This window comes from Rhinoderma darwinii, chromosome 4, assembly GCF_050947455.1.
Source record: "Rhinoderma darwinii isolate aRhiDar2 chromosome 4, aRhiDar2.hap1, whole genome shotgun sequence".
Classification (NCBI taxonomy): domain Eukaryota; kingdom Metazoa; phylum Chordata; class Amphibia; order Anura; family Rhinodermatidae; genus Rhinoderma; species Rhinoderma darwinii.
In genome coordinates, this window is record NC_134690.1 from 120,185,351 (window position 1) to 120,257,439 (window position 72,089).

Sequence of the window (72,089 nt, forward strand, 5' to 3'; positions counted from 1 at the left end):
ATCATACATACCTACATACATACATACATGCATACACACACACACATGAAAACATACATACATACAAACAAACAAACATGCAAAGATACATACATACATATATACAAGCATGCACAAATATACATGCAAACATAAATACATGCAAACATAATTACATACATGCACATATATATATAAACATACATGCAAACATACATGCAAAAATAAAAACATGCAAACATACATACATGCACATATATACATACATACATACATGACAACATACATACATACATACATACATACATGACAACATACATACATACATGCAAACATACATACATGCAAACATACATACAAACATACATACATGCAAACATACATACTTACATACATACATACATGCAAACATACACACATGCAAACATACATACATGCAAATATATACATGCAAATATACATACAAACATGCACATATATACATACATGCCAACATACATGCACATATATACATACATACATGACGACAACATACATACATACATACATAAATGACAACATACATACATACATACAACTTCACTTCAGTGTATGTACATACATACATACATACATGCAAACATACATACACACATACATTCATGCAAACATACATACATGCAAACATACATACATACATGCAAATATATACATGCAAATTTACATACACACATGCACATATATACATACATGCCAACATACATGCCAACATGCATGCACATATATACATACATACATGACAACATACATACATACATGACAACATACATACATGCAAACATACATACATACATACATGCAAACATACATTCATGCAAACATACATTCATGCAAACATACATTCATGCAAACATATATACATGCAAACATACATACATACATACATACATACATACAAACATACATGCAAACATACATACAAACATGCAAATATATTTAACTATTTTACTTTGCGATCTTCTGATCGCTGATATAATGCTTTGGTACACTCAGAATATCAAAGCATTAGGCCTCATGCACACGACCGTAAAAAAAACTCTGTAATTGCAGACCGCAATACGGTCCACAATTACAGACCCGCCCGGTTCTATTGGCCGGGGACACTTCGGACGGAAGGGTGTCCGTGCAGTCGAAGCGTGTCGGGAATTATGGAGCATGTCCTACTTTTAAATTTTTACAGGCCGTGCTCCCATACTTTGTATGGAAGCACGGCACGAAAATGTGGCCCGTGGCAGTCGGCGACCGACCGTGCTCGCAATCGCGGGCCATGATTACGAGCACAGCCGTGTGCATGAGGCCTTATAGTGTAGAACTGACAGGCAATCTATTAGGAAGGCCTTTGTTAGGCCCTAGCTGGCATGGAAACCCATCTGCTGCCCGCGAACACTATTGGAGTACTCTCCAATCTCGGTAGTTGCAGCAGGAGCCTGACTGTGTATTACAGCCGTGCTCCTGTCGCTGATCTTGTGGGTACAGTGGCAGTACCCGCGAGATCAGAGTGATGTATATATACGTCATGATGCGGAAACACTCTCCTGGTTGTGACAGATATATCCGCCACTTTTCGTTAAGGGGTTATAGGGATCCTATCACTAGGTTTGGGGCCACTAAACCACCCGCAATGTGCATGTGCCTGATGCTGCTGGACTCATCTCCCGAACTCATCTTAGGTCATTTATAAGATCTTTTGCTACCTAATACGAAAAAGGCCAGTTTTGATTGCTCCACCTAGTCGTTATAAATAAACACTTATGGTTTTAATTGTTTTTCATAAATAGTTGCAAGAAAAAGGGAGTCCACAAATGGAGAAAATTCAGGACAGCTATTCTCCCTAGGAATGGGTGTCCTGTTATGATCACTCCAAGAGCACAGCGGGCAATCCTAAAAGTGGTGACAAAGGGTAATAGCAAAAGACCTACTGAAGGCTCTACAAATGCAAAACCTCTGCTCATGTGTCCACTACTAGAAAAACACTAAACAATAATGTAGTTCATGGTAGGAAACCACAAAAGAAGACACTAGTGTCCAAGAAAAAAACCTGTCTAAAGTTTGCCCGAGACCACCTGGAAGTTTCGCAATGATTCTGGTAAAATGTTCTATAAATAGATTAGAAAAAAGTGTAACTTTTTAGCAGAAATGCTATGTTTGGAGGAAAAAGAACACTGCACACCAACACCAAAACCTCATCCAACTTGCAATCATTGAGGGAACAATGAATATCCATGACTTTAAGCTAGAGATGTTGGGTAATACAACAAGACAATGACTTATAGCCAGTGGCCGATTATCATTAGGGCGGTTCGGGCGGTCGCCCGGGGCCCAAGGCTCCCAGGGGGACCATGGCTGCTCGAACTGCACAAGACCGCACGGGCCCCCTCATGCTTGGTGGCGTCGCTAGCACCGGAGGGGGCCACGGTACTAGCGGCAACCACATTCATATATTATAGGCTGCAGGCCACATTATCAGGCGCTGGGAAGACTCCCTGCACAGGCCAGCGTGATGAGGTACTGCATCACGCCGGTCTGCGCATGCGTCTAGTCGGGAAGGCTTCACATGCGTCCAGCTTGAGCGGCTGACACGAGAACGCAGCAAGGTAAGTAAAATATATATTTATTTCTTTTTAGCGCTGTGCATATATTCAAGGAGGGGGGGGGGTGTTCCGTGTCACTATATACAAGAGGGGGAGTTCTCCGTGACACTATATACAAGGGGGGAGTGCTGGGTGGCCCTATATACAAGGGGGAGGGTAGTGCTGTGTGGGCCTATATACAAGGGGGGAGGGGAGCGCAGTGTGACACTATATACAAAGGGGGGGAGTGCTCTGTGACACTATATACAAGGGGGGTTCTCTGTTACACTATATACAAGGGGAACGGGAGCGCTGTGTGGCACTATATACAAAGGAGCGAGCGCTGTGTGCACTATATACAAGAGGGGAGCGCTATGTGGCCCTATATACAAGGGGGAGTGCTAAGCAGCCCTATATACAAGGGGGAAGCAATATGTGGCCCTATATACAAGGGGGAGCGCTGTGTGGCCCTATATACTAAGGGGGAGCGCTGTGTGACACTATATACAAGGGGCGGCTGTGTGGCGCTATCCACAGCAGTATGTGTGTGGCGCTCTTTACAGGGGGGGCTCTGTGGCGCTATTTACAAGATGGGGAGGGTTGTATGGCGCTATCTATAGGGGGCTGTGTGTAATGCTCTCTACGGGTGTAATGTGTGTGGCGCTATCTATGGGGGGGTGTAATATCTACAGGGGCTGTGTGTGGCGCTATCTATGGGGGTGTGTAATATCTACAGGGGCTGTATGTGGCACTATGTACAGGGGGCTGTGTATATGTGGTGTTTTACAGCATTTGGTATTATTATATTCAGGCGCGCAGTCTTTGGTGCTATTATATTTAGGGGCACAGTATGTGACACCATGATAACTTTATTTTCGTTTATAGGTGTGGAAATGTTGGAAAAGTGAGGAGCCGCATACATCTGAGTGCCAAATTCTGCAGAAATGGGTCATGGCCGGGAGAAGTCGTCATGAGCTCTGGAACGGATGGAGAAGAAAAGAGGAAAAAAGATACTAGAATCTGAGACGTCGTCACATGTGAGTCACTAGATTTATAGAGAATCTGTCACCTCTCGTGACATGTTTATTATAGGAAATCCTTGTATTTCACAAAAAGTCTTTCTGCAGTCCAGGACTGATAGACAATTCCCCTTGTCAGGAGGACGTGTCCCTGCACAGTGTGAGACTGTGACAAGGGGAATCGTAACACCCATTTGTTAATGCTTGCCCCAAAAAGGTAGTGTTAAAAATAGTTACGGCGCGGCAGGGCGGTGGTGCGGAAGGTGGGCCCAAGTTTGGGTAACAGCCCAGGGCCCATGGTCTACTTAATCCGCCACTGCTCATAGCAAAAAGGTTCATTAACTAAAGAATGGTTAAAAAGAACATTAGCAAGTCCAGTCACTTTTACAGAATGGATAGGTCATCAGTATATGATCGTGGGGGTCCGACACCCGGACCCTGTACCAATCACCAGTTCCAGCCTGAGGCTACGCAGGGGTCGGTGCCAGAAGCTCAAGGCTCCGACCACAGTATCGCTGCCTATCCTGTAAATAGGTCATCAGTATAAAAAAAGCCCCCAACCGGGAAAACCACTTTAACCTTATAAAAATGTTGTGGCATGACCTAAAGAGGGTTGTGCACGCAGGGCTTCCCAGAAATATTGATGAACCGAAACACATTTGCAGGGAGGAATGGTCTAAAATTTCTCCTCAATGTTGTGCAAATTTTATTTGCAACTTCCGGAAATATTTGGTGGAGGGGATTGCTGCTGAAGGGGGATCTACAGGTTATTAAATTCAAAGGTTCATTTACTTTTTCCTCCCTTCATTGTGGATGTTTACTCAATGCGCTCAATAAAATACAAGAACATACAACTGTTGGTGCGTTTTAAATGTTTAATTAGATTGTCTTATTCGATAATTGTGACTTAGGTAACAATTAGACCACATTTTATTAATGAACAATGCAGAAATCCAGGTAACTCCAAAGGGTTCACTTACTTTTTTTTTCAACTCTAATTGATTTTCATTGTAATGTAACGTTACAGCACGGGCAGTTTCTTTTATGATCATTTCTGTACATTGTAGCGGAACCGACAATACTCAGCTAATTCCATGAAGTGTTAGAACAGATTTTCATGTTCTTTTTTTAAACATTCCCTTAGCAGTTTTAGATGTGCATGACAAAGTGATGTAAATCTGTAGGAGGAAATCATGATATACAGAAATATAAATTGAAGAATCACCTTCCAGTACACAAATAGAGCATGTTATCATATATTTCCACTTAAATACTTCACTGGAAAAAAAAACAAGAAGTTATAGGACACCCTCATGGAAAAGTGCACCGGTAATTCCCAACATTATTACCACAGGGTAACCTTTAAAAAAAATTCCAATGCTGGACGACCACTATTGTCATTCTCACCTCAAAGAAACTTGGTAAGGGGGGTAAAGCTTTCCATAATCTACTTTTTGACCAAGGTTTTGTTAATTGCTTTGCCCTTGGAGCAGTATGAGATAATTTTGCCATCAATACTGTAAAAGTGACTGGACTTACTATTGTTCTTTTCTGCGGTCCTCCTGACAAGGTCAAATAAACTCCAGGGTTGCAGGGAACCCTGGTCAGGAAATGGTAAAGTGAAGAGATTTATGAAAACTAGTGCAAAAAGTAATTTACCAGATAGCAGCTCTCTTCCACAACTATCTCCTAAACGGGCAGAAAATCAGTGCCAAGGTGGCCAGAAATTCCAGAAACAGTTGAGCTCTCTGTGCTCCACTGCTTCTGTAAGTCCCAAAGAAGCTTTATTTAGGCCCCAGCTGCCATGTCAACCCATCAGCACCTTTCAATCACGTCACAAGTGCGCTGACGGGTTTACAGAAGGAGCCTTCCCTTTTTGGAAAACCACTAACCCTATTTTTTGGACTATAAGACGCAGTTTTTGTCCTAAAAACTATGCTGTAATCTTGTGCTGCGTTTTATAGTCCGAATGCAAGCAGCTGCCAGTGTATGAAGAAGCAGGAGACTGAGCTCCGTGATTCAAAGGTCCTTGCAGTGCAGTAGTATAGTAGCAGCATTTCCTGCGCTGTGTGTATAAAATCGTCATACTGAACATTCACATCTTACACACAAAATTCTGTCAAATCTGACTGTTCAGTGACCAAATAAGACAGACATTTGTACACGCAGCACAGTAAATCTATGCAGATACTGATCTGCAAGGACCTTCTAGTCACGCCCCCTCCTATGAACGAGCAGAATCAAATCTAAAGGAGTGACCTGAGCAGCTTCATCCCCATTAACCCCTGCCTCTCCACTCCTCTGATGTCTGGTGAGTTCAGGAGAGGACACAATAGCTGCCAACACATTGTATCACTATGGCTGGCATTGTATTGGGGCACTCTGGCTGGCATTGTGGTGGGTTACTGGACCTGTACCATATCGCCTGTACCATATCGCCTGAATATTATCCATAGGAAATGTACAATTAAAAAAAAACTTTTTCTCCTCTTTTAAACAGCTGCAACAGACCATGCCTCCTTTAGCTAAGCCACCTCCATTTTAGGGAAAGTGGCAAAGGTGGCATAAAATGCAAAAGTCACACATTTTTTGGGCAAATTGCGACTTTTCTACGCTAAAAATCTGGCATAGAGTGCTTAATAAATTCTCCCTATGTGTTTTGAAACGCAGTATTGCGTGAATATTTGTTCAAACCCTTACTGTATTGTTCATATACTGGTTAACAGCTGCATTAAAACAGTATTGAAAAAAATCTAGGAATCTAGAAAATCTAGAAAATTTGGATCTAATATATTTGCACAATACATTTAATTTTATGTCTAAGCAAAGCTATTGTGTATCCTAAAGTTCAGCATTCTGTTCAGTATTATTGTGTGCAGAATATAATCTGCAAGTAATAAGTAACGTTAATAGGTTCCATTACCTATACTAATAGACTGTAAATTGTGTGCACTATAAAAACAATATGAGAAAAGTGTTCCACATCAAAAACAAGTCAGCCTTTCTTAAGGGAACCCAGGCTTGCTCTGGCATACTGAGCAGCGTTTGTATCAGCTCATTCATCCCTCCAGAATGCTGATCACCCAATTCTAATGCTTGACCAGGCCTCCTACATTATACTGTTTGACTAATAACCTGAAATGTAGGCTTGGCATTTATTCCTTTTTGTTCTTACAAGAGTGAAGCTGTGTGTTCCTCACTTCCAAGAAGTCAAAAAGTCTAAAAGGAGAGTCTGATGAACGCTTTGCTAGTAAGCAGTGATAAAATCTTTCTTTTGGGATAGTTCCATCACTATCTGGAACTGAACAGATGGTGCAGAATCACTGACCTCTTTAGTGGACCTAATGTATGAGTCTCATGATGTATATTTAAGACCCAGCAAGACCGGCAGAAGCATGGCACATTTCTGTAGTGGCTTTGCACCTTACTTGGCTGCAAAGAATATGAGACAAGCTGCTAGCGATTACTGCAGAAATCTGCGTCCTGCCTTATGTGTATGACTCTGCTGTTATTTACCATTTTTGAAGAGTTCATCACATAAAATCCCAAATATGTCCAGTTCTTTGGAAAATACAACACAAACATTAATACCAGAAGTTGTAGCCGTAAAATGTAGCATTACTTGTATCCGGTCAGTATGTAAATGTCTAAATAGATCTACTTTTTTAAATCCAAATGTGCAATCTTAGGTCTTTTGTACACGGTCATATTCCAGATCTGTGGGTCTATTGGCCAATAGTGTACCCACAGCTCCCAAAATTGGAATCCAATCTGCGGGTCATTTTAAGTACCACTATTTTTGTAGACCCTTAAACTGCATAGAAATGACATTCATTGCAAATCTGCATAATAGCCACCTCTGCATGTTTCCATGTTGGGTTATAGATTGCGCCGTCATGTGCTTCCGATTTTATAGAGATCTATTCTCTCCTAGAAGCAATGGGGGAAATTCAGGGTTTACCATCCATAAGGCGAGGTGAACCTTTCGCCTCAGATGGCAGCCTACTGCCTCTCTATGGGTCAAAAGAGAGCAGGCCTGCATCGCTAGAGGAAGTCGCAAGAACGAGATCAGGTGAGTATGTAAAGTTGTTTTTTTTCAGTGAACAGTGTGATTGGCATTATCTACAGGGGGCTCTATCTGCAGGGGGCTCTATCTATAGGGGGCCCTATGGGCGCACTATATACAGGGGACTCTGTGTGGCAGTAGATACAGGGGACTCTATTGGAGCAGTAGATACAGGGGACTCTATGGGTGCAGTATCTACAGGAGGCTCTATCTACAGTGGGCTGTTTGTGGGGCACTATCTATAAGGGGCTGTATGTGGGGCACTATCTACATGGGGATCTATAGGGCCGCTATCTACAGGGGATCTATCTAGGGCACTATCTACAGGGGGCTCTATGCGGGGCATTATCTACAGGGGGTTCTATCGACAGGGGGCTGTATGTGGGGCACTATCGACAGGGGGCTCTATGGGGGCACTATCTACAGAGGGCTCTATGGCAAGTAATATCTACAGGAGGCTCTATGAGGAGCAGTATCTACAGGATGCTCTATGGATGCACTATCTACAGGAGGCTCTATAGGCGCACTATGAATGGGGGGCAGTATCTATTGGGGGCTCTATATGGAGCACTATCTAGAGGGGGCTCTATGGTGGGCTTTATCTACAGGTGTTCTATGAGGGGCACTATCTACAGGATGCTCTATGAGGGGCACTATCTACAGTGAGCTCTATCTACAGGGGGCTCTATGGGGCAGCACGTGCACTGTGTGTGTGGGGGACACAGTGTATGGTGCTATTATAATTAGAGGCACAGTGTATAGTGCTGTTATATTTAGAGGCGTAGTGTGTGGCACCATGAGAATTTTATCTGCATTTATAGGTGCGGAAATGTTTGAAAAGTGATAAACTCCAGACATCTGATCGGCAAACTGCAGAAATGGGCCGTGGCCTGGAGAAGTCGCCATAGAGGTCTGGATCGGCTGGAGAAGAAAAGAGAAAAAGAACGACTAGAATCTGAGATGTCACCTGTGAGTCACTCAATGTAAATGTTTATTCTGCCTCTAATCAGTTCTGGAGTCACTGTATGATCTGCAGTGAGATGATGGGTGGTATGATTTTTTTTTTTTTTAAAACAGCAACACCCATCATATCCTTACCATTTTTCGGGCCATGCTGGAAGCTGTAGTTTTACGCCGTACAAACCTATACGGCAAGTTGAACTCAAATTTCCTATGATCTCTGTACTGAGCTGTATTTGTGCTGGCACTATATATATATATATATATATATATATATATATATATATATATATATTTTATATATATATATATATATATATATATATATATATATATATATATAACTTGGTTCTGGTGCTGTATTTATGTACTGAGTTTTGTTCTGGTGCTGTGTTTATGTACTGATTTTGTTCTGGTGCTGTATTTATGTACTGAGCTTGGTGCTGATGCCGTATATACATATTGCTATGGTTGGTTCTAGTACTGTATATTTGTATTGAGCTTTGTTCTGGTGCTGTATTTATGTACTGAGCTTAGTTCTGGTATTGTATTTATGTACTGCGCTTGGTTCTAGCACTGTATACATGTACTGAGTTTGGTTATGGTATTGTATTTATGTCCGGAGTTTGGTTCTGGTATTGTACTTATATACTGATCTTGATTCTGTACTGAGCTTTGTTCTGGTGCTGTGTATATGCACTGAGCTTTGTTCTGGTGCTATATTTATGTACTGAGTTTGTTTCTGGTGCTGTATTTATGTACTGAGTTTGATTATGTTGTTTTATTTATGTATTGAGCTTACTTCAGCTACTGTATTTATATACTGAGCTTGGTTCTATTGTTGTATATATGTATTGAGCTTTGTCCTGGTGCTGTATTTATGCACTGAGCTTTGTTCTGTTGCTGTATATATGTACTGAGCTTTGTACTGGTACTGTATTTATGTACTGAGCTTAGTTCTGGTGCTGTATTTATGTACATACAGAGCTTTGTTCTGGTACTGTATTTATGTACTGAGCTTGGTTCTAGAACCATATTTATTAGGGTATGTTCACACGGCCAAATTTCAGACGTATACGAGGCGTATTATGCCTCGTTTTACGTCTGAAAATATGGCTACAATACGTCGGCAAACATCTGCCCATTCATTTGAATGGGTTTGCCGACGTACTGTGCAGACGACCTGTTATTTACGAGTCGTCGTTTGACAGCTGTCAAACGACGACCCGTAAATTTACTGCCTCGGCAAAGAAGTGCAGGGCACTTCTTTGCCACGTAATTTGAGCCGTTCTTCATTGAAATCAATGAAGCACGGCTCAAGGTTTACGAGCGTCACAGACGCCTCGCATAATACGAGGAGGAGCTTTTACGTGTGAAACGAGGCAGCTGTTAACAGTCTGTCTTTTCACACGTAACTGCCTCTCAGCGTGTGAACATACCCTTACTGTGCTTCTTCCAGTACACACAGGGAATATGCATGCCTATGATACTGAATGTGCACAACTAGGTCTAAAATAAATGTGTGTAATATAGTGAGTGCAGGTAGATAGGTATGTAATTTACCTTCATGTATACTCTGCAGATTTTATGCAGCATGTGATCAGGATTTTTGTAAGTCCTATATATTTGCATTAAACCGAATTCCATAACATGTGAACATAAAAATTATATTGTTTTTTCTTTGCTATCTGTTTTCTATCACCCTATAGGGTGTGTGGAGGTGCACTGTTTGCCTAAGGCAGCAGAATGGCTAGGTGCACCCCTGGGGAGATTTATTAAAACTAGTTCAAAGGAAAGATCGTACAACTGCCCATAGCAATCAATACGAATCCAGCTGTCAATTTTTCAGAGGCCCTATAGAAAATAAAAAATACAATGTAACTGGTTGCTATGGACAACTACTCCACTTTTCATTTACACTGTTTTTGATAAATTTCCCCAAATGTTTCTAGTGGAGAATATGGTGTCTCACAGAGGCACTACCTGGGAAAAATGTCTGAAAAAACGCCATACCGAGAGCATGCTGGGTTTAGAAAAAAACACCACTTACCACAAAATTGCCTCAAAAACGCCACAAACCAGAACGCAGTTGTATAGTGCATTCAGTGCCGCACCTGCCATGAGGCCAGGTGAGCCGACAGCCTCAGGCGGCACTACCTACCCAAATGGGGGGGGGGGCGGCATTTTCATCCCGGGACGGACTGGACCAGGGGGAGGGGCCATGCAGACGCACATAGTAGACGTGCCGAACGTCTGAAACACTCCTCCTCCTCTCTGACGCAGCACATGCTGCCAGAGAGGAGCAAGTCTGCAGGAGGAGCGGTCAAGCGACGAGAAGCACGAGGTAAGTTCCTGCCTTGCTGGGACCGGGACCCGTGACGTGAGTATACTGCAAGGGGGGGTCTGGGCATTTTACCGACAGCAAAGGGCTCTATGGGGCTGGAATAATCCACCCCATAGAGCCCTCACATCACTAAAATGGAAGGCTTAGTGTGGGTGGGGGAGGGTCTGAGCGTCTGACTGTCTGACTTACTGCAGAGAGCTCTATAGGGGGGGATTCTGCCCCCCCTTTAGAGCAGTCAGTCAGATGCTCAGATACCCCTAACCTTTCAGTATAGTAACTAGTCAGGGCTCTATGGTGGGGGGATAATTCCCCTCTATAGAGCCCTCTGCTGTCAGTAAAACGCCCAGACCCCCCCCCCTTGCAGTATACTCCTGGCTTTGTAGCTTTCCTGTGCTTAATTAGCGTGGGAAAGCTACAAGCGGGGCTGTGACTGGTGAGTCTCACAGTCACTACCAGTGCACACTGCACACTGCATGCGGCAGCAGCGGCCGCCAGTCTGACTGTGAATCTCTGACCAGTCACCACCCACACGCAGCAGACAGACAAGATAGACTGATAGTGCCTGTCGTTATTGAATAAACCCTCAACTACTACAGTTTAACAGGCATTGAGTAAGACTGTTTCTATAGTGTAGTGGTTAGCTTGTCTGTCTTACATGTGGAAGGTTGCTGGTTCAGAGCCCAGCTGGGTTTTTATTTTATTTTTTATTTTAATATTATTAATATCTTACTTGTATTGGGCTTTGTTCACACTAGCATTAATATACGTTTACCTCTCTTCCGTCAGAGGAAGAGAGGATCGATACGTTAAACGGAAAGCAACGGCTCCATTAGAATTACCATTGCTTTCAATGGTAATTCTTTTGTATCAGTTGCTTTCCGTTTGTCTCCGTTTGCTAGGTTTCCGTTCTTTTGAACGGAAATAAAAGTTCTGCAGACTGCACTTTTGTTTCCTTTAAAAAAACGGAAACTTAGCGAACGGAGACAAACGGAAAGCAACTGATACAAAAGAATTACCATGGAAAGCAATGGTAATTCTAATGGAACCGTTGCTTTCCGTTTAACGTATCGATCCTCTCTTCCTCTGACGGAAGAGAGGTAAACGTATATTAATGCTAGTGTGAAAGAAGTCCTTAGGGCCTGTTCACATCAGCGTTGGCTTTCCGTTCTGTGGTTCCGTCGGAGGTAACCCCCGCAACGGAAAGTCAAACTGAAACCACAGCTTTCGTTTCCGTCACCATTAGCGCAGTCGACTGCGCTATTGATTCCGTCACAAAAACGGAAACCTGCCAGAATGGTGACGAACGGAAACCATTAGCAATGTTTCCGTCACCATTGATTTCAATGGTGACTGAAACGGAAGCTGTGGTTTCAGTTTCACATTCCGTTGCGGGGTTCACCCGACGGAAACCTCCCACGGAACCCCGGAACGGAAAGCCAACGCTGATGTGAACAGGCCCTAATCCTTCCTCATAAATCTGCCCCCGCTAATTAAAATAAATATATTATATAATGTATATAGCGCTGTATCCTGTATCCGTCAGGTCAGCGGGACTGACTGATTCAGTGTCAGCGAGTGCTGCAGGATCGAGCTGTTACCGATCACATCTAAGTTCATAACTTAGATGTGATTGGTAATGGGCGACCTAATGGATTCAGGTCTCAGCGCTATATACAGCTGCTCTGTATACAGGATACAAAGCAGCTGTATCTCAAAAAGTGCAAATCATTTTCAATAAAAAGTAATTAAAACTTGCACCTATCGCATTAATAGATATCTTTATATATTATAGTGACATGTCCGAAGTTTTCATTGGTGGGGGACCGAGCACTGAGGCCCCCACCGATCGCTAAAACGAAGCAGCAGAAGTGCTCGGGTGAGCGCTGTGCCGCTTCATTTATGATCGACTTTCAGCCGAGTGAGCGGTGTACGTACTCCTAGACTTTCTATTGAGCCCGTACACTGCTCACGGGAAAGCCAAACAGAATTGAAGCGGCACACCGCTCACCCGAGCACTTCTGCTGCTTCGTTTTAGCGACTAGTGGAGGGTCTCAGTGTTCAAACCCCACTGATCAAAACTTCTGACATGTCAAAAGTTTTTTAAAAAGTTGTTACACTTTAAAGAGAATCTTTCACCTGCCCACAGATTTGCATTTGAGTGCAGCATGTAATGGGGAGGGCTGCACAAACTCTGGGGCACTTTATATATTTTTTCCTACCCTCTTTCCTTACTTAGATATCGGTGCTGTAATATTTGGTGCCCGATATTTAAATAACCCCATGAACTGCCAATGGGGCGGTAATTGGCAAGGGGACGTGTAACATCGCTGTGACATGCAATGGACAATGTCAACAACAAGAGCTGGAGAGGGGAGATCATGTGTGCGTGCACACGCTCTCACTCTTCAGTTCTCGGCAGGCAAGTACAAGACTGTGATCTCAGGTGAGAGATCAGTCTTGTCGTCCTTGTCTGCCGAGAGCTAAAGAGTAAGAGCGTGTGTGCGCGCACAGCTCCGATGCCATGGAACAGAAGAAGAAGAATACACACTCTTCTTCTCCTCTTGTGTTCCTTAGTGGTGGCGGAGTTGCGCGCACACGCTCTCTCCAGCTCTTGCTGTAACGCTGACCGTAGCTGATTGGACAGTGTCACAGCTATGTTACACGCCACCTTGCCAATTACCTCCCCATTGACAGTTCATGGGGTTATTTAAATATCGGGCGCCAAATATTACAGCACTGATATCTAAATAACGAATGAGGCTAGGATTTTTTTTTTAAAGTGCCCCAGAGTTTGTGCAGCCCTCCCCATTACATGCTGCACTCAGATGCACATGTATGGGGAGGTGAAAGGTTCTCTTTAAAAGAAAGGTGTTATCATTTTTTTTTTTTTTATTTGATATGTTTTATTTTATGGGCCTAATTTTTCTAATTATTTTAATATGTTTCCAAAGGTAGCTATTTATTCATATGTTTGTACTTCTGTTGGGGCAGCCATCTTTATTTTTATTTTTCATACTGCTAATTTCTGTTTTGCAGCTTCCGCTGGACCATTTGGACTACGTCGTAGATTCGTTGGACTACTTCGCTGATTTAAGCTTTGTTTTTATTTTTTTAAATAAAATGGTTAAAGTGGATTGTGTGGAATAGTTGTCATTTCAATAAAATAAATTTCTTTGTCTCTGTTTTTTAATACTTCAATACCACCTTAGTAATGGCAGCTGTCTGATTGAGAGCGTCCATTACTAAGAAGGGGCTTAGTGTTAGCCAGTAATAAGGCTATCACTAACCCCTATTATTACCCCGGTACCCACAGCCACCAGAAGTACCGGGAAGAGCTGGGTACGATCCAGCACCCGACCGTCTGAAGAGAAGGGCGGGTACTGGGGTGGCCGCAGGCAGGTACTGTCAGGCTCGGAATGGCCAAAAACCATGGCCCTCTTCACCCTGGTAATGCTAGGCTGCTGCTGCTTTATTGTATCTGGCTGGTTATGAAAAATGGAGGGGGATCTCACGTCATTTTTTTTCTATTATTTTTTTTTTTTAAAAGACCTACGTTCCCGCTATTTTTCATAACCAACCAGATACAATAAAGCAGCTGCAGCCTAGCATCACCAGCGTGGGAAGGTCCACGTTTTTTATCCCTTCCCAGCCTGGTAAAACCAGCCTGTAGCCACCCTGCTGCCTTACCGTCGCTTCAGATGGTCGGGTACTGGATCCCCTCGCGGCAGTGAGAACCGGGGTAATAATAGGGGTTAGTGATAGCCTTTTTACTGGCTAACACTAAGCCCCTTCTTAGTAATGGACGTTCTCAATCAGACAGCAGCCATTACTAAGACAATAATAAAGTATTAAAAAAAACAGACATAAGAAATTTTTTTTTATTGAAATCTAAACTCCCCCATGCAACCCTCTTTCACCATTTTATTTTTTTTTTAAAAGTAGATCATCGAAGTAGTCCAATGAATCTATGACGTAGTCCAAACACTCCAGCGGAACCTACCAAAAAAAGCAGTATAAAAATTTAATAACGTAAATTTGCCACAATAGAAACTAGAGGTCAAGGAAAAATAATTCCCCTTCATGTAACTGCTTCCTGTCAACTGAAAAGTCATCCGCCAGAGGGAAAAATGTTTCCCCATGGTGCAGTACAAGAAAGTCTAATTCCCAGGTCAGGCTTTCTAGTACTCCGCCATCAAGAAACATTTTTCCTCCTGGCGGATGATTTTTCCATTGACAGGTAGCAGAGTTCTTCCGCAGCGGTGTTAGGGGGGCAAACTCGGCAATTGCCCAGTGCCCCCAGAATGGGCCACTACTCTTGGGCCAGTGCTGTGTGCTTGCCCCGCAGACTAAAATTTGCCAGCCAACCCCTGGCCATTGGCTCCCTGCTCCGCCGTTTGCCCTTGTAGGCCACAGCCTGGTTTAGACCTGAGGCCTACAAGAGATCGGAATCATGCTGATGACGTCAACTGCCCGGCACGATGACATCACTGCATCATGCCATCCACGCCGGACCACGGAACTCAGTTAAAGTTCATAAGTCTATTAGGTAATAAAAAGGGGGCATAAAAAATTGCATACAAAAGGGGGCATCCTTATTGTGGGGGCATAAAGTAGGCATTTGAATGTGGCAGAAAAAGTGCCATAAGTACTGAATGGGGGCATAAAAGGCCGCATTACTACTGAGTGGAGACATTATTTCTGTGGGGACATAAAGGGGTATTAGTACTGAGTGGGAATTCTATTACTGGGGAGGGCCCTAAAAGTGGCTCTATCACTGAGTAAGTTATAAAGGGGACACTAACACTGTGTAGGGGAACAAAAGTAGCACTTACTGTGTGGGGCCTTTGGGGGAACAAAAGGGTGTGTGTACTATTACTGTGTGGGGCACCTAGTATAGTATGTATAGGGAGTTTGTGTAGAGGTAGGGAATAGTTAGGGAGTGCGCTAGAAAGGCAAGGAGTCAAAGATATCTGTGTCATATTCTGCAGGGCTTAGGAAATCGTGTCCGGGAGAAGTTGTCATTGCGGTCTTGGCTGGATAAAGAAGAAAAGGTGAAAGCGAGCGACTTCAATCTGAGAAGACGTCACCTGTGAGTCACTCGATATAACTATACTGTAATCACTTATATGGTCTGCAGATATCTTGTGTATAACTGGCATCTACCTCTATAAGGTCACTGTATGGTGGTAATATTGGTCTATATATAGTGTGTATTATTCACTAACAGTATGGTGGGGTTTTTTCTGACACTATGTTGCAGTAATATGTGATCATGGTTTGGTAGTTTTTTTCAGTAACAGTATGGAGTTATTATTCAGTAACAGTATGGAGGTATTATTCAGTAGTAGTATAAAGGTATTATTCAGTAACAGTATGGAGGTATTATTCAGTAACAGTATGGAGGTATTATTCAGTAACAGTATGGAGGTATTATTCAGTAGTAGTATAAAGGTATTATTCATTAAGAGTATGGAGGTATTATTCAGTAGCAGTATGGAGGTATTATTCAGTAGCAGTATGGAGGTATTATTCAGTATCAGTATGGGGGTATTATTCAATAACAGTATGGAGGTATTATTCAGTAACAGTATGGAGGTATTATTCAGTAGCAGTATGGGGGTATTATTCAGTATCAGTATGGAGGTATTATTCAGTAACAGTATGGGGGTATTATTCAGTAACAGTATGGAGGTATTATTCAGTAACTGTATGGAGGTATTATTGCGTAACAGTATGGAGGTATTATTCAGTAACAGTATGGAGGTATTATTCAGTAACAGTATGGAGGTATTATTCAGTAACAGTATGGGGGTATTATTCAGTATCAGTATGGAGGTATTATTCAGTATCAGTATGGGGGTATTATTCAGTAACAGTATGGGGGTATTATTCAGTAACAGTATGGAGGTATTATTCAGTAACAGTATGGAGGTATTATTCAGTAGCAGTATGGGGGTATTATTCAGTATCAGTATGGAGGTATTATTCAGTAACAGTATGGGGGTATTATTCAGTAACAGTATGGAGATATTATTCAGTAACAGTTTGGAGTTATTATTCAGTAACAGTATGGGGGTATTATTCAGTAACAGTATGGAGGTATTATTCAGTAGCAGTATGGGGGTACTATTCAGTATCAGTATGGAGGTATTATTCAGTAACAGTATGGGGGTATTATTCAGTAACAGTATGGAGGTATTATTCAGTAACAGTATGGAGGTATTATTCAGTAACAGTATGGAGGGATTATTCAGAAACAGTATGGGGTATTATTGGTAATGTTGGTCTTACAATCTATGTAAATTACTGTGGTGGGGGCTGTGGGGAAGTGTGAGTGTGGCAGCAGATTATCAGGCTAAGAGACAGTCCGCAGAGTGGCATGTGATGAAGAGAAAAAATATTTGGGAGGACTAAGGACGCTGCAAGCGTCAGAAACGCGTAGGCACCGCTCACACTGCCATAAATCCACCATTCATTTGAGAATATCTACCTGCAATGTTATTGTTTTTATTTTTCATTATACAATAAAACTTGGAAATAGTTTCCTATTTTAAAAGACTTCAAGGACACAGCGCTGGATCCATTTCTTTGTCTTCCTTTGTATGGCATGTGATGAACTTTGACATGTAGGTGATACTTACGTGTGGTATGTGGGCCCATAACTTGTGTACAGCCCAGGGCCTAAGATCATATTAACCCCTATCCGCACCTGGACGTAACTGTCCGTCGTTGCGGGAGGTTACTTCCCGCACGAGGACGTACAGTTACTGAGTTAATCCCGGTGCACACTGTCGGCGACAGTGTGCACCGGGAACCGGGAGGTCAGCTGTCGCCGACAGCTGACACTCCCCTCTTGCCGGCCAGCGGTCCTTTGCCGCTGATTTCGGCGCATTAACCCCTTAAATTCCGAAATCGCGGGGTCTGCCAATAGTTAATATGGCAAACGGAAGCCAAACAATGGCTTCCGGGTCTGCCATGGACGGAAGCCCATCAGGACCAACCTTCGGCTGGTCCTGATAGGCTTTCTGTCAGAGGGACAGAAAGTCACTGTGTCGTTCCCGATGCACACTGTCGGCGACAGTGTTCATCGGGAACTTGGAGATCAGCTGTCCCCGACAGCTGACACTCTCCAGTGTTGCCAATCAGCGGCTCAGCGCCGCTGATTTCGGCAATTAACCCGTTACATGCGGGGCTCGATTGCGATCTCCGCATGTAGCGGGTTTGTAGCGCATCAGCAGCCCCCATGCAATCGTGGGGGCTTCTGATGCTTGTGATGGCACCCGGGGGCCAGACAATGGCCCCCAGGTCTGCCATGTATGTCAGCCTATGAGGATCAGCCTCTGCTGATCCTCGTAGACCAACTGTCAGAGTGACTGTGACGTCACACTGTCAGTTGGAATACATTACACTACCTAGGTAGTGTAATGTATTCTAGCAGCGATCAGAGCTGCAGGTCAAAAAAAGAAAGTGTAAAAAGTAAAAAAAAAAGTTAATAAACAAAAATATAGTGTGAAAAGTCAAAAAAAATTAATAAAAATGTTTTATAAAAGTGTAAAAATAAAAGGTTTTGTTTTCCTATAATAAGTCATTTATTATAGGGAAAAAATGAAAACGTTAAAAAACAGTACACATATTTGGTATCGCCGCGTTCGTAACGACCCAATCTATGAAACTATAATGTTAATTTTTCCGTACGGTGAACGCCGCAAAAAAAATAAACGGAAAACTGTCAGCATCGCTATTTTTTGGTCATCACCCCTCCCAAGATATAGAATAAAAAGTGATCAAAAAGTCGCATTTACCCCAAAATGGTACCAATAAAAACTACAACCCGTCCCGCAAAAAAGAAGACCTCCCACAGCTTTTTTGACGAAAAAATAAAAACGTTACGGCTCAGAATAGCGTGTCCCAGAAAATAAATTATTTTATAGAAACGTAATTTTATTGTGCAAACACTGCAAAACTTAAAAAAACTATACACATATGGTATCGGCGTAATCGTACCGACCGGCAGAATAAATTAAAACGTAATTTATTGCGCACGGTGAACGCTGTAATAAATAAAGAATTTAAAGCGCCAAAATCGCTGTTTTTTGGTCACCTTAGCTCTAAAAAAGATCCTGAGGGGCCAAAATGCTCACTATACCCCTAGAAAAATTCCTTGAGGGGTGTAGATTCCAAAATGGGGTAACTTTTGGGGGGTTTCCACTGTTTTGGTCTCTGCGGGGCGTTGCAAACCCGACATGGCACTGAAAACCAATCCAGCAAAATCTGCGCTCCAAAATCCAAAAGGCGCTCCCTCCCTCCTGAGCCTTGCTGTGGGTCCAAACATCAGTTTACGACCACATATGGGGTATTGCCGTAATCGGGAGAAATTGCTTTACAAATTTTGGGGTGCTTTTTCTCCTTTATTCCTTGTAAAAATGAAAAAATTCTATGTTTCCACAGAAAAATAGGAGATTTTCATCTTCACAGACTAATTCCACTAAATTCTGCAAAAAAAACTGTGGTGTCAATATGCTAACTATACCCCTAGAAAAATGCCTTGAGGGGTGTTGTTTCCAAAATGGGGTCACTTTGGGGGGTTTCGACTGTTTAGGTACCACAAGACCTCCTCAAACCTGACATGGTGCCTAAAATATATTCCTAAAAAAAGGAGGCCCCAAAATCCACTAGCTGTTCCTTTGCTTCTCAGGCCTGTGTTTCAGTCCATTAGGACACTAGGGCCACATGTTGGATATTTCTAAAATCTGCAGAATGTGGGCAATAAATATTGAGTTGTGTTTCCCTGGTAAAACCTTCTGTGTTACAGATTTTTTTTTATTACAAATGAATTTCGGCACCTCTACTTTGCCTTAATTCCTGTGAAACGCCTAAAGGGTTAAAATATTTTCTGAATGTGGTTTTGAATACCTTGAGGGGTACAGTTTTCAAAATGGGGTGATTTATGGGGACTTTCTAAGATATAAGGCCCTCAAAGCCACTTCAGAACTGAACTGGTCCCTGAAAAAATAGCCTTTTGACATTTTATTGAAAATATGAGAAATTGCTGCTAAAGTTCTAAGCCTCGTAACGTCCTAGAAAAATAAAAGTACGTGAAAAAAAATGATGCAAACATAAAGTAGACATATGGGAAATGTTAACTAGTGACTATTTTGTGTGGTATTACTATCTTTTTCACAAGCAAATACATTTAAATTTAGAAAAATGCTAATTTTTGCAAATTTTTGCTAAAATTTGAAGTTTTTCACAAATAAATATTGAATTTATCGACCAAATTTTTTCACTAACATAAAGTACAATATGTCACGAGAAAACAATCTCAGAATCGCTTGGATAGGTAAAAGCATTCCGGAGTTATTACCACATAAAGTGACACATGTCAGATTTGAAAAAATCATCTGTGTCCACAAGGCCAAAACAGGCTGTGTCCTAAAGGGGTTAATCCACCACTGGCATCGAGCCAGCACAGGCAGACCACTACAATACAGCAGGTAGAGCAAAGAAACCAGCCCAGGACGTGCAGCTTCAAAACAGGCCTTGAAGTTTCACCTGGCAAGAAGATGTGTTAAACCATTTTCAGTGATAATGCTGCGTTGTTGATCTATGATACTAAAGTAATACAGTAAGAAGAATTCTTTAAATCTTTTCTGAAATGTTAAATACTTTTGTGTCAAAAAAGACAAATCTTTTCTATACTTCAAACAGCACTTTAACAAAAAACAACAAATATTTTCCTATTTGAAAAAATGTATATATTGCGTGTTTGTTGTGTAAAGCTAGTAATGAGAAAAACTCAGATAGAATTGGAGGGGGGGGCGTCTTTTTATAGTTCGCCTCAGGCAGCAGAGAGGCTAGGTTCACCCCTGAGTGCATTAGATATTTTACTACAGACTTTAATGTAACATCTCGCTGCACTAAAAAACCCCACTATAAATTGCTAAAAAAAAATAAAACGCCATTAAAAACACCATCAAAAATTCAGCAAAACGCTGAGTCAATCCAACATATGGTACTTCAAATACGCCAGAAAAAAAACGCATGTTTCATTTTAATAACGCTAGAAGCGGATTTTCGAACAGTTTAAATTGCTAGAAAATTTCTGTGTGTGAAGGAGGCCTGACCTGTGGCAGCTTTTAAAGAAATGTTTTATTGTGCTGTCTGGTTCATGTGAAGGAGGCATTCAATGTGTTTCCTGAGACAGGTAGCTAAGTATATGGCAAAGTTTTAAAAAAAAACTTTGGGCTGTTTAAGAGATATTTTCTAAACCCAGAAAACTTCTTAGGGATTAATAGTAAAATAATGCAGATGCCATTAAAGGGTTTTTTTCCAGAACCAATTTACTTAATCCTATTTAACAGAAAATATTAAATTAATGTAGTTTGTAATATACATATAATTGTTGCTTCTAACACCCTATTCCAAAGCTGGTCATGTGATGTGTCTCCAACAGTAAAATCGGAACTTCCGGTGCTGCCCCTTACATGAGCAATTACTTCCCTTCCCTCAATGTACGGGTACGTCATTTTTTACGTCACTATACACTGAGAGAAGGGGTGGACCGGATACTCTTCCTCAGCCGTCTCTAAGCATGCGTGGTTGGTACACAAACAGTGTTTACCACGTGTGCCTAATCCTCTGCTATCAAAGCGCCTGCGCGGAATTTAGGCAATGAGCCTACAGGAAACAGCTGACAGTAGAAAGTTTTAGATGTAAGCAAAGCGCAAATCGAGTGCAGCGGGCGTACAGTAAGTAAAATAAATCGGAGAAAAAGCTCGACAGCATTCTTACACCATCCCTAGCAAGGATCTCAAAAAAATGTGAAATTATTTTAGTATCGGAAAACCCCTTTAAGGTAGCTTTTGCACCTATTTCAATTCAAGTTGCTAAGCAAAAATCTGTTCACAAGCAGCCTGTATAAGAGCAGCTACAGAAAGGATGAGTTTATGGTGTCATCACACTTCATCAACAAGTCATGGAAGGCGGGGGCAATGTGCAAACTAACCAGATGAAAGGTCCCATCTGGATAAAACACATTTTTTTAAAGGTAAAGCTGAGTATCTTCTTCGCTATGTTTAACAGGACAAATGTGAACTTTAATTCATGTCACTAGCTTGTATAAGGGAACTGAATATCTTCTGCTATAAGCAGGTGGGATCTGCAGCCAGAACTCATCTCTATCAGCAGAGATCAGTGCTGCGGACATGTTTTTTTTTATTCAGTGGGTTAAGAACTGTTGTCACAAAAGGGTAGAGTGACCATCCGTGCAAACTGGGGGTACTTCAACTACTGGTTAAGGAGTGAGAGACACTGTTGGGACTACTGGGGTTAGTGGTGAAGGTGCTGCTGGGGCTACTTGAGTAAGAGGGGAAGCACTACTGTGACAATTGGGGTAGGGGGAGCTGCTGTACAGGAAAATAGGTTAGGCACTTCTGTGACAACTGGGAAAAAATGAAGAAGGGCTCTGCTGTGACTACTAGAGAAATTCAGGGATGCACTGCTGTCACTATTGGGTAAATGAAGCGAGGTCCTGCTGTAGTTTGAGGGGCACTGCTGTGACTCCTGACTACTGTGACTCCTGTCTACATTTTCATTTACACTAGTAATGAAAGTTCTTCTTATGACACAAGGACAGACCCCTCTTAACTAAGGTGTACTAAACAGGTCTGTCATGTGCCAATCAGGTGAGCCAAAAGATAGCAACTCACAGACGCATAAAAAGCACCGTGAAAGTTCATGTGACTCCCCATCATTTTAAAATTCACACTGTGTGTTTTATGTTGCTTTTTTAACATGCCATTTGTATTGTTTTTTTGGTTGCTGAACTCCTCCTAAGACACATGGGAGTTTATCTACCAAAATAACAATAAATGCATATGAAATACAGCTCAGCGAGAGCCTTCTGGCTTTCTGTTTGCCATATGTCCTCTCTACTAGTATGTCTTAAAGAAGCCCAAAGTTAAAATATGTTTAGAAATATAAAAATATTGGGGAGGATTTATCAATGTATTAGGCCTCATGCACACATCCTTCCCTGTTTTCACGTCCGTTTAAAACGGATCCATGTGTCTGTTGTGACATCCGTGTGGTTTCCGTTGTCACTCCGCGTCCGTTCCGTTTTAAACGGATGTTGTGCCTCCGTTTGTTTTCCCTTTTAAACGGTCCGTTAAAATCCATCTTGTGTGTTGAATGCAGGGAATTTTGGCACGCCCTGCCATTGCTTAGTAACGGATACGTGAAAAATGGACGGCACACGGATGCATTCCGTGTGCCGTCCGATTTTTTGATGGACACACAGACTTCAATGGGCTCCACGGTCACTGAACGTTGGACAAAAGTAGGACATGCACTACTTTTGACTGAACCGTCAAAACAACGGAAGTGTGCATGGCCCCATAGAAATGAATGTGTCAGGGTGCTATCTGTTAAAAAAAAATGGATAGCACCCTGAAGAAAATGACTGAAGTGGGCATGAGGCCTTAAAGGGAACCTGACATTAGTTTTGATTACCCTAAACCGCTATTACTGCCATATACTGTAGGATCCAGAGAGTAATGAAGCATACCTTAGAAAAAGAAGTTTAGACAACTCCTGTGCCATATGCAAATTACTCTTGAAGTACTGGCCCTATTAAACCGGCCAATTTTGGCCGATGCAACGAGCGCCGATCAACGAGATGTCGTTGATCAGCACTCGTTTGCTCCTGTCACAAGGTGCTATGGATGGGGACAAGCGGTCGTTACTCAAAACGCTCGTCCCCATCCATTATTATCATGTCGACAGTGCTTCTCCCTGTTTACACAGGTAGATGTGCTGTCGACAACAATAATATTTTACTTTCTTAAAACTATACGATCAGCAGATGAATGAGCGTTTGCTCGTTCATCTGCTGATCGCTGCCCTGTTTACACAGGGCAATTATCGGCAACAAGCGTTCTATGAACGATCGTTTTGCCCGATAATTGCCTAGTGTAAAACCCCCTTTAATACTCTTGTGTTTTTACAGCAGGCAATTGTCCTGCAATTTTGGCAGTAATCCCACCGATCTAGACATGATCATCACAGGGAACAGTGGATGATGCAGGAGGTGTTAGAAATGTCAATCAAGCCTAGATGGGAGGGGTTGCCTTCTGCAGAAACTGATCATTTGAGATTTGCATACGACGCAGGAGTTGTTAAAACTTCTTTTTCTAAGGTATGTTTTATTACTGCTGCTATACATGCATATTTTCTGAAATGTCTCTTTAGTCCCTATATAGTGGTTATAGCAGTTTAGTTTATTTTTAAAACTGATTACAGGTTCACGTTAATATTGGTAAATATAGTGGTCGCTGCAAGTGGGAAATATCCTGGTGCACTGCACACAAGGCATCAATATCCCCCACTGGTTTATAGCTAAGCAAAGGGACACTGCTCCAAAGCAAATTACTCTTCTAGTTCTACCTTGTCCTGGTATTCCCAGAAATCCATATCAACCAGTTCTTAGGGGGGCTCTAAGAAGCAAACAAGGATGTCCACATACTTCATTGAACATCTGTTCTGTTCAAATATTTTGTATATATTGTTTTATTCTATATTATTTCTTCCTACATGTTATTGACTATGGTTGCAATTCAGCATCATGATAATTCTAATGATTTGCAGGATATAAGGACTGGTAACAAATACACTATAATTAATATGTAAATCTCCATTAATAAAGCCGGAATCATATAAGCTGTTTTGTGATTTTCTCTCTGGAAATTTTGCAATTGCAGCCAAGTAACAGAAAAACCATCTGGGGATCTGCAAGTATTGCCTAGCAATGTTCAGGAAATGTTAATTTCTTTGCTGTGCTCAACACAGATCTGCGCAATGAATCCGGGTGGTGTATCCAATTCATTAAATAGAGCAAAGCATGATTTCATTGCTAAGAGTTTATTTCTAAAGAGACCATGTAGATCTGTAGCATATCCTAATGTATATTTGGCAATAAGTTTCCAAAGACCCCGCTCAGCCCAAAATTGCTATGCATTGTCCCCCTTCCAATGGCTAAATCTCTCTTTGTCAAAGCTGCAACTAAAGACCCTTTTACACCATCAGATATATGTAGCACATCAATTAGCGCTCGTTCCATGAACCGTAAACCAGGGACGAATGAGATTGTCGACAGCACATCCCATGTGATGCCGACAACGATGATTTTTAGGACTGCATGAAAGTTGCGATCAGGCCCCAAATGAGCGTTTGCTCGTTTTTCGGCTGATCGCTGAGCACATTTCACAGGCTGATGATCGGAAGCTTCCTGAACAGTGGTGCGAGGGCACCTGCTGATTGTAAAATGTACAAATGAATAAACTGAACAGTGTGAAATTAATATGTTAATTATTATAATTATTATTCATATGTTAATACGATACTGACAGTATTGTAAGAGGAGGACACCCAGGGAGGGACAAGGGGAGGGCTGTAGATGGCTATGTAAAACTTTGAACACTTTATATATATATATATATATATATATATATATATATATATATATATATAACAATGTATTATGGTGATTTAAGAAACTTTGTAATTGGTTTTTATTTTTAAAAAACTTAACTTTTTCAGATACAGCTTCTATGTATTATGGATACATAGAAGCTGTATCTCGCGCACGAACCTGAATCCGTCAGATCAGCGGGACTGACGACTGCGGTGAGACACGCAGGATCCATCTCTTATCAATCATATCTGAGTTCAAATCTGCTTAAAACACTATAATATATTGTTTGTTTGTTTGTTTTTTATTAAAAAGTGTTCAAAGGTTTACATATCCTTTAAGGAGAAATAGCCGGACACATCATGCAATGTTGATTTGTTGGCGGATTGTTGGCGGATTGGGGGGTCCCGCCCGCCCTCCCTTAAGATAGGGTTATGTTTTGTTTAGCAATGTGGATTCTTTGTTGCTGCTGGTGTTTTTTCTTTTACAGGAGTCGGCTGGTGGTGACTGGTAGGAGCGGAGTCACGGTGGCTTTGTTGGCGGATTGGGGGGTCCTTGGAGTTGGTGGTAATTTGAAGTAGGGGATTCATCAGAGGTATGGTCCCTAACAAATACATAATTGCTCGTGGAGATGGGCGTATTTTGGACTCCTGCTGGGTGGTGTCCCGGGGAGTGGTTTTACATACTTGAGGGTAAGGTTAAGCAATAAGGGTTCGAAATGGAGCGAGCTCTGTAATCCCATGGTCATGTAATTGTACAGATATAATGTACTGACATATGGTTTGCACTAATCTGTATTCAGTGGAGCACCCAATTGCAGTGGATATATATAATGATTATATGCAATGGGGCTACACACTGTACTGTCCGGATAAAAATTCAACACACTGTCTCTAGAAAAAGTTCCTCACCATCCCCAATATCAAGGAGGTTAGATGTGCTAGATTACAGGTGGATCATGAGTGTATCGCTGTCGCTGAACCTGTCAGATACGTGGGACTGACGGTTAACATCAGTGTGTTATGATTAGCAGCAGGACTGCTGCTAATCAATGGTTTCTATTGTCTCTGTGTTTTGGAGTTGCTAGGCAATGCCTTTGGTCTGAATCTGGATTTTGGCATCATTTAGCTTTGCCTGGTTAATTAGGCCGGAGTACTTTTCTTGGGCCTATATATATACTTCAGGCCTGGATTACTTAGGTGCTGGTTATACTGTTTCTAGAATGTGCTAAACTTTTTCCAGATTCTTGTTAATGACTTTGTTACTTGTCTGTTTGTTTGTGTGTTTGTTTGTTTGTTTGTTTGTTTGTTTGTTTGTTTGTTTGTTTGTTTGTACTGAACAGGATTCAGCGCTACATACAGCTGCTCTGTATGCAGAATACAGATCAGCTGTATCTAAAAAAAGTAAAACTAATTTTTAATAAAGAATAATTAAAAAGTTTCACTAATCACCCTGACAGACCTGTTTATTACATAGCCTGTAACCCCTACCAGCACCACAACGTAATAGCATGTTTTGGTGCGGGGGGTGATGTATGGAGCCGGCTCACCCACTGAGCCTGCTCCGTACGCAGCTGGAGTCAGATGTGTATTACAGCTAACACCCGGGACTAACGGCCAGGAACAGCGATCGTGTTGTTCCTGGCCGTTTAACCCCTTAGATGCTGTTATCGATCACGATCGCAGCATCTAAGACGTTAGAAAGCGCGGTGCGATTGGCAGGGCCACCATCAGGTATTTCACGGCCCCATACAGCTAAATTTTATGGGCCCCCTTACCGTGGCACCGCCTGTTAACGGTACTCCGTCTAGCACTATATCATGCTACCCAGGATCGCCATCAGGAGGGTATTAGGTGTACTGATGTGAGGGGCCCGTCCAAACCTAATTGAAAGGGGGTCCGGCAACTGCCGCGACTTGCCTTTGGTAGAAAAAAAACAGGCCCCTGCAATGGGGCCCGTTTTTTTCACCAAAAGAATGTCGTGAGCTGTGGGTCCCCCCTCTCGTCATGGGGGCCGTCAAACACCGCCGACCGATCGCGCACATCCGCAAACTCCCGCGCGTGCGCACTTGCGAGCATGCGCGATTGCGCGCGCACCCGCGTCCGCCTGGAAGCGCGCACCAAATTTTGAGGCAGATTTTGACCTGCCCACACTATCTTGCCGCGTTTTTTGCTGCGTTTTTTGCCCGCGCCGATTGAGGACAGCAGACAAAAAACGCCGCAAAAAATGCATTTTCTGCCTCCCATTAATTTCGATGGGAAGTCAGAGGCAGAACAGCGGCAAGAAAGGACGTGCTGCTTTTTCTTTTTTCCGCGACTGGCTCCCATTGATTTCAGATTAAATCAATGGGAGGCGGTTTTGGAAGTTGTTTGGTGCTGATTCTGACGCAGTGTCCGAGTCAATATCAAGGCCCAAAAACTCTAAACTGGGCCTTATTGTTAGGGCTTATTCAGACGCGGAAAAAAGAAAAAGCAGCACGTCCTTTCTTGCCGCGGTTCCGCCTCTGACCTCCCATCGAAATCAATGGGAGGCAGAAAATGCATTTTTCGCTGCGTTTTTTTGTCTGCTGTCCTCAATCGCCGCTGGCAAAAAACGCAGCTAAAAAACGCGGCAAGATAGTGTGGGCAGGGCAAAATCTGCCTCAAAATTCTTTAAGGTATTGCTATTGCGTCTGCGAGCGCCCGGGCTGTCGCGGGTGCGCGCGCGGGCTGTCGCGAGTGCGGGCGTTCGCGGGTGCGCGCTTGCGGACGCTCGCGAGTGCGCACGCGCGGGAGTTTGCGGGTGCGCGCGATCGGTCGGCGGTGTTTGACGGCCCCATGAGAGGGGGGGGGCCCGCAGCTCACGACATTCTTTTGGTGAAAAAAACGGGCCCCTTCTACCAAAGGCAAGTCGCGGCAGTTGCCGGCCCCCCCTTTCAATTAGGTTTGGCCGGGCCCCTCACATCAGTACCCCTAATACCCCCCTGATGGCGGCCCCGGCGATTGGGGATGGTGATGGTTGTCATGGCAGCCCGGGGGCCTAATGAAGGCCCCCAGGACAGCCTTTCTTCATCTCCTGTTATAATAGCGCTATGCGCTGTGTCCCTGATTATAATAGCACCATACACCCTGTAGATAGTGCCCATCATAGAGCACCCTATAGATAGTGCCCCATAGAGCCTCCTGTAGATAGTCCCACATAAAGCACCCTGTTGATAGTGGCCCCCATAGATGCCCCTGTAGATAGTGGCCCCCATAGATGACCTTGTAGATAATAGCCCCTGTAGATAGTGGCGCACATACAGCCCCCCCCTGTAGATAGTGCCCCACATATAGCACCCCCTGTAGATAGTGCCCTACATACAGCCCCCTGTAGAAAGTCCACCACATATAGCTCCACTGTAAAGAGTGCCCCACTTATAGCCCCCTGTAGATAGTGCCCCACCTATAGCCCCCTGTAGATCGTGCCCCAACATACAGTCCCCTGTAAATAGTGCCCTACATATAGCCCTCCCTGTATATAGTGCTCCACATATAGACCCCCAGATGATCGTGCCCCAACATATAGCCCCCCTGTAAATAGTGCCCCACACATAGCCCCCTGTAGATAGTGCCCCATATATAGCCCCCTGTAGATAGTGCACCCTGAAGATAGAGCCCCCCTGTAGATATTGTCACTCACAATTTTAGGAGGAAAAAAACAAAACTGAACATACTCACCTGATCCCGTTCCCGGGCTGTCCTCTTGCAATGCAGGCCTGCTCTCTTCTGAGCAGGTCTGTTGGGGATGAGCGGCGTAAACGGTGCGATGAAGTCATCGCACCGCTTGCGTCATTGAAAGGCGCTGAATGGCAGGTGCCCTTTCATTCAGCACTTATGCATGCAATTGTATCTGCTACATATAGATGCAAGTACAATAAGGGTACGGCCACACAGAGCGGCCCTGACACGGTCACAACGCGGCCAACAACCGCGCTGGCACTATGTAGGCGTGGCTATCAAATACCTCGTTAAGGGGTATTCCGGTTACATGGGCATGCGCACTGTCGCTCCATTCATTCTCTATGGGAGCGCCGGAGAAAGCCGAGTGCAGTGTTTGGTTTTTTCCAGCGCTGCCATAGAGAATGAATAGGGGGTAAATTGTTGTAATATGCAAAATCGTGCGCCCATAAAGTGTGTATTAATTCTTGGCCACACGATTTTGCAGATAAAGGGACGGTTTACCCGCCTTAACATGCGGCCACTAACAGGCTGTTTGACAGCTGCACCGAACATGGTGCCGGCGCGGTTGTAAGCTGCGTTGCGTTGGTGTCAGGGCCGCTCCGTGTGGCCTTACCCTTAGAGTGCAGGAGGGGCTGGCAGCGGCTGGTTTCAGTGGCGCCGCTGCCCCCTCAGAGAGGCAGCAGGCCTGAGGCAAGCAGCTCATCTCGCCTCATGGAGGGTGCAGCCCTGGCCATGGTCCTCCTAGCATCCCCCACACTACGCATACAGCCATAAAAATAACATCTTTTGTTGCATTAGCATCCAGGGATTTACAATGAACTTACTCCATGATGCCTACCATTACGATTCTCTCTATGCATGTCTGTCACCATGACAATAAGTCGGATTCCTTTAGTTGGCACCCCCACCCTCTCTTTATTATACTCCAGTAATGATTCTGTTATACCCGTAGGTCTCTTGGAACCTCCCTGCTTTGCATGCTTCTGAGTACATTAGTGCTTGAGAACCTAGCCCACACAGCGCACACATCATCAATCAACAAGTCATACGATTCAGCGTGTCAAAATTCATGAATTATTTATGTATTTATGAATTTTTTTGTACTTATCATGATTTTTAAATTTTGTGACATCGTACTTTTTAGTATTTATTCATTCACAAACATGTTTACCTTTTTTTATAGTGGTCATTTTGCTGGTGGTCATTTTAACTATGGCTCTTCTAAGCTGTTTCTCTTAGAAGTAGGTAGCACTAGTACTAGTATAATTTTTTTTTAAGGTGTGGCTTACTTAATAGGCGGAGTGTAAGGGCACGCTCAGACATAACGGAAAATTTCTGCTGCAGATTTTGCTGCAAATTTACGGCAATTACGCAACTAATTTGCAGCAAGATTTACATATTTGACAGTTAGGGCATGTTCAGATGTGGCGGAATTCTGCAGACACTGTCCACATCAATGCCGCACATAATCTGAGTTACAGATTTCGTTGTGCCTTTGCCTAAAATGTGCAGTAAAATGCTGTGGATTAGTCGTTGCAGATTCAGGTGAAGAGTACATCCTGCTCTCTTTTAAAACATTCCATCTCAGTCTGGCTATAGACCTCGACACACAAAGGTCCAGTCAGAATTATGAAATATCCTGTTCGCGATTGCAATCCGCAACGCAACACACATAACATCTGCGGATTTCATTGCGTAATTTTGCAACTCCATTGAAGTCAATGGAGAAATTACGCCACAAGTACGCATCAAGTCCGCAACAGACAGTGTGTGCTGCGGACACCAAATTCCGCACCACAGCCTATGGTCCGCAGTGGAGTTGTCCACAACATCTGCACAAAGATAACTAAAAATTTGTGGAAACCAATGGACAGACTGTCTGCTGCGGATTTCCAGTGCGGACTGTCCGCAGCGGAATTCCACACCACCTAAATCCAGATGCGGCAGATTTCACCGAGGACTTGTCGTAGATTTCAGCTTTTGCATTGCAAAGGCTGAAATCCACAGTGAAAATCTGCTGCCTTTCAGCAACAGACTGTGCCTGCCGCGGAATGTAAATTCCGCAATGCAAGTTAGTTTTTCGCACTGTGATTTTCTGCAACGTCTGCACTAAGTTACCTAGAAGTCTGCTGCAGATTTCCACTGTGGCCTGTCCGTAGCCGAATTCCGCAGCAAATGCAACTCACTGAACGTGCCCTGAGGGTATGTTCACACGGATTATTTTCGGACGTTTTTCAGGCCGTGAACGGCCAAAAAATCGGAAGCAGTGTTCCAACGGGCCGCTTTTTTCAAAATGGCAGCGTAAAAAAACGGCCATGAAAAAAAAGTGCAGGTCACTTGGGACGTTTTTGGAGCCGTTTTTCATAGACTCTATTGAAAATAGCCGCGGTCATTATTTTCAATGACCAGGCTCCCGGGCAATGCACGGACCGCGAAAACCACGTTTGTGTGCATGGCCCAATAGGAATGAATGGGGTCACAATTCTCCCATGGATTTTCGGGGGAATTGCGGCCGCAAAAGCACTCCTAACATGCAGATTTATTTCTGCCTTTGATGATCACTTGAGAGTGAATGGGGGATAGGGGTTAACTGCATGCAAACCTGCAATTTCTATGTTTAAATTGAGTTCGGCTTTGGAATTATTCTAATGCCTGACGATGAATATTCACACTGCCTTTATAAATATAGATAAAGCATACATCTGCTGATTATCTTATAATGTAACATTGCACCTACTCTGCCTGCTGTGCAAAACACGTGCTTAGCGAGTGACACAATAGTTATCTAGAGGGCAAGCTGAAAATATACCCTAGCAAGAATAACATGGACCAGTTTGGTACAGTTTCCATCTATTTGTACATACAGATAACTCATCAGGCATTCTAAAGCGTCTTGTCATTATACAAAGCCACTGTACTCCGTTGGAATGCATGGATATTAACTCCTTAAGGACGCGGACAATTTTGGCCTTGATGACCGAACTATTTTTTTTATATTTTCCACTTTTTCATTTTCTGTCCTACGTAGCTGTATGAGACTTTGTTTTTTGCGGGACAAGTTGCACTTTATATAGGTACCATTTTTTTGGTACATTTACATTATTGTTTAATTTCTATACATTTTTATTTTGGCAAAAATGTAGGAAAAAAAGCAGTTCCGCTGCAATTTTCTTTATTTATTTTTTACACCATACACCGATCATCATAAATAACATTATACACTTATTGTACAGGCTGTTATAGATGTGGCGATACCAAATATGTGTATATTATTTCGTGTTTTGGAACTTATATTTTGAAAAGTTTATTTATTGTAAAAAATGAACATTTCTTTGTATTTTTTTTTACAATTTTTTTTTTATTTAACAAAAATTTTTTTTTTTTATTTCCGGAGAGGGATTTTTCATTTTGATTTTGGAAGATTAATGTACTGGCATATATCTATATGCCAGTACATTAGCCAGTGTACTGATTGTACACAGGCAGTTGTTAGGGTATACCTCAGTATGCCCTAACAGCAAATATGGTCAGACAGCCCTGGGGTCCTTCAATGGAATCTGAGCTGTCTGCCCATACCAGGTATAGCCATTGATCGCGTCACAGGGATATTCTGTGACGCGATCAAAGGGCAGTCCCCCTCCTCTTATTTACTTTGAACGCCGTGATCAGCTTTGATCGCGGCATTCAAGTTGTTAACGGCGAAGAGAAGAGGTTTCTCTTCTCTCAGCTGATAGAGCGGGGCTGCGGATGTGTATTACAGCCGTTGCCCCGCTCATCGTGGCGTGTGGACACTGGCTGTCACACAGAACGAGAATACTCGTCCTGATGCGCCAAGTACCCACCACCCCACCACTCAGGACGAGCATTCTCGTCCTGTGTCGGCAACCAATTAATACTGCGAAATTCCTTTATAGCTGTATTTGATAATACAGAAAGTCTGATGATCCGGCACTGGTTTGCATTACAGCACTGCAATATCATTTTGGTTTAACAAGACCAGAAACAGAAGACGGATCAAAGATAATTATTTACGACATTTCTCAGATTAACAGCCAAAGTCATAGCAGCAGATTTTGCGCTTACCTTCCAACTTCCAAGTATCGCAAAGAGGGACAACCGATGCAGCGCACGTAGAACGGTGCAGCAGTATTTTTCCCTGTTAAGTCACGCCTCTAACCGAGCCCTATCCCCACCCATACACACCCGGTTCAACCCACACAGTATCATGCTCCCATAGTGCCTCCCCACAGTAAAATGCCCCTATAGCTGCCCCCACATAGTATAATATCCCATAGTGCCTTCCACACAGTATTAAGCCAAATAGCTGCCCCCACACAGTATAATGCCAGTTAGTGCCTCCCACACAGTATAATGCCAAATAACTGCCCCCACACAGTATAAAACCCCATAGTGCCTCCCACATAGTATAAGGCTGCCATAGCTGCCCCAATACAATATAATGCCAACACAGATGCCCCATACAGTATAATGCCCACACAAATTCCCACATACAGTATAAAGCCCCATACCTGCCCCCACACAGCATAATCCCCCCATAGCTTTCCTCATGCAGTTTAATGCCCACACAGATTCACCCATACAGTATAATGCCCATATAGCTGCCCCCATACAGTATAATGCCCACACAAATTCTCCTATACAATATGATGTCCCCACCGCTGCCCCATACAGCCACCAACAAATGCCCGACAGCCACCACCAAAACGCATACCTCCCAACCGTCCCGGATTCAGTGGGACAGTCCCTGACTCCGGGCGGTGTCCTGCTGTCCCGGGCGGCCGGGGGTATGTCCCGCTGTAAAAATAATTCTGAAGCAGGGAACTATCAGCTCTCTGCTTCAGAATTGGTTCATAGCGGAGGAGCAGAGGGAGCTCCTGCACTCGCCGAAGGCTCCACGGGCACAGTGCTACTTTGCGGGTGGATTGAGTGTCCGACTCACCAGTCACAGTCCCGCTTGTAGCTTTCCTGTGCTTAATTAGCGTGGGAAAGCTACAAGCGGGGCTGTGACTGGTGAGTCTCACAGTCACTCCCAGTGCATATTGCATGTGGCAGCCAGTCTGACTCTGAGTCTCTGACCAGTCACCACCCACACGCAGCAGACAAACAGACGTTGCCGGCAGGATAGACTGAGATAGTGCCTGTCGTTCTTGAATAATCCCTTAACTATTACTGTTTCGCAGGTAGGGAATATGATGGCTTCTATAGTGTAGTGGTCAGCTTGTCTGCCTTACATATGGAAGGTTGCTGGTTCAAAGACGGAAGAGAGGTAAACGTATATTAATGCCAGTGTGAAAGAAGCCTTTGGGCCTGTTCACATCAGCGTTGGCTTTCCGTTTCGGGGTTCTGTTGGAGGTTTCCGTCGGGTGAACCCCGCAGTGGAAAGTCAAACTGAAACCACAGCTTAGGTTTCAGGCACCATTGATATCAATGGTGACGGAAACATTGCTAATGGTTTCCGTTCGTCACCATTCCGGCAGGTTTCTGTTTTTCTGACGGAATCAATAGCGCAGTCGACTGAAACGTAAGCTGTGATTTCAGTTTGACTTTCCGTTGCAGGGGTTCACCCGACGGGAACCTCCGACGGACCCCGGAACGGTGATGTGAACAGGCCCTTACTTTAATCGTTTTTTAATTCAACTTCAGTTGTGCCCGTACTCTTCTTTTTTCTATCCCACTTGTGTGATCACTTATAAAAGGTGTTAGTTATGCTCTTTATTATCACTGAGGTCCCATGCACACAACCGTGCCCGTAATCACAATCTGTGATTACGGGCACGGCCGACCACGGACGTCTGCGGTCAGTCATCCGCATTTGCAGACCGTGCTCCCATTACAAAGTGATTTTTAGCTCAGTTGTCCAGAAATTTCTGAAGTGGAGTTGGCAACGATTCCGGGGAGTCTGCGGCGAGCGGAGGAGTTCCCTCCGCTCTGAACTAATTCTGAAGCAGGGAGCTGATAGTTTCCTGCTTCAGAATTAGTGGCTACTCCTTGATCCCTGTTGCCGATGATCTGGACATTGACGTCAGTGGCTCCTCCTGGAGCGGAATCCCCGGCCAGAGTCGGCAACGGGGATTCGCTCAAGGAGTATCCACTGACGTCACTGTCGATATATGGACAGTAACATCAGGGCTTCCCTCTAGGAGCGGAATCCCCGGCCTATGCTCTGGCTGGGGATTCCGCTTCCAGAGAGAGTCTCAATGGTGCTGTCTACAGGGTAGCACAATCTACAGGGGGGTGGCACTATCAACATGGAAACTGTAGCACTATATAGGGGCACTATCTACATGAGCACTGTGGCACTATCGAGAGGGCACTGGCACTTTATATATGGGCACTGGCACTAGGGGCAGCTTTGGGGTTATTATACTGTATAAGGACAGCTAGGGGGGCATTATACTGTATGAAGCAGCTATGGGGTCATTATACTTTATGGGGTGGCTATTGAGGCATTATGCTGTAGGGGGGTTTTAAGCTGTATGGGGCAGCTATGGGGCTTTATACTGTATGCGGCAGTTATGGGGCATTATACTGTATGGGGCAGCTATGGAGGCATTATACTGTATGGTGGCATATGTATGGGCATTTTACTGTATGGGGACAGCTATGGGGGCATTATGTTGTATGGGGGAATTTGTTTGGGCATTTTACTGCATGCCGGCCTCTGTGTGGGCATTATACAGCATGTGAGAATCTATGTGGGCATTATACTGTACGGGGGCATTTGTGTTGGCCTTATACTGTATGTGGGCATTATACTGTATTGTGGCAGCAAGAGGGCAATATACTGTGGCACTACCTACATGGGCACTGTGTCCCTATCTACAAGGGCACTGGAACTAGGGGCAGCTAAGGGGGCATTATACTGTATGGGGCAGCTATGGGGGCATTATGCTGTATGGGGGAAGCTATGGGGGCGTTATGCTGTATAGGGAAATTTGTTTGGGCATTATACTGCATGGGAGCATCTGTATGGGCATTATTCTGCATGGGAGAATATGTGTGGGCTTTATACTGTATGGGGTCATCTGTGTTGGCTTTATACTGTATGGGTGCATCTATGGGGCATTATACTGTATGGTGGCAGCTAGAGGGCATTATACTGTGTAGGGGCAGCTATTTGGGAGAGTGATACTGTGTGAACTGAATCGGGTGTGTATGGGCGGGGATTGGGTGGGATTAGAGGCGTGACTTAAAAGAAAAAAAATTGTCCCTCTTTGTGATATTTTAAAGTTGGGAGGTATGCCAAAACGTATTATGCCCCCTTAGCTGCCCCCATATGGTATAATTCCCCATCGCTGCCCCTATGGAGTATAATCCCCATAGTGCAGAATAAAAAAATAATTAAATAAATACTTACCTAGACAAGTTCCCACGACGAATGGAGGAGATCCCTCTGCTCCTCCGCTCTGTACTATGAGTGGCTCGGCACAGACAGGCGCAATGACGTCACTGCACCCGCTCACGGCCCCTTTATACAGTGAATGCTGAAGCAAGCAGCTGAGGGTTCCATGCTTCAGCATTGGTTTCAACTATATCTGCGTTCTGAGGATGCAGATACAGTTGACACTGGGATATACCACAGTCTGGGACTATCCCACTGAATCCAGGACTGTTGGGAGGTATGCTTTGCTTTAGATTTTGTTTACGTCTGCTGTTTTGTTCTTTCTGCCAGGGGATTCTGTATTGTTAATGGCAAAAATTGTTCAGTTGCAGTGCTGTTTTTACGGTCATAAATACTGTTAGGCTAGGTTCACACTACCTATTTTCAGGCGTAAACGAGGCGTATTATGCCTCGATTTACGCATGAAAATACGGCTACAATACGTCGGCAAACATCTGCCCATTCATTTCAATGGGTTTGCCGACGTACTGTGCCGACGACCAGTAATTTACGCGTCGTCATTTGACAGCTGTCAAACGACGACGCGTAAAATGACTGCCTCGTCAAAGAAGTGCAGGGCACTTCTTTGAAACGTAATTTGAGCCGTTCTTCATTGAACTCAATGAAGAACAGCTCAAGATTACGGGCGTCACAGACGCCTCGCATAATGCGAGGAGGAGCTTTTACGTCTGAAACAACACAGCTGTTTTCTCCTGAAAACAGTCTGTCTTTTCAGACGTAAAAGTCACTTATCGTGTGCACATACCCTTAGAAAACGCTAATGGCTTCGTTATTATTGTAAATGGGAATGAATGGGCTTCCCTTCTGAATGCTCTCTACTCTTACAATAGATATTTTTTAATCCAGAATAATCCACCATCTGTAAGGTCCACGGATGTTACAACCATGCCACTGTCCGCATATTATATTTTACTGAACCGTTCGTCCATGTAAATAAATATATTTTAATAAGTATATTACTCACTATGCTTCCATCAGTTCCAGAAATGATTCTTCTCATCTCTGAATTAGGGCACATTCAGACGTGGCAGAATTGCTGTGGAATTCCGCTGCGGACAGTCCGCAGTGGAATTATCCAGCGGCCGTTTTTTACATTTGTTTCTATACATTTTTAGGCAAGTTAGATCAGACGTTGCGGAAAACTTAGCTGCGGACCATAGGCTGCGGTGCGGAATTTTTCCTCCGCAGCATGCACTGCAATGCAAAAACTGAAATCTGTGGCAAGTCCGCTGTGATATCTGCAATGTCTGAATTACCTGTCAAATATGCAAATGGTGGTGCAGATTCGTTGTGTAATTGCCCCAAATCTGCACCAACATTTGCAGCGGAAAAATTCTGCCACGTCTGAACGTGCCCTTACTGATAAATATTTGCTTAGATCTTAGGTTGTCTTTTTTATGGCTTTGTTCACATATAGGTAGAGCAGCAGCATTAAATTGACAAAAAGCAAAATCATCTGATAACGAGAAATTTTAATTTCTCAGTAAGCCGCAACATTCCTATTTGGCTAGTCCAAAAACTTGTTGGGAATCAATCAGAGTACATAGCACACTACAACGTATACTGCAGAGCGGAGTACTATAGAACAAAATATGAGACATTTTTCATATATCATGAAGAATATATCTGAAGATCTAGGTTACATAGCATCTATAAACTTGGACTAAACAGCAGTGAAATGCTGAAGGTCTGTTCAGTTTCAGATATGCGGATAACCACATATATTGCACATTTGTAACATGTAACGATTTAAGAGGATCTAGCACAAATCACCATGTAGTAAAGTAAATTAGCAATAATCTGAAATACAAAATGAATGAATATGTTAGCTTAAATGATTTAGCTTTCATTGTGAGGGTATGTTCACACGGCAGCCTCTGTTACGGCTGAAATTACGGAGCTGTTTTCAGGAGAAAACAGCTCCGGCATTTCAGACGTAATGGCATGTGTAGGCGCTTTTCTCTGCGTCCATTACGGACGTAATTGGAGCTGTTTTTCCATGGAGGCAATGGAAAACGGCTCCAATTACGTCTCAAGAAGTGACAGGCACTTCATTGACGCGGGCGTCTTTTTTACGCGCCGTCATTTGACCGCAAAAAAAAAAATGACCGTTGGCACAGAACATCGTAAGACCCATTCAAATGAATGGGCAGATGTTTGCCGACCCTTTGGAGCCGTATTTTCGGACGTAATTCGAGGCTCAAATGCCTGAATTACGTCCGTAAATAGGGTGTGTGAACCCAGCCTAACAGGATTCTGAAATATACAGCCTGTGTTATACACACTCTTAGGGCTTATTTAGAAAAACGGGATATACGTCCATTGAAGTCAATGTGTGCGTGAAAACCACGCATGTCGCACGGAAGCACTTCCGTGGGACAAACGTGATTCGTGCAACAGCTGTCAAAAGGATGAATGAAAACAGAAAAGCACCATGTGCGTTTCTGTTTACAAACATCCAAATGGAGTGTCATAATGATGGCGGCTGCGCTAAAACCACGCAGCCGCGCATCATATGATGCTGCCACACGGAGCTGTCAAGTGCCTTTTGCGCAGGCAAAACGCCGCGTTTTTTGCGTGCGCAAAAGGCATATGCTCGTGTGAATCCAGCCTTAATATGTATAAAATCCTCAAAGCGTTTTAACTTGCTTCACATTTATATTTTTTAATTAATTTACACTGTTTTGGTATATAAATTTTTACTGTTATTTTTAATGATATTTCATGATATTTATTTGGATAAAACGCCAAGGATATATATGCCTAAGTGATGTATCAAAAAGTATCCACTAGGTGGCATCAAAACATTAACATTCTTTTTTTGCTGTATGTTTAGTTTAGTAGTTCAATCAGCAGTAAGTCACCATTCACATGGTGGTAGTGATGCAGCTGGGAAAACTCCAGAAAAACCTTATGTTAATACACACGTTTCTTGTTGCAAACGTTGGCATTATCTAGAACTACTTATATGAAACCTGACTGCTGTACTTGATGTTAAGGTCAGGATTACACACACAGTTTTGATGAAGTTTTTGGAAAAAATGAAGAGAAACCGCTACTAAAATTGCATGTGTAAACCAGACCAAAGAGCATCTGACAACAGGTGCAACAGTATTTCAAAACGTTAAGGCGGCGTTCACACGAGCATGTTACGTCCGTAATGGACGGAACGTATTTCAACTGCAAGTCCCGGACCGAACACAGTGCAGGGAGCCGGGCTCCTAACATCATAGTTATATACGACGCTAGGAGTCCCTGCCTCTCCGTGGAACTACTGTCCCGTACTGAAAACATGATTACAGTACGGGACAGTTGTCCGGCAGTGAGACAGGGACTCCTAGTGTCATACGTAACTATGATGCTAAGAGCCCGGCTCCCTGCAGTGTGTTCAGTCCGGTACTTGAGGCCGAAATACGTTCAGTCCTTTACGGACGTAACGTGCTCGTGTGAACCCAGCCTAAAGGGTAACTAAACGTACAACAAACTTCTGACATGTCATAGTGACATGTCAGAATTTTGATTGGTGGGGGTCCGAGCACTGAGATCCCCACCGAACGCTAAAACAAAGCGTCAGAAACGCTGAGTCGCTTAGTTTCTGTTCGGCTTTTCTCGGAAAGCGGATGCTGCGGTGTACGGACTCAATAGTAAGTCTATGAGCCCGTACACCATTACGTCGGCTTTCCGAGAAATGGCGAACAGAAACTAAGTGGCTCAGCGCTCACACGAGCGTTTCTGCTGCTTCATTTTAACAATTGGTGGGGGTCTCAGTGCTCGGACCCCCACCAATCAAAACTTCTGACATGTCAGGGCACGGCCAGACGTGGCAGCGTTTTTCTGCTGCAAATGTTGGTGCAGATTTGGGGCATTTACGCAACGAATCTGCACCAACATTTGCATATTTGACAAGTAATTCAGACGTTGCAGAAAAGACAGCGGACTTGCCACAGATTTCAGTTTTTGCATTGCAAAGGCTGAAATCTGCAGTGAAATTCCGGTTCTTCTCCGCAACAGACAGTGCATGCTGCGGAGGGAAAATTCTGCACCGCAACCTATGGTCCGCAGCGAAGTTTTCCGCAATGTCTGAACTACCTTCCTTAAAAATGTATTGAAACAAATGTAAAAAACGTCCGCAGGAGAATTCCACTGCGGACTGGTCGCAGCGGAATTTCACAGCAATTCCGCCACGTCTGGCCGTGCCCTTACAATGACATGTCAGAAGTTTGTTGAACGTTTAGTAAGGGTATGCGCACACACAAAATAAAAAAGGTCTGAAAATGTGGAGCTGTTTTCAAGGGAAAACAGGTCCTGATTCGCGTTTTTCGCTGCGTTTTTAATGGCCGTTTTTTTAGCTGTTTTTCTATAGAGTCTATGAAAAACAGCTACAAAAATGGCCGCGTAAAAAATGCCCCGTCGGAACAGAACGCCATTTTTCCCATTGAAATTAATGGGCAGATGTTTGGAGGCGTTCTGCTTCCAATTTTTCAGCAATTTTCCGGGATGTTTACAGCCAGAAAAAATTCTGAAAACACTCCGTGTGAACATACCCTTACCCTTTAAGGACACAGTTTAGTTTGGACCTGAATGGCAGCAATTTTTTTTCTGTATTTTCATTTCCACATTTCGAAAGCCATACATTTTTTATTTACTGGACCGTAGTCTTTTTTAAAACATAACTTTGAATAATACATATAAAAACAATCAAGTAGAAAAGAAAAAAACAACCAAGTGAGGCGGGTCCACAATACCTTAATGTATGATAAACAATCAAGTGGCGCAATGGGGAGGAATACCAAACTTGTATGGGAAATAAAGATGACAGGGAGACTGAAAAACCCTGCAAACCCTCTTGTAATATATAGAGCACCCATACTAAAACGTGTGGCCCCGTGTAGGAAACTATTCTTATTACACCCTCCAAAATCCCTAACCTACCATCCCAATGTTTCCCCGGTTATAGTGGCAGTCCGCTTTCAGCAAATTAATGTTATTTTTTGTATAATTCAAAGTTGTACAGTTTTCCAATATACGTCCTGTATTAATTCCTCACGGTTTTCAAGATCTCTACTATTCAGTAGGAACCTACATTGTTTACTACCAGTGGAACAAATTCTGTCCATGATCATGTGATGGACACACAGGTGAACGGATCGTTAGTGTATGTGCACACGATCTATTTTCAGATGTAATTCAGGCGTTTTACGCCTCGAATTACGCCTGAAAAGAAGCTCCTTTACGTCTGCAAACATCTGCCCATTGCTTGCAATGGGTTTTACGATGTTCTGTTCAGACGAGGTGTAATTTTACGCGTCGCTGTCAAAAGACGGCGCATAAAAATACGCCCACGTCAAAGAAGTGCATGACACTTCTTGGGACGTTTTTGGAGCCGTTTTTCATTGACTCCATTGAAAAACAGCTCCAATTACGTCCATAATGGACGCTGCGAAAAATGCGAGTACTTGCAAAAACGTCTAAAATTCAGGAGCTATTTTCGCCTGAAAACAGCTACGTAATTTCAGACGTAATTTGTTAAGACGTGTGAACATACCCTTAGGGCATGACCAGACGTGGCGGAGTTCTGCATACTCTGTCCGCATCAATGCCGTACAGAATCTGCGTTGCAGATTCGGTTGCGACTTTGCCTAAAATGGGCATTAAATTGATGCGGACTAGCCGTTGCGTATTGAGGTGAAAGTACTTCCCTTCTCTCTATCAGTTCAGGATAGAGAGAAGGGACAGCCCTTTCCCTAGTAAATCGTAAAAGAAATTCATACTTACCCGGCCGTTGTCTTGGTGACGCGTCCCTCTTTCAACATCCAGCCCGACCTCCCTGGATGACGCGGCAGTCCATGTGACCGCTGCAGCCTGTGATTGTCCTGTGATTGGCTGCAGCCGTCACTTGGACTGCAACGTCATCCCAGGAGGCCGGACTGGAGGAAGAATCAGGGAGTTCTCGGTAAGTAGGAACTTCTATTTTTTTTACAGGTTGATGTATATTGTGATCGGAAGTCACTGTCCAGGGTGCTGAAACAGTTACTGCCGATCGTTTAACTCTTTCAGCACCCTGGACAGTGACTATTTACTGATGTCGCCTAGCAACGCTCCTGTAATTACGGGTGCACACACGTAGTCACACGTAATTACGGGAGCCCCATTGACTTCTATGGGCCTGCCCGTGCCATAATAACGGCCTGTGATTACAGGCGTTTTTACGTTAGTGTGCATGGTGCCTCAGTCTGGCTGTAGACCTAGAAATACATAGGTCCAGCCAGAATGAAGAAATGTCATGTTAGTAAAAACCAATACGCTACGCAGCACACATAACATCTGCGGACTTCATTGCAGAATTTTGACTCTCCATTGAAGTCAATGGAGAAATTCCGCAATGAGTCCGCAACAAGTCCGCTACACGTCCGCAACAACCAGTGTATGCTGCGGACACCAAATTCCGCACCGCAGCGTATGGTCCGCAGCGTAATTTTCCGCAACGTGTAAACGAACCTAACGAAAAAGGTGTGGAAAGCAATGGAGAAACGTGTACGCTGCGGATTTCCAGAGAAATTCCGCCACGTCTGGTCATGCCCTTAGAGTTAGGGCACGTTCAGTCGTGGAGAAATTGCTGTGGAATTCCGCTGCGGACAGTCCGCAGTGGAAATCCGCAGCAGACAGTTTGACCCTTTGGTTTCCACAGCTTTTTAGTTATCTTCGTGCAGACGTTGCGGAAAACTCCGCTGCGGACCATAGGCTGCGGTGCGGAATTTTCTGTCCGCAGCATACACTGGCTGTTGCGTACTTGATGCGTACTTGTTGCGGAATTTCTCCATTGACTTCAATGGAGTTTCAAAATTACGCAATGAAATCCGCAGATGTAATGTGTGTTGCGTTGCAGATTGCTTTCAGGAACAGGATATTTCATCATTCTGGCTGGACCTATGTGTGTCGAGGTCTATACCCAGACTGGGATGGAATGTTTGAAAGAGAACAGGGTGTGATCTGCACCTGAATCCGCAACGACTAATCCATAGAAGAGGCTGGACGCAGCCTGCAGGGCTTAAGGGGAAGCCTCCATGACCGCCCTGGTTGGAAAAGGGTTAATAGGTGAGGGAGAGTTGGAGGGAGAGTTGGAGGGAGTTGGAGGAGGGATAAGGAGGAGTCAGGGGGCCGTTGCTGAGCTTCCCGCTGTTTTCGGCATTGAGCCGGAAGCAGCGGGAGGAGTAACACAGGGAAAGACAAGCTCCCCGTTGCCCGCGCTACTCACCATGTCGGAGGCAGTATTATTAGAGCGGCTGCGTGCCGCTGCTGTGCACCACGGTCCCGGATGGCTGGAAGAGACCGTGGCTGCAATAACGAGGATCCCGGACGCCGTTTCGCCACGTCAGGCCCGGCGTTCGGGGTCTGTTGCAGGGGACAGGCTCCCCTCCCCCGGCCCCCTTCCTAGCATTACTATGGCGGCGGGGGGGAGTCGGCAACAACCGCTCCTGCTCGGAGCAGGCAGAGAGCGTTGCCGGGGGTGACGGCGACTCAGGCCGGGTCGACCCGTCCCTCCCGGCGGTCCCGACCTCCAGAGCGCCTCAGTCCTGAGGCAGTCCCGCGGACACGGCGTCGCAGAGGGAGCCCGATCACGGACGCTGCAGGCCAGGCAGCTGGGAGGACCGCCCCTTCCCAGGCCCTGCATCCTGGCAGGAATCCCAAGCCGCGACGGGGTCCGGCGGTAAGCAGGGAGTCGCAGGCCGCGCTCCCTGTCACCCCTCCCCCATCGGATGGAAGATTTGGAGGACAAGGTACGGCCGCCCCGCCTGGTGATGTTCCGGCCAGGGGGCAGGCTTCTTCAGGATCATCAAGACGGACGCCTAGATCTGCAGCGACGTCGAGGCAACAGGTCGGGTCGGAAGTCTGGGTTCCAGCGGTCGGGCGGCAGGTTGCCGGCCCATCGGTCAGCGCTTCATCATCTCTGTTCCGAAGATGTCGGTGGGATGGCCAGTCGTCTGCGAGAGAAGAGCTGGAGGAAGGTGAACTGGACGCGTATCGTCGAGGTCAGGATGGTCCGGCTGACGGGAACACAGCGCCTGTGCAGCCCGGTGAGTGTATAACTCCATCATTGTCATATCCAGCGATTTTTATGTCGGGTGTCGGCGGGGGGGCTGCTAGCGTCGCATCGGTGGCCGGTAGTGGCGCGGGCGGGCGCGATAGCGCGGGTCTGGCAGACTTAGTGGGTTGCTTGAGAGAGCTGGTCGGGCGCCTAGATAGGGCGGCGGCGCCGGTAGTCACGGAAGTGTCCCCGGCGGTAGTTTGGGAAGGCCCCAGGGACGTGGGATTGTTACAGGCGCGGCCCGTGACGGCGGTCAGAGAGGCGGTCGCGGTGTCGGTACAGACCGAGGCACAAAAAGATGGCGATCGGGTGCGTATTGATGATCGTGCTCGTGGGGAGGTGTATGTTTGTTTCGAAGGTCCGTTGGGGGCGCATTTAAAGCAGGAGGTGCGTGAGCGGATCTGGAAGGACGAATATGTTGAGATTTTTTCTCTCTTGCCGCTCGCTAAATTTAATTTGGATAAGAGCAAGCGGGATGAGAGTAAAAAGGACGAGGAGGAACGGCGGCGGTATAGGCTTATCCCGCAGACGTTCGTTAATTGGTCGCAGGCGTTCGCCATATTAGCCAGTGTGATAGGGGAAAAGGCGCCGGAAAATTGTTCGGCGTTGTTTTGTTATTTTGATGCCATTGGGGAGGCTCATAGGGCGTATGGGGGTCAGGCGTGGCTGCGATACGATGAGCAATTCCGTCAGCGGAAATCGGTTCGGCCGGCGATTCGGTGGGACCAGAAGGATATTGCTCTCTGGTTACGGGTTACGGCTCCGGTTAGGCAGTCCTTTCCCGGGAGCGCCGGCCAAGGAGGCCAGTCTAGTCAGGTTGGACAAGGCGGCAGGGGAAAGGCGGGTTTTTGCTGGCAATTTAATGAAGGCCAGTGTAAGTTCGGGGCCACGTGCAAGTTCAAGCACGTGTGTTCCGAGTGTAATGGTGCATCACACGGGGCGGCAAAATGTCTGCGAAAAAAGAGGTCAGGGAACCAGTCCTCCGCGGCTGGTCAAGGGGGTGTCACCGGTGAGGGTGGAAAAGATGGCCCCTTATCTAAATGAGTATCCGGATAGGGCGGCGGCTAAGTTACTTTACGAGGGGTTTTGTGTTGGTTTTGTTATTCCTCCGCCTCCTTATGAGGTTCCGGTTACGCGGAGGAATTTAAAATCGGCTTACTTGCATGCCAAGGTCGTGTCGGAAAAATTGTTAAAAGAAGTTTCGTTGGGTCGCATGTCGGGGCCTTTTGTTGATTCGCCAGTAAAAGATTTAGTTGTGTCCCCGTTGGGTATTGTTCCTAAGCGCGAGCCCGGAAAATTTCGTTTGATTCAACACTTATCGTATCCCAAGGGTTCGTCGGTAAATGACGGGATTGATCACGAGTTGTGCTCCGTAGTCTAAACCTCATTCAATAAGGCGGTGGGTTTAGTGCGGGCTGCAGGTCCAGGCGCGCTGCTAGCGAAAACCGACATCGAGGCGGCGTTCAGGTTGTTGCCAGTTCATCCAGAAAGCCAACGGCTGTTGGGTTGTTTTTGGAATGGGGCTTTTTACGTGGATCGGTGCCTTCCGATGGGGTGTTCCCTTTCTTGTGCATACTTCGAGGCGTTTAGTAGCTTCGTGGAGTGGGTAACGAGGGGAGTATCCGGGGTCGACTCGTTGATCCATTACTTAGATGATTTCTTGTGCGTTGGCCCGGGGGGTTCGCCGGTTTGCGGTAATTTGCTTTATGCACTACAGAAGGTGGCGAGGGATTTTGGGATCCCTTTGGCGCCAGAAAAAACGGAGGGCCCGGTAGCGACGATTTGTTTTTTGGGAATTGAAATAGATTCGGTGGCAATGGAGTGTCGTCTCCCTGCGGATAAGCTGGGTGCTTTGAGGCTGGAGGTACGGCGGGCTTGTAGACTGAAGAAAATGACGCTGCGGGAGCTTCAGTCGCTGCTGGGGAAGTTGAATTTCGCCTGCCGGATTATGCCAATGGGGAGGGTGTTTGGTAGACGGTTGGCGGCGGCAACGGCGGGAGTGCGTGTGCCGCATCATTTTGTGCGGCTCAAGGAGGAGCATCGAGCTGATCTTCAGGTTTGGGATGACTTCTTGGGCCAGTACAATGGTCGCTCGCTATGGATGGCCCCAGCGCAGGATACGAGTGATTTGAATATTTTTACGGATGCGGCTGGGGCGGGCGGTTTTGGAGCTTACGGGGAAGGTCCGTGGTGCGCAGGTCAATGGCCGGCTAGTTGGGTGTCCAGTGGACTCACGCGGAATCTGGCCCTGCTCGAGCTGTTCCCCATCGTGGTGGCGGCGACCATTTGGGGGGACAGGCTCAGGGATAAGAAGGTTCGTTTTTACTGCGACAACATGGGGGTGGTGCTGGCCATTAATAACATCACGGCGTCCTCTCCTCCGGTAGTTCAATTGTTGCGACATTTAGTGTTGGTGTGTTTGTCGTTGAACACAAGGGTGGTGGCGGTGCATGTGCGGGAGTACGGAATTGTATCGCTGATGCTCTTTCTCGCTCGCAGTGGGACCGGTTTCGGCAATTGGCACCGGGAGCGGAACGGCACGGTTTGGCTTGTCCGGAACATCTTTGGGATCTGGTCTCGGTCCCGTAGAACAACTGGTACAAAGGTCTTTGGCGCGCACGACGTGGAGTGCTTATTCTGCTTGTTGGAGGCAGTGGGAGGAGTGGGTAAGAGAGTTGGGTGACGTCAATACGGATAGAGACAGGTTGGTGGCACTTTTGTACTGGTTAGGGGACGCCTGGGAGGCGGGGTTTTCATTGGCAAAGGTGAACCGGTTCATATCTGTGGTGGCGTTTGGTTTTAAGTTGCGAGGCTTTCAGGATGTATCTAAGGAATTTCTGGTGTTACAGGCTTTGAAGGGGTTGCGCCGAGGTAGAGTGGAGGCGGATAGTAGAAGGCCTGTGTCGTTTGCTTTGCTTAGCTCGTTGGGCGGTTCATTAGCATCGGTCTGTCGTTCTTCAGACGAAATGGATTTGTTTTGGTTAGCTTTTTCGTTAGCGTTCTTTGGGGCATTTAGAATAGGTGAGTTGGTGTCGCCAAGTACCAAACAGGCAGGGGGGCTGAGATCTGGGGAGGTGAGCCTATTCGCAGATCGGCTGGAGGTATGGTTGCGTCGGTCAAAAACTGACCAATTAGGGAAGGGTAAGCTGATAGTTTTGTTCGCCCTCCCGGGGTCGGTTATGTGCCCAGTAGAGTGCATGCAGGGTTTTAAGCCGCAAGCGGGGTCTCCAGATTTGCCTTTGTTACGTCATGTGGACGGGTCGTTTTTGTCCAGGTTTCAGTTTGGAGCTGTATTTAAAAAATGTCTGACGGCGGTTGGTGTCGCGGCTCATATTCATCTCATTCCTTCAGGATTGGCGCAGCAACTGAAGCGGGGCGCTGGGGGTTGGATGATGAAGGGGTGCGGCGCATTGGTCGTTGGGAGTCCAACAGATTTAAGTCCTATGTCCGCCCCCATTTGTTATGAGGTTTGTTGTTAACGCTTAAGAAATGTTTTATATGGTGGTGTCTAATTGTTTTTTCCGTCTCAGATTCGCCTCCGTGTTTGGTGTGGTTGCTGGGTCATTCTTACGTGCACTGGGGGGCTTTGAGGGCGGACGTCCGCCCGGACGGTCGCCAGTTGCGCATTCCGCGACAGGATGCGGTTGTGCATTGGCTGGGATTTAGAGGTATGTCATGGAGCAGGGTGTTGGTGGAATTCCAGACATATGCCCGGCTTGATAGGGTTCCGGAGGTCTTAGTGTTGCACGTGGGTGGGAATGACTTAGGAGTCCGCCCCTTTCGTGAGTTGGTGCGGGATATCAAACACGATATGTTGTGTTTGTGGGTTTCTTATCCCAAGTTGGTGATAGTGTGGTCGGACATAGTCCCAAGGAAACATTGGCGGTTGGCTAGGTCAGTGGAGAGAGTCAATAAGGCTCGCATTAAAGTTAATCGGGCGGTGTCCCGTTTTGTAGCAAAAAACGGGGGCATTTGAGTGCGGCACAGGGATTTGGAGTCAGGAGTGGGGAACTTCTGGAGGAGTGATGGGGTTCATCTGACCGAGGTTGGCATTGATCTTTGGAGCTTGGCGATAGCAGAAGGAATAGAAAGGGCGGTGGTGGTGTGGCGGAACTCACAAGTTTAAGGTGGTCAAGGCCTGTTTCGCTGTGGCGGGGGGAGTCCTTGAGGCCAGTCAGTACAAAATGGTGGGGGGGTCGCATCGGGGGTATGCGTCCCCCAAAAAAGGTACATGGTTGAAGACTTCATCGGGTGTTATCCCTTTGAAGTGGTCTTCTGGTGGAAGGTATATCACTTGAAGGCTTCATCGGGTGTTATCCCTTTGAAGTGGACTTCTAGTGGTCGGTATATCACTTGAGGGCTTCATCGGGTGTTATCCCTTTGAAGTGGACTTCTAGTGGTTGGAGCCATCTGCAGAGGTGAATGGTGCTTCCGAGCTGGTTTACGGCTGGAGGTAATTGGTGGTTTGCAGATGGCTAACTCGGTGTGTTCTTAAAAAAGGAATATCTGAAAGGGCTTCAAGGACTTCCTCTGCTCGGGTTAATGTTAACGTTAAAATTGTTATTTACGATTCTGACCCATGTTGGGTCATGTGAATTATTAGGAGGAGTTCTCTGGTGGATTCCTAACTAGTTATCCGAATGTTTCGGATTTAAATTGTTTTTATAAAACTGTGAAATTAATAAACGGCTGCTGTGGCCATTTCACATCCAACCTCGGTGTCACGTGTCTTTCCTAAAGGTGGGGGTGGAGGGATAGGATGGTTAAGGGAAGGTTCATTAACACACGACTCTACTTAGGCAGGTCAAGAAGAGGCTGGACGCAGCCTGCAGGGCTTAAGGGGAAGCCTCCATGACCGCCCTGGTAGGAAAAGGGTTAATAGGTGAGGGAGAGTTGGAGGGAGAGTTGGAGGGAGTTGGAGGAGGGACAAGGAGGAGTCAGGGGGCCGTTGCTGAGCTTCCCGCTGTTTTCGGCATTGAGCCGGAAGCAGCGGGAGGAGTAACACAGGGAAAGACAAGCTCCCACCCTCCCGCCCTTGGTTTGTTACCCCTGTGGGTCTTTATGTACGTCCGTCTATGAGTGTTGTGTTTTATTTGTGTGCTTATTTAACATGTTTTTTCCTTTTTCCGGAGTAGGTTCTGTTGTCATGGCAGCTGGCGGGGGGAGTCCTTGAGGCCAGTCAGTACAAAATGGTGGGGGGGTCGCATCGGGGGTATGCGTCCCCCAAAAAAGGTACATGGTTGAAGACTTCATCGGGTGTTATCCCTTTGAAGTGGTCTTCTGGTGGAAGGTATATCACTTGAAGGCTTCATCGGGTGTTAGTTCATAGTGGTTGGAGCCATCTGCAGAGGTGAACGGTGCTTCCGAGCTGGTTTACGGCTGGAGGTAATTGGTGGTTTGCAGATGGCTAACTCGGTGTGTTCTTAAAAAAGGAATATCTGAAAGGGCTTCAAGGACTTCCTCTGCTCGGGTTAATGTTAACGTTAAAATTGTTATTTACGATTCTGACCCATGTTGGGTCATGTGAATTATTAGGAGGAATTCTCTGGTGGATTCCTAACTAGTTATCCGAATGTTTCGGATTTAAATTGTTTTTATAAAACTGTGAAATTAATAAACGGCTGCTGTGGCCATTTCACATCCAACCTTGGTGTCACGTGTCTTTCCTAAAGGTGGGGGTGGAGGGATAGGATGGGTAAGCGAAGGTTCATTAACACACGACTCTACTTAGCCAAATCCGCAACGGAATCTGCAACACTGATTATGTGCGGCATTGATGCGGACAGTGTCTGCAGAATTCCGCCACATCTGAACATGCCCTTACAGTATATGTATCAGAGCTATGTCTGCTAACACAGTACCTGTGTCCATCACATAACCAGGGACAGAATTTGATCTACTGGAAGTAACAATGAATGTTACCACTGAATAACTACAAGCAGAGATCTCGAAAACCATAAGGAATTAATACAGAAAGTATATACGAAAACTGTCTAACCTTTAATTACACAAAACAGAACATTAATTTGCTGAAACCGGGAAACCCCTTCAATAATGGTTCAACAGGGGACCAGGGGGATATAAAAAAAAATCATATGAAGATAAACATATACAAGTGCAGTATGCAAGGGATTGGCAAAAATATACCACATGCCACTATAACAGATAAGGCTATAATCGTGCCACTCACAGTGAAAATGTAATTATTACTGCATGTTAGGGTATGCTCACACAAAGTTTTTTGCAGGCAGAAAATTCTGCCTCAAAATTCCGTCTGGAATTTTGAGGCAGATTTTGTTCTACCTGCACACCGTTTGCGTGTCGCGGGCAAAAAACACAACGAAATACACTTTCTCTGCCTCCCATTGATGTCAATGGCAGGTCAGAGACGTAAACGCCCGAAGATAGGGCATGTCGCTTCATTTTCCCGCAAGACGATTTTTCCGCTCGCGGGAAAAAAACGCCTCCGCCTCCCATTGAAATCAATGGGAGGCATTTTCGGCCGTTTTTTGGCGCATTTTCCCAATGTGGTTTCCGCATCAAAAACGCGTCAAAAAACTCTGTGTGAACTGGCGCTTAGACTGCCTGGCATTTGTTTTATATGCCCGGAAAAAGAAACAAACTTTAATCACAAAACAAAGAATAATATTTTCGTGTAGCAGCCGCTCATAAAAGCAACCAGTACATTAAAAATGTAATTTCATACAAAAAGTCTGACCTATGCTGCCAGAACACTTTATCCTGTTTACTAAAGACATTTGCTATCAGATATTGCTCCTATGGGGCTGGTCCCTGTATTTATTCTATATCCAGCGTTTATCCACAATATCATTCTTAGCCAATAAATCTGCAGCGCTGTTTGTATCCCTATTGATGTCCTATATGAAATGAAACATGGGAATTGGTTAAAGAGTCTTTAAAATCTCTATCTTCAGTTCCATCAGCCAGTAAACCTGTCAGTGTTATTATCCCATAGGGACTGATAGAAAGTTCAGCTTCTTCTTGCTGGTGGTGCCCGCGGGATCTTCTTAGCGTTAAACCGTTGTTTACTTATACAAACATGTCAGAGCAGGCTTCATCTTTGGAAGGAAATCGTTTTTTACTATGCTAACCTTTTGGGCAATCTTCGTGAGGATAACAGCTTCCACTCAGTCGTAGAAATTCAATTAAAACCTTTAAAACTGTTTTTAACCAGTTCAGGACCGGACTATTTTGAGCCTTCAGGACCAGACACCATTTAGCCATTTATAGCACGCGTTAGTTAAACATCTATAACTTTTTTATTTGGTGGGCTAGCGATGTGATTTCTGCGATGTTTTTTTTTTAGACAATGCTGCTTTCTTTTTTTATGATTTTTATATGCATTCTTTTTACCATTTTCAAATTTTCAGGTTTATAGTTTGAAAATAATAGTGAAAAAATAAGCTATTTTACTTTTCAGCCATTTTTTTCTGGTAATGATATAGTTTTACCCAAAAATAGACCTAAAAATAGACTTTTTGTGATCGTCATTATCTACCGTAAATTTGATATATTACATGTCTGTTTTTGGGTAATTTGGTCAGTGCTAGCGTTACGACAATTATTGGCGTGGGGAATGTTTTTTTGGGTGGGTATTTTATGTGTATTTATTATTTAATTTATTTTTACTTTATTTTACTTGTTTATTATTATTATGGTCAGTCCCTCAAAGGTCATAAAAGACCTTTGGGGGAACACAATTTTTTATTTTATTTTTACACCTTGTTTTTCCACTGTAACTGGGGCTACACAGCAGCCCCACTTACAGGGGAAATCAGCCCTCTAAGGCCTCATGCACACGACCGTATTTTTGTCCACCCGTAAATACTGGCGTAAATACGGGTCCTTGGTCACACATTTTCGACCCATATTGCACCAGTATTTACGGACACGTGCCCGTAAATACGGGTTCGGTGTCACCCGTATTCCACCCGTATTTACGGGCACGTTTTCGCTGTAAAATTACACTGCAGTAATCGGCAGCCCTTCTCTCTATCAGTGCAGGATAGAGAGAAGGGACAGCCCTTTCCGTAATAAAAGTAAAAGAAATTCATACTTACCCGGCCGTTGTCTTGGTGACACGTCCCTCTCTTGACATCCAGCCCGACCTCCCTGGATGACGCGGCAGTCCGTGTGACCGCTGCAGCCTGTGATTGACCTGTGATTGGCTGCAGCGGTCACATAGGCTGTAACGTCATCCCAGGAGGCCGGACTGGAGGAAGAAGCAGGGAGTTCTGGGTAAGTATGAACGTTTTTTTGTTTTTTTTACAGCTTTATCTATATTGTGATCGGTAGCCACTGTCCCTGGTGCTGAAGAGTTACTGCCGATCGTTTAACTCTTTCAGCACCCTGGACAGTGACTATACACTGACGTCGCCTAGCAACGCTCCCGTAATTACGGGTGCACACACAGACTTCTATGGGCCTGCCCGTGCCGTAATTACGGCCTGAAATAGGACATGTTCTATATTTTTCAACGGCACAGGCACCTTCCCGTAAGCATACGGGGAGGTACCCGTGGCCAATAGAAGTCTATGGGCCCGTAATTACGGGCCGTAATTACAGCCCATGATTACAGGCGTTTTTACGTTCGTGTGCATGGGGCCTTAGGGTATGTTCACACAGCCTATTTTCAGCCGTTTTTTCGGGGCGTAAACGGAAGAAAAATCGGAAGCAGAACGCCTACAAACATCTGCCCATTGATTTCAATGGGAAAAATGGCGTTCTGTTCCAATGGGCCATTTTTTCAAAACGGCCGCGAAAAAGAAGTGCAGGTCACTTCTTTGGACGTTTTTGGAGCTGTTTTTCATAGACTCTATTGAAAAACGGCACGAAAAACGCAGCGAAAATCGCGAGTGGCTTAAAAAACGTCTGAAAATCAGGAGCTGTTTTCCCTTGAAAACAGCTCCGTATTTTCAGACGTTTTTGAATCAGTGTGTGAACATACCCTTATAGTGACTATTGTCACTAATAGCGCTGTGCTGGATCTAGTTAGACCCAGCAGCAGCCTCCCATTAACGGCATCCGTCACATGATCACATGACCAGTCACATGATCACTGGGAAGTCAGCCCTCTAAGGGTATGTTCACATGCTTAACAAAAAACGGCTGTAAAATATGGAGCTGTTTTCAAGGGAAAACAGCATCTGATTTTCAGCTGTTTTTTATGCATAAGGGTATGTTCACACGCACTAATTACGGACGTAATTCGGGCGTTTTTGCCCCGAATTACGTCCGAAAATAGCGCCTCAATAGCGCTGACAAACATCTGCCCATTGAAAGCAATGGGCAGACGTTTGTCTGTTCACACGAGGCGTAGTTTACGCGCCGCTGTCAAATGACGGCACGTAAATAGACGCCCGCATCAAAGAAGTGACCTGTCACTTCTTTGGCCGTAATTGGAGCCGTTACTCATTGACTCCAATGAATAGCAGCGCCAATTATGTCCGTAATGGACGCGGCGTTCAAGCGCCTGCACATGCCGTTACGGCTGAAATTCCGGGGATGTTTTCAGGCTGAAACATCCCCGTAATTTCAGCCGTTACGGACGCCCTCGTGTGAAGATACCCTCAAGCATTTTTTTATGCGTTTTTTACGGCCGTTTTTGGAGCTCATTTTCTCTTTTCTGTTGAGACAGTGAAAAACGGCTCCAAAAATAGCTCAAGAAGTGACATGCACTTCTTTTCTATGGGGTGTTTTTTTATGCACCGTTTTTACAAAAAGCCAAGTAAAAACCGCCCCGTCGGAACAAAACACCGTTTTTCCCATTGAAATCAGTGGGCAGATGTTTGGAGGCATTCAGCCTCCGTACTTTCATTTACGGCTCAAAAAACGGCTGTAAATAAACCGTGTGAACATACCCTTAGGGCACGGCCAGATGTGACGGAATTGCTGTGGAATTCCGCTGCGGACAGTCCGCAGTGGAATTCTCCAGGGGACGTTTTTTACAGTTGTTTCAATACATTTTTAGGCAAGTTAGTTCAGACGTTGCGGAAAACTCCGCTGCGGACAACAGGCTGCGGTGTAGAATTTTCCCTCCGCAGCATGCACTGTCTGTTGCGGAGAAGAAGCAGAATTTCACTGCGGATTTCAGCCTTTGCAATGCATAAACTGAAATCTGTGGCAAGTCCGCTGTGATATCTGCAACGTCTGATTTACCTATCAAGTATGCAAATGTTGGTGCAGATTCGTTGCATAATTGCCCCAAATCTGCACCAACATTTGCAGCGGAAAAACTCCACCACCCTTAGGGCATGACCAGACGTGGCGTACTTTTTCCGCCACTGTCCGCATCAATGCCGCACATAATCTGCGTTGCAGATTCGGTTGCGGCTCTGCCTAAAATGGGCAATAAATTGATGCGGACTAGCCGTTGCGTATTGAGGTGAAAGTACTTCCCTTCTCTCTATCAGTGCAGGATAGAGAGAAGGGACAGCCCTTTCCCTAGTAAAAGTAAAAGAAATTCATACTTACCCGGCCATTGCCTTGGTGACGCGTCCCTCTCTTGACATCCAGCCCGACCTCCCTGGATGACGCGGCAGTCCATGTGACCGTTGCAGCCTGTGATTGGCTGCAGCCGTCACTTGGACTGAAACGTCATCCCGGGAGGCCGGACTGGAGGAAGAAGCAGGCAGTTCTCGGTAAGTAGGACCTTCTATTTTTTTTACAGGTTGATGTATATTGTGAGCGGAAGTCACTGTCCAGGGTGCTGAAACAGTTACTGCCGATCGCTTAACTCTTTCAGCAACCTGGACAGTGACTATTTACTGATGTCCTCTAGCAACACTCCCGTAATTACGGGTGCACACACGTAGTCACCCGTAATTACGGGAGCCCCATTGACTTCTATGGGCCTGCCCGTGCCGTAATAACGGCCTGTGATTACGGGCGTTTTTACGTTAGTGTGCATGGGGCTTCAGTCTGGCTGTAGACCTAAAAATACATAGATCCAGCCAGAATGAAGAAATGTCATGTTCGTAAAACAAATACGCTATGCAGCACACATAACATCTGCGGACTTCATTGCAGAATTTTGACTTTCCATTGAAGTCAATGGAGAAATTCCGCAATGAGTGTGCAACAAGTCCACTACACGTCCGCAACAACCAGTGTATGCTGCGGACACCAAATTCCGCACCGCAGCCTGTGGTCCGCAGCGGAGTTTTCCGCAACGTGTAAACGAAACTCACTAAAAAGCTGTGGAAAGCAATAGAGAAACGGGTACGCTGCGGATTTCCACGTCTGGTCATGCCCTTCTAGTGACTATTGACACTAATATGGCTGTGCTGCGTCTAGTTGGACCCAGCAGCAGCTGCAACTGTTTCATACACAGCGCTCATTGACCGCTGTGTACAAGTGATCTGAGAAGACAGAAGCAGTGAAAACCCGACATTCAGCTGCCCCCATGCCGTAGATACACTATGGTCCGGGGACCTCGACCACCAGCCGTTTATATACAGTCGGGAACCAGTTAAACACAGCAAATGAACATTATAACAGGAGGGAAGATGTCTCTTCTATTAATACTTTATTAATACTCTGTCCTCATGTAGCTGCAAAGTCCTGGGGAAGATATAAAAAAACAATTATTTAGGCTTAGACTGGACTCACACACAGCGTTTTGTTGCATTGTTCTGTGTTTTTTATGCGTTTTTAAGTTCAGCCAGATGTTGCATTAAAGTTTATAGTAAAATATAAAATATATTACATACAATTGCATTTTGGCGTGTGCCATTTTTGAGACAATTTTGGGGACAGTGGTGTTTTTTTTCCAACGCAGCATGCTCTGGATATGGGTTCTCTTCAGGCGTTTTTCTTATAAGGTTCTCTATCCCCTTCGGGACGGAGCCATTTTTGGATTTTTTATTTTCGTTTTTCCCTCCCCGCATTCCAAGAGCCATAACTTTTTATGTTTCCGTCAATAGAGTGTTGTGAGGGCTTATTTTTTGTGTGAGGAGTTGTAGTTTCTTTTATCAACATTTAGAGTTCCATATAATGTACTGGGAAACTGAACAAAAATTCTTTGCTGGATGAAAATGGAAAAAAACGGTGATTTCTCAATAGTTTTTGGGATTTCGTTTTTACGGCTTTCATCGTGCGGTAAAAACGAGAACTTATCTTTATTCTGTGGCTCCAAATTTATATAGGTGTTTTAATATTTTACTACTTTTATTTATAATAAACTTTTTGTTAAAAAAAAAAAATGTTTTGTGTCGCCACATTCTGAGAGCCATAACTTTTTACATTTTTCACCGATTGAGCGACGTGAGGGCTTATTTTTTGCGGGACGAGCTGTAGTTTTTATCGGTTCCATTTCTTGGTACATAGAACTTTTTGATCACTTTTTATTACATTTTCTTTTAAAAAGTTAAGTTGACCAAAAAACATCGATTTTGGCGTTTTACATTTTTTACAGTGCCTTAAATAACACTATATTGTAATAGTGCAGACTTTTATGGATGCAGTGATACCAATTTTGTTAACTTTTTTATTCTTTACATTACTTTAGGGGAAAAATGGGAAAAGGGTTTTTTTTTTAACTTTTAATATTTTTTTTTTTTCAGTACTAAAAACTTTTTTTTACTTTTTTTCACACACTTTATTAGCCCCCCTAGGGGACTTGAACCAGCGTCATTTACGATCTCACTCCGGGGGGGGGGGGGCGATGAGCTGTCAGAGGGGGCCGCCCCCCTCTTTTCAAGGCGATCGCTGCTCCCGGCTGTTAGTCCCGGGTGTCCGCTGTCAAATACAGCCAACAACCGCAGCATATGAAGCGCGCTCAGCACGTGAGCGCACTCCAAACATCACCCCAGCACCCGGACAGGGGCTAAAGAACTGAAAAAAAGCATGTGCAAAATAACCCGAAATTAAAAAAAAAAACGCCATAAAAAATGCATGTTACATTTTAATAACGTTCTCTCTCTCACTCTCTCAATAAGGGCATGGCCACACGTGGCGGATTTCCTCCGCAACTGTCCGCATCAATGCCGCACCTAATCCGGGTTGCGGATTACGGCTGCGGATCTGCCCAAAATGTGCAGAAAATTGATTCGGACTAGCTGCTGCGGACTGCGGGAAAAGTGCTTCCCTTCTCCCTATCAGTGCAGGATAGAGAGAAGGGACAGCACTTTCCCTAGTGAAAGTAAACGAATTTCATACTTACCGGCCGTTGTCTTGGTGACGCGTCCCTCTTTCGGCATCCAGCCCGACCTCCCTGGATGACGCGCCAGTCCATGTGACTGCTGCAGCCTGTGCTTGGCCTGTGATTGGCTGCAGCCGTCACTTAGACTGAAACGTCATCCTGGGAGGCCGGACTGGAGACAGAAGCAGGGAGTTCTCGGTAAGTATGAACTTCTATTTTTTTACAGGTTGCTGTATATTGGGATCGGTAGTCACTGTCCCGGGTTCAGAAACAGTTACTGCCGATCGCTTAACTCTTTCAGCACCCTGGACAGTGACTATTTACAGACGTCTCCTAGCAACGCTCCCGTCATTACGGGAGCCCCATTGACTTCCTCAGTCTGGCTGTAGACCTAGAAATACATAGGTCCAGCCAGAATGAAGAAATGTCAAGTTAAAAAAGCAAGACGCATCCGCAGCACACATAACATGTGCATGACAGCTGCGGACTTCATTGCGGAAATTAGAATCTCCATTGAAGTCAATGGAGAAATTCCGCCATGAGTCCGCCACTGCTCCGCAACAGACAGAGCATGCTGCGGACACCAAATTCCGCTCCGCAGCCTATGCTCCGCAGTGGAATTTTACGCATCGTCTAAACGAACACTGCTAAATTAAAGTGGAAGTCAATGGAGAAACGGCTCCGCTGCGGATTAACGCTGCGGAGTGTCCGCAGCGGAATTTAAGTGAAATTCCGCCACGTGTGAACCCAGCCTAAGATGGGAGACATCTGTGACTTTTTACTACTCTTGCCACTTTTCGAAAGTGGTAAGAAAAGGGGGCGAGGGTATTAGCCAAAGGGATGGGGCCTCCACCAGAATAATAGATTTATTATAATTTACACCAGAAACTTTTGTACATTTTGGGGAAAATTAACACTTACTCATAGCAGGAGTAGATTTGCATTTCTATTGCACTGACAGCCAAAGATGTGTTAAATATATTAAGAGGTGTGCACTTCTCAATTTATTTGGTGCATTTTCCGCCGACATTAATTAGTTTAAAACTGACTTTTGCAACACCAGTCTTAGGGTGTAATTGTGTTCTGTTTTATTTTATGAAATAATAAAAGTGCCCTTTCATTCTGAAAATCAATTCTGGCAGTCCAATATCACAGATTTTAATAATGTTATTTTTTAACATGTATCTACAACATATTAATAGATCATTTTGACTGGGCTTCCCCTTTAAACTAGCCACACCAATGATTCCAATTGTATTTCCCAAACATTGGACATAAAGCTGGCCAAAAAGTCAGATGAACACGGCAATATCTATAGAATCGTCCTAAAATCTCATGCGTAGGGAACCTCCAAACTGTACCCCAACTGCAGATTCAGAAGAAAGAGGGATCAGGCGTTTTGGATTTTGTTTATTCCTCTTTCCCCACTGAAATAAATAGACACGTTTGGCCGAGCCGAGGATGCATGACTATGATGGAGCAGGGAGAAATGTCTGTCAATTGTATGGCTGTCAACAAACTGTAGCTGCTGTGTTGGAATATCTGCTGGTAGTTGGTCGTAATCTGAAGTATACATTACAAACAGATGATTTGCAGCTGAATAGAGGTCATAAAATAGAACAACCGTGGTTGTTTGATTTTTGCATATGGCCATATAACATTGTCATGCCAAAGGTAGTGTGAGACAAGCAATCATCCATCTGACAATTTCTATAGAATGCCGATGGTCAGCTAATCCAGAGAGCATGTGACATGTAGTGGGCAACATGGAAGAGGTGGAGGATATGATAAAGAACTCTAAGCTCATTAGAGGTTTTGGATTATGCCGAAGTATTGGCCCTTTTACACCAGCCAATTATCGTGCAGACGAGTGTTCACACAACGCCCATTCCTGATAATTGCCCTATGTAGAAAGGGCAGCGATCAGCAGATGTACGAGCAAACACTCGTTCATCACCTGATCGTATCATTTTAAATGCCTTAAATATTATCATTGTCGGCAGCACATCCCCCTAAGTAAAATGTAGAAATGTATGAGGACGAGCGATCGTAGTAACGAGCACTCCTCCCCATACTGGATCTTTGTGAAAGGAGCAAACGAGCGCCGATCAACGAGCTGCCTCGTTGATCGGCGATCGTTTACACGGCCCAGGTTGGACCGTGTAAAAGTACCCAACTCTTAATGCTCAACTTGAAAAGCAAGATGGTATCCAACCTGGAGAAATGATACTGCCTCTTAAGTGAACAGGGTTCATTGGACCATATACAATATATATACAGACAAACAGGGGTAAGATACAATTAGTCTTTATAATACAAAGCATGTTGCTGCATTTTTTTTTTGTAGCGTTTTTGCTGGAGTTTTTCCACTGCTTTTATTATAAGTAAAAACAACTGCGGCCAGATGTAACTTTAATCCCTTTCCTACATCTGCCGTATATATATGGAATCAAGAAATGGCAAAAATTGGGGCCTCTATCAAAGTGCTGCTAACCATAAATTAGGCAATGGTAGTGATAATGTTTTTTTTAAGGCTACGCATTTTGTCGCTGACCCAGCATCCTCCTCAGACTAATAACATGAACAAGTAAAAGGTATGATTTATATAACAGTAAAAAACGACAAAAACTCTCACATGACATCACATTAGGTCAAAGGTGGTGGTTGATGGACAGGACTGAAGACCAATAGAAACAAAGGAAGCAATCCATGGGTTCATGTAGCTGAAATAAAAAGTAGTGCTCAGTTGTGAATGACCTGTATGTAGATATAAATATAAAAAAAATACATTTTATTTTTAACAATTAGTTTTTTCCTTGTAAAAGAAGTAAAACAAAAAAAAGATCTATATAAATTTGGTATCACCGTAATTGTATTGACCCGCGGAATAAAGTTAATATGTCATTTTTACCACACGGTGAACGTCGTAAAAAACAAAACCCAAAAAACAATGGAGTAATCTCAGTTTTTTTACCGTTCCACTCCACCAATAATTGTTTTTCAGTTTTCCAGTACATTATATTGTACAAAAAATGGTGCTGTAAAAAAACGACAACTCGTCCCGCAAAAAACAAGCCCTTATACGGCTTTATCGATAGAAAAATAAAAACATTATGGCTTTAAGAGGTAAGGAGGAAAAAGCAAAAATGAAAATCCAAAAAATAGTTGCGGAAGGAAGGGTGCTAAATAAGTACATCTGAACCATTGATGATACATTATATTTGAGCTGACCGACGTGAATCGTACATGCGGTACGTGGCATAAAATAGTTTTTCACCAACATTATTTCCCTTGTGTTTATGGGTAAACGTCTTATTTGTGTTTTTGATCAGGTCAGTATTATTTATTATTTCCTTGTTTCTTGTAGCACGCTTCTATTGTTCTGACATTTTGACTGTTTTTAATCGCTGAGTTTTCCTGAAATAAAACAAGCTGCAACTGATTGCCACGCATTTTACATTCACTGTAGTCACTCAGTTGCTATGGAAACCTTGCTTTACCAAGGGCCAATCTTAAAGGGGCACTGACACACACAACTTTCAACATTTTCTTAGAGCATTTATTACTAAATGGAAATACTGTGTGTGAACGATCCATTTTTTTATTTTTCCTTTAAAGGAACACGATGAGCAAAACTTATATACTGTCATTTCTAGTGCAGGGTCTGAGGGGGAGTTTCAGAACATTAGCCACTAGAGGCACTATGCTCAAGGGTATTGCTCAATGTCATCACAGAACAGAGAACAAATGAGAGCAAATTTCAAGTATTTCAGGGTTACAATTACCAAAATCTCTTTAAACTCATTTTTATATCATGTCTTCACTTTGACATATTATATATGTTTTAGATAATTTTTGTGCTGTATTGATAGCTTGTTTGTTGTAATTCATTTATAGATTTTAATTATAGAGAAAAGAAAACATAGCATAATATTTGAGTATACTTCCCATAATGTGATAGTTTGAAGGGGTTGTTAAAGAGGCTCTGTCACCAGTTTATAAATGCCCTGTCTCCTACCTAATCTGTACTGTAATGTAAATAACAACCGTTTTTTCAAAACTTTTATTTTTGACGGAATTATGACTATTTTTCGTTTTATGGTAATTTCTTCTAAATGCCCAACTGGGCGTGTTTTTAATTTTGACCAAGTGGGCGTTGTAAAGAGAAGTGTATGACACTGACCAATCAGTGACCAATCAGCGTCATACATTTCTCTTCATTCATGTTCAGCTGTACTCACAGCACAGCGTGATCTCGCGAGATCACGCTGTGCTGTCACTTACTCCCACATTAACTTTACCGGAGCTACGGGAGTTTGACCAGACATCGCCTCTAGCCAGGAGGTGATGCATTGTCCCGACACTCCAATGTAAAAAAACGTCTGCTGCGGATTTCCACTGAGGACTGTGCGCAGCAGAATTCAACAGCAATTCTGCCACGTCTGAACACGCCCTAATATAATTTTTTCTGTATATTTTTGAAGTTCTATTGAGATGCATATGGATAAAAATGTATGAAAAAACAACATACCTTCAGAATGCTGTGTTTATTATAAAACCGCCATTCATCCCCAAAAACATCACAAAGCAAGCAGACCTTCACTCAGATATAGACTTTGTAAAATATAAATCGATCACATCTGATTTTACAACAGGATTATCATATCCCTCTGAGAGAACATTTTTATTACATGCAAATCCACTACTTCCGGTCCTCTCCTACATACAGTATATTCCTTAGGGCAGATTCAGACGAACGTTGCATTTTTGCGCGCGCAAACAACGCAGTGTTTTGCGCGCGCAAAAACCATTTGACAGCTGCGTGTGTCATCCGTGTATGATGCGCAGCTGCGTGATTTTCGCGCAGCCGCCATCATAGAGATGAGGCTAGTCGACGCCCGTCACTGTCCAAGGTGCTGAAAGAGCTAACTGATCGGCAGTAACTCTTTCAGCACCCTCGACAGTGAATGCCGAACACAATATCGAGAAAAAAGTAAAAGTTCGTACTTACCGAGAACTTCCCGGCCGTTGCCTTGGTGACGCGTCCTTGGTGACGCGTCATTGGTGACGCGCCTCTCTTGACATCGGGCCCCACCTCCCTGGATGACGCGGCAGTCCATGTGACCGCTGAGCCTGTGCTTGGCCTGTGATTGGCTGGAGCTGTCACTTGGACTGAATTGTCATCCCGGTAGGTCAGACTGGAGGAAGAAGCCGGGAGTTATCGGTAAGTCAGAACTTTGTTTTTTTTTTACAGGTTCATGTTTATTGGGATCGGTAGTCACTGTCCATGGTGCTGAAACAGTTTAACTCTTTCAGCACCCTGGACAGTGACTATCTCCTGACGTCGCGTACCGGAAATTTTTTTGCCGGGTTCAGCCAAAACGAGTTCGGCCGAACCCGGTGAAGTTCGGTTCGATTGTCCGGGTCCGCTCATCTCAAAGACACTCCATTTGGATGTTTGGAAACAGAAAAGCATGTGGTGCTTTTCTGTTTACATTCATCCTTTTGACAGCTGGTGCACTGTTTCAGTCGGTTCGCACGGAAGTGCTTCCGTGCGACCTGCGTGGTTTTCACGCACCCATTGACTTGAATGGATGCGTGATGCGCAAAATACGCGGAGATATTGAACCTGTCGCGTTTTGTACGCAGCGAACAAACGCTGTGCACAAATCACGCACTGTTTGAACTGCCCCATTGACTTGTATTGGTCTGTGCGTGGCGCGTGAAAACCACGCGGCCCGCACGGACCGAATACACGTTCGTGTGAATCCCCCCTTAGGCCGAGTTCACACAGCTTTTTTTGGTGCTGATTTTGACAGGGAAACCGCATGGGAATCAGTGGCAAAGAACACCTCAAATCTCCCTCCATTGATTTCAATGGGAGGTAGAGTAGTTTTCTTCACTGGGTGGTTCTTATCTGCTCTCAGAAAAAGCAAACATCATGCCCTCTTGGAGCATTTTTTGCCTCTAAACGTTCATCAAAAACAATGGGAGGCAGAAAAAACACGTGCCGTTTATGCGGTTTTTGCATTTACTTAATAAATACAAACACAATTCTGCATCACAAAAATCTCTGTGAGAACATACCCTAAAGATCTCCAAATTACCTCCTGCCTTAATTCTTCCAGAGGTAAAGGTTTTATATTCTCTCTTTACAGCCAAATTAAATCTATATCCTATTGGGGCTCAACTGCATATACGAAAGCATAGGAAAAAGACCTGGGCATTCTTCCTGAGCCCTGTACTTGGCAACAAATTATTGACAGAACCAGTACAATATCCCTTTCCCATAATATTAAGGAAACCTCCTATAAAGTTCTAACAAGATGGTATCTCACCCTCGAGAGATTATCGATTATTATTCCATCATGCTCTAATACCTGCTTCCAAAATTATGAGAAGTGGGCAACTTTGCTCATGTGTGGTGGTTCTGTCAGACTAGTCGACTCCACTGGAAGAAGGTTGAATGCCTTATTCATTCCAATGTGAAAATAATCACGCTGTCCTTTCCGTGATCTGCTCTTCTTAATGCTGATATGGAGGGACCACCAAGTAACTTTGTAAACTAGTCTCTCATATAATTTACTCTGCTAAGTAAACTATTGCCATTATCTGGAAATATCCCTGCATTTCCTTTCCGAGAACCCTGGCCAAATTCAGAGAAATGCAATGCTTTGAGAGAATATTTAGCATCATAGAAGACAGATTTTCCAAATTTGAAGCCATGTGGTCTATATGAAATTCTACCTGCGTTAAGCCTCATTCACACGGCCGTGCCCTTAATCACGGTCCGCAATTACGGACAAATTCTATGGTAGTGTGCATGGGGCCTTAATTGGAGAGAATATGTAGCTATACTAGACAATGCTTTCTAAAGTTACTACATTGTAGTAGATATTGTCACTCATTTTTTGAGACCTCGAGCGATACTTTTTATTTATTTTTTTGTTGAAAAATTCACGGTTAATTTACCCTATTCTTTTCCGTTATAAGTATTTTTTTGGGGGGGGGGGGTGCTACCAAATTAAAAAAGGATTTTCTTTAATATTTCTCATATATCCACCTAATTCAGGCTTTAAGGTATTATGGTTAATAACTTTCCTTATAATGGGTGACATAATATGGTTGATTTTCTTTTTATTTGTATTTATGTTCCCCTCCCTCTCCATTTTACCACTTTAGCGCCCTTGAGGTATATTCACATGTGGCAGATAGTTTGCAGAAATGTTTCTGATTGTTCCAATTATCTGAATGTAGTTTGTAAAAATCCATGCACTTACTAAAGAAATAACCCTATTCAGATGTATGGAATGGATTTGCAGTTGCAGAGATTTCTGCAAGAATTCATGTGTGAACATACCCTTACACAGTGTACATTACAGTTAATTTTTTACCTCCAATGATGATAAGAGAGGTTTCTGGGATCGTTTGGTTGCTTAGTCTGTCAGTTTTTCCTTTAAATAGGTTTCTTTGAAGTTCTTCAGGATAGAATAGCATCTCCCCCATCAGTTTTAAACTTCTGGCTGCTCTTATCATCATTGGAGTTGCACTTTAAGTGACTCCAGCTGTCAACTAAAGCCATAAATCTGCACTTTTCATGGGTCTAGCTAATAAAAAGATAGTGAATGGTTCCCCTCTATTAAACTAATATGGCTGAATAAATGAAAGAGTTGTCTAAACCAGACAAAACCTTTTAAGTATTAATTAAGGTCAAGTACCTAAGATGTAATATAGATTAGACTTGACTGTTACATTAAAGCATTAAACACATGACTGTGTTATGGTTTCGTGTAAGTTCCAAGTTGTACGTAGATGTTGTACGTAGATGTAAGAGAATAAGAATTTATGGGCCCATATTGTGCCTCCATATGCCTCCAATTTTACAGGAAGGCATGAGGAAGCACAATACCTTCATAATATAGTGCCATATGAAGGCACCATAGAGTGGCACTCAATGCAATGTATGACCCCGTATGTCGCTGTACAGACTGTACAGCTTTCCCCTGTGAATGAGGATGTACTGTGTGTAGGACTGTAGATGATGTTTAGGAACAAAGCCTCTCTATATTCTTCACATCCCTCAATAATGATGATCTACTTTCAATAGCCGTCTGTTTCATGGAACTTATTTCACATACTGGGGCATATTTACTAAGCAAATGCGCTAAAATTGTGGCAAGAATTTCACCCAGAAAAAAATAGCACATGACGTGCACCAAATATATTTTGTTGCGCTCCTGACAGCAGATGTTGGCGGATAGAAGGATAGGGTATATTGGATTTCAACATAACCGATATCTCAGCATAATCAGCCGATAATGTAATGTCTATGGGGGCCTCTCGACTTTACCCCAATGACAGAGGTGTATGACAGCGGCTTATTCCCCTCTCCACATTACAGTATATATGAATGCTCAGCCGAGCCAAGCAAGCATGTTTATGGGGAAGTCGGAAGAAATAATTGTTATTTAATGTGTATGACCACCCTTAAAGGAATTTTTGGGCAGATTTGACAGCATTTCAAATATATGTTGCAAAACATTTTTATGAATATACAACAAACAACTACAATCTGAGAGGCGACAACTCACTTGCAAATTATAGAATCCAGTCACGGATAAATGTACAGATAAGAATCAAAATCTTATCACCTCAGCTATTTAACAAGCAAAGGATTTGTTGAGTGATCTTGGGGCATTTGGAAGACAGCCATACATCTCATGTTTATCTCACTGGATGAAAATCAGTTTTGTGTATTGTACAAAGCCCTGCATAGACTCACATATATTTCAATCAATATGACTGATAACGATCATTTATATCAATAATGTGCACAGCTATGTTAGCAAAATAGACATTTCATGCATTGTTGGAACATGTGTCAGGAATTTTGGCAATTATTTATAAGCTTTATATTTATGGTCCAAGAATGTCACGTCTATGGGGATAGTCCGGTGTCTACCATGAAGGGAATTGGATCACAAAGGTTGTATTTTGTTCCTTTGTTTCCCCTGTACTTAGCAGCGCCTTTTATCTTACTACCGCCATGAAACTAAAATGCCGATTTAGCCAAGTCGAAGAGTAGGAAAAATAGCAGACAGCAGGCAATCCTCATATATCTTAATTTTGTGGCCGGCATTAGTTGATAATTTTTTTAGGCATAACTTCTTCATTTATGTTGTGTCAGAGTAGCCTGGGTTTGGGAGAGCTAAAGGTATTCTAAGAATACAGCCTTGGAGTCCAAATCAGGATATCGATGCATCGGAGGGAAGACACAGACAAGTGCTTCAGTATCTCATGTGGCATTCTCTATAGAATCACGGCCCGTTCCGTTTATTTATTCAGGAAAATATGCCAAAGAGATAAAAAATAAAAAAAAGCCAATAGAAGACACACATGATTACAAGTATAGCTTCACTACAGAGGTAACGTAAACAACTAGATTTAAGATCAGTTACGGTACATGCATACATGTTAGACAAAGATACAGCCTGTCGGACACGACTTGAGCCCCCACCTTAAGAAAAAACAAGCTAAACTGAACTTTAAACTTCCCTGGGGGTTTTACAGACCACGTACACAAAAAAAAATCATTAACTCTTTATCTCATTCTTATAGCCTGAATTATACAGGATAAACTACTTAACCCTTCGGTTACTTTCATAGTTATATAACAATGAAACAATTGTACAATGCAACATTTCAGAAACATGTTATGGTTTTGTAATGCAACATGTATAACTGATGTGCCAGCTCACACTGTGATATTTATTTAATATTACAGATCTGAAAAAAGTGCAATGTATTGATAACTTTCTATTAGTATAATACCTATGTGTCAGTATTAACAGGATACAGGAATGCAGCTGTTTTTAAGTAATTGAAAAGATAATATTGGAGCTCCCTCTAGTGGATAAATATCATACCTTAAGCAACACTATAAGAACATATTGCAAACAGATTGTTTTCCTTATAATTTATATCCCTAAAAATTGTATCACTCATTATTTCCAAGAAAACTTACAGTTGACATTCTTCTTACATTTTTTTGAAGCAAAAAGTGTTACATTTGTTTTGGTTTTATTTTTTATTGCATGGGATTTGATACATTGCTGCAAGTATCTAAAGTGTGCTTTAGTAATCTACACAATAGTCAGGTCTTTACTTCGATAACATACATTTATGTCATGGTGATCATGCGGCAACAGAAGCTGTACCCGAGTGATCACAGTGGGAGCCCAGCATTAACTGACAACTGCTGGAGCCCGGCTATGACTCTAATTCCGGCCGTTTAGCCTCTTAAAAGCTGCAGTTAACAGAGGGAGGAGGCTTCCTCTGCTACCCATCGGTGGTCTGCAAACGTGATTGGAGGCCGCCGATGCGTCGCCCTGACAACAAAGTCTCCCAGGCCCCCATGACTATTTGCCTATTAGGCCGTGTCAGAGTCACAGTCTAATTAGTAGCAGTAATGCTTTGGAATATTGAGTATCAGAAGATCACACTGTTAAGTCCACTAATGGGACAAAAAAAAAAAAATTCAAGAAAGTGAAATAAAGTTTATTAAAAAAATAAAAAAAGTTCACAGTAAAAAGAAAAATGTTAACATTTTCTATAAAAAGTGGTTTTCTTTTCTTACAATGTAAAAAAAAAAAAAATCCCAATATGGTATTGCCACGATTGTAACGACCCAAACAATAAAGTTAACTTGTTATTTAAATCACATAGGGAACGCCATACCAAAAAAAAAACAACTAAAAAAAACAACAGCAAATTTTTCCCTTCACCCTGCAAAAAAAATTATAAAAAAAGTTAATCAATATGTACCCCAAAATGGTACTAAACAAACCTACATATTGTACTGCAAAAAATAAGCTACATCGATGGAAAAATTAAAACGTTATGGCGCTTGGAATACGATTACACAATTATTATTATTTATTTATTTTTTAAAAGTTGTTATTGTGCAGACGTAGCAAAGTGTGAAAAAAAAAACAACTAGGTATATGTAGCATCACCGTAATCGTAGCGACCCATAGAATAAAGGTAACATGTTATTTATGCTGCAACAGCATAATTTTAAAACAAAAAGCAATGGTGGAATTTCTAGGTTTTTTTTCCATTCCCCACAGAAAGCGTTAATAAAAGTTAATCAGTAAGTTGTATGCAACCCAATAATGGTGCCATTGAAAATTCCAACTCATTCCGCAAAAAAAAACAAGCCCTCATAAGGCCATAAATAAGTTATGGATCTCTGAATGTGGCTGCGCAAAAAGAGACATCGTTGATCGGCGCTCGTTTGCTACTGTTACACGGAGCTGTGGATGGGGACAAGCGGTCGTTACTCCGATCGCTCGTCCCCATACATCATTATCATGTCGGCAGCGCGTCTCAGGGAGATGTGCTGCCGACAACGATAATATTTAACTTTTTTAAAACAATACGATCAGCAGATGAACAACCTATTGCTTGTTCATCTGCTGATCGCTGCCCTGTGAACGCTTGTCTGCCCTATAATTGGCCAGTGTAAAACCCCCCTTAAAACCTCATGTATCAGACAAGAACAAATTGTCTCTAAGTACTCTTTCTGTAACTAGGGATGGATTCACTATTTTTCTGGTCCCCTGATATAAATAGAAGGTCTAAAACTGGATTTTTAAGCCTCAGTGAAGGTTTGGAATTATTGTGTGCTCCAGATGGCACATCGGTGAAAAAAACAGAATAAGGTCAGTAAAGGGAAGCCTTGGGTCATCTTGTAGTATGACTTTGAAACTGTAGAGCAGCAAGAGATGATCCATGAACCCCCAGTAAAAGGAAAAAGGGGAAAGCTTATTTTCTGGATAAATGTTTAACCCCTTAATGACCGGGCCATTTTGCGCGTTAATGACCAAGGATTATTTTTTGTTTTCTCACAGTTGCATTCCAAGAGTCGTAACTTTTTTTTTATTCCGTCGACATAGCCGTATAAGGGCTTGTTTTTTGCGGGACAAGTTGTATTTTGTAATTGTACCATTTTTAGGTGCTTACAATATATTGATTAACTTTTATTAACTTTATTTTAGGAGAGTATTGAAAATAAGCAGCTATTCCAGCATTAATTTTCACGTTATAAATTTACGCCGTTTACTATGCAGCGTAAATAACATGTTAACTTTATTCTATGGGTCGGCACAATTACGGGGATACCAAATATGTAAAGGTTTTATATGTTTTCCTACGTTTGCACAATAAAAACCCTTTTAGAAAAAAATTACTTGTTTTTGCATCGCCGCGTTCCAAGAGCCGTAACGTTTTTATTTTTTCGTTGATGTGTCCGTATGTGGGCTTGATTTTTGCGGGCCAATGTGTAGTATTCATTAGTACTATTTTGGGGTACATAGGACTTATAGATTAATTTTTATGTTATTTTTTATGGGGGGAATGGAAGAAAAGAGAGAATTTTGGCGTTGTTTTTTGCGTTTTTTTTTGGACGCCGTTCATCCGGCGGCTTAATTAATGTATTAATTTTATTGGTCAAGTTGTTACGATCGCGGGGATACCATATATGTGTATGTGTTATTTGTTTTTACACTTTTACTGAATAAAGCCACTTTTTGGGCAAAAAAAGTAGTTTTATTTGATTTTGACTGTAATTTATTTTTTTTTTTTCCACAAACTTTATTTAACTGATTGACATTATTTTTTTTTAGTCCCACCAGGGGACTTCACTATGCGATGTGCCGATCGCATATATAATGCTTTGGTATACTTAGTATACCAAAGCATTATTACCTGTCAGTGTAAAACTGACAGGCAACCTGTTAGGTCATGCCTCCGGCATCGCCTAACAGGCAGTTGCTGAAGACAGAACTGGGGGTCTTTGTTAGACACCCGGCTGTCATGGAAACCCGACGGCGACCCGCGATTTGTTTGCGGGGGCGCCGATCGTGTGACAGAGGGAGCTCCCTCCCTCTGTCAAACACATTAGATGCCGCTGTCACTATTGACAGCGGCATTTAATGGGTTAAACTGCCGGAATCGGAGCGCGCATCGATTCCGGCAGTTGCAGCAGGAGCCAGGCTGTGTATAACAGCCGTGCTCCTGCCGCTGATCGCGTGGGTACAGTGACAGTACCCGCGCCATCACAGGACGGATATATCCGTCCTCCTGCGCGAACTAGCAGCTGCAGAGGACGGATATATCCGTCCTTCGGCGTTAAGGAGTTAAATGTCCACTACGGTGGCGAGCCAATTATTATGACTTCATATGGAGGCCAAACCTGCTAAATTCTTAGATTTAATACTGCAAACAAGAGCAGACCCATCCAACTAATGTACAATCAGCAACCTTCCAGCATCAATAAGGTTACAATATGGATTTTTCCACTATTAGGCTGGGTTCACACGTGGCGGAATTTCACTTGAATTCCGCTGCGGACACTCCGCAGCGTTAATCCGCAGCGGAGCCGTTTCTCCATTGACTTCCACTTAAATTTAGAAGTGTTCGTTTAGACGATGCGTAAAATTCCGCTGCGGAGCATAGGCTGCGGAGCGGAATTTGGTGTCCGCAGCATGCTCTGTCTGTTGCGGAGCAGTGGCGGACTGGTTGCGGACTCATGGCGGAATTTCTCCATTGACTTCAATGGAGATTCTAAATTCCGCAATGAAGTCCGCAGCTGTCATGCACATGTTATGTGTGCTGCGGATGCGTCTTGCTTTTTTAACATGACATTTCTTCATTCTGGCTGGACCTATGTATTTCTAGGTCTACAGCCAGACTGAGGAAGTCAATGGGGCTCCCGGAATTACGGGAGCGTTGCTAGGAGACGTCAGTAAATAGTCACTGTCCAGGGTGCTGAAAGAGTTAAGCGATCGGCAGTCACTGTTTCTGCACCCTGGACAGTGACTACCGATCCCAATATACAGCAACCTGTAAAAAATTAGAAGTTCATACTTACCGAGAACTCCCTGCTTCTGTCTCCAGTCCAGCTTCCCAGGATGACGTTTCAGTCTAAGTGACGGCTGCAGCCAATCACAGGCTGCAGCGGTCACACGCACTGCCGCGTCATCCAGGGAGGTAGGGCTGGATGCCGAAAGAGGGACGCGTCACCAAGACAACGGCCGGTAAGTATGAAATTCGTTTACTTTCACTAGGGAAAGTGCTGTCCCTTCTCTCTATCCTGCACTGATAGAGAGAAGGGAAGCACTTTTTCCGCAGTCCGCAGCAGCTAGTCCGCATCAATTTACTGCACATTTTGGGCAGATCCGCAGCCGTAATCCGCAACCCGGATTAGGTGC